This window comes from Eimeria necatrix, genomic scaffold, assembly GCF_000499385.1.
Source record: "Eimeria necatrix Houghton genomic scaffold, Enh_scaff23, whole genome shotgun sequence".
Lineage (NCBI taxonomy): Eukaryota > Apicomplexa > Conoidasida > Eucoccidiorida > Eimeriidae > Eimeria > Eimeria necatrix.
Genome location: NW_013655180.1, coordinates 111,276 through 179,917, shown reverse-complemented (window position 1 = coordinate 179,917; position 68,642 = coordinate 111,276). Strand labels below are relative to the sequence as shown.

At 48.7% G+C, this 68,642-nt stretch overlaps 12 protein-coding genes across 12 annotated transcripts; 6 read left to right on the top strand and 6 right to left on the bottom strand.

Annotated features, from left to right (window-relative positions):
* Nucleotides 1-1,477: 1,477 nt before the first annotated feature.
* On the bottom strand, nucleotides 1,478-2,362 carry ENH_00032910 (leucine rich repeat protein, putative; the record flags this gene model as incomplete). The annotated part of the gene is made up of 3 exons (XM_013584933.1): nucleotides 1,478-1,731; nucleotides 1,997-2,069; nucleotides 2,180-2,362. 3 exons carry the CDS (start codon nucleotides 2,360-2,362, stop codon nucleotides 1,478-1,480), a joined length of 510 nt encoding a protein of 169 aa, XP_013440387.1.
* Nucleotides 2,363-17,754: 15,392 nt separating this feature from the next.
* On the top strand, nucleotides 17,755-18,959 carry ENH_00032900 (hypothetical protein, conserved; the record flags this gene model as incomplete). Its single annotated transcript, XM_013584932.1, has 2 exons — nucleotides 17,755-17,869; nucleotides 18,067-18,959. 2 exons carry the CDS (start codon nucleotides 17,755-17,757, stop codon nucleotides 18,957-18,959), a joined length of 1,008 nt encoding a protein of 335 aa, XP_013440386.1.
* A 38-nt stretch (nucleotides 18,960-18,997) lies between these two features.
* Nucleotides 18,998-23,279, top strand: ENH_00032890 (hypothetical protein, conserved; the record flags this gene model as incomplete). Its single annotated transcript, XM_013584931.1, has 5 exons — nucleotides 18,998-19,476; nucleotides 19,644-21,213; nucleotides 21,354-21,507; nucleotides 21,889-22,524; nucleotides 23,017-23,279. 5 exons carry the CDS (start codon nucleotides 18,998-19,000, stop codon nucleotides 23,277-23,279), a joined length of 3,102 nt encoding a protein of 1,033 aa, XP_013440385.1.
* Nucleotides 23,280-24,551: 1,272 nt separating this feature from the next.
* Nucleotides 24,552-29,022, top strand: ENH_00032880 (hypothetical protein; the record flags this gene model as incomplete). Its single annotated transcript, XM_013584930.1, has 8 exons — nucleotides 24,552-24,812; nucleotides 25,228-25,379; nucleotides 26,408-26,495; nucleotides 26,639-26,817; nucleotides 27,409-27,827; nucleotides 27,979-28,260; nucleotides 28,365-28,479; nucleotides 28,587-29,022. 8 exons carry the CDS (start codon nucleotides 24,552-24,554, stop codon nucleotides 29,020-29,022), a joined length of 1,932 nt encoding a protein of 643 aa, XP_013440384.1.
* Nucleotides 29,023-34,332: 5,310 nt separating this feature from the next.
* ENH_00032870 (hypothetical protein, conserved) lies at nucleotides 34,333-34,569 on the bottom strand (the record flags this gene model as incomplete). Its single annotated transcript, XM_013584929.1, has 1 exon — nucleotides 34,333-34,569. The coding sequence occupies one exon, from the start codon at nucleotides 34,567-34,569 to the stop codon at nucleotides 34,333-34,335; it is 237 nt and encodes a 78-aa protein (XP_013440383.1).
* Nucleotides 34,570-34,778: 209 nt separating this feature from the next.
* ENH_00032860 (hypothetical protein, conserved) lies at nucleotides 34,779-35,063 on the bottom strand (the record flags this gene model as incomplete). Its single annotated transcript, XM_013584928.1, has 1 exon — nucleotides 34,779-35,063. The coding sequence occupies one exon, from the start codon at nucleotides 35,061-35,063 to the stop codon at nucleotides 34,779-34,781; it is 285 nt and encodes a 94-aa protein (XP_013440382.1).
* Nucleotides 35,064-35,316: 253 nt separating this feature from the next.
* ENH_00032850 (hypothetical protein) lies at nucleotides 35,317-42,074 on the top strand (the record flags this gene model as incomplete). The annotated part of the gene is made up of 11 exons (XM_013584927.1): nucleotides 35,317-35,902; nucleotides 36,492-36,802; nucleotides 37,112-37,230; nucleotides 37,329-37,893; nucleotides 38,124-38,886; nucleotides 39,299-39,662; nucleotides 39,822-40,004; nucleotides 40,372-41,041; nucleotides 41,207-41,322; nucleotides 41,426-41,576; nucleotides 41,805-42,074. The coding sequence occupies 11 exons, from the start codon at nucleotides 35,317-35,319 to the stop codon at nucleotides 42,072-42,074; spliced, it is 4,098 nt and encodes a 1,365-aa protein (XP_013440381.1).
* Nucleotides 42,075-42,128: 54 nt separating this feature from the next.
* ENH_00032840 (hypothetical protein) lies at nucleotides 42,129-44,606 on the top strand (the record flags this gene model as incomplete). The annotated part of the gene is made up of 5 exons (XM_013584926.1): nucleotides 42,129-42,625; nucleotides 42,788-42,991; nucleotides 43,154-43,403; nucleotides 43,566-44,003; nucleotides 44,265-44,606. The coding sequence occupies 5 exons, from the start codon at nucleotides 42,129-42,131 to the stop codon at nucleotides 44,604-44,606; spliced, it is 1,731 nt and encodes a 576-aa protein (XP_013440380.1).
* A 1,124-nt stretch (nucleotides 44,607-45,730) lies between these two features.
* ENH_00032830 (hypothetical protein, conserved) lies at nucleotides 45,731-48,140 on the bottom strand (the record flags this gene model as incomplete). The annotated part of the gene is made up of 2 exons (XM_013584925.1): nucleotides 45,731-47,142; nucleotides 47,306-48,140. The coding sequence occupies 2 exons, from the start codon at nucleotides 48,138-48,140 to the stop codon at nucleotides 45,731-45,733; spliced, it is 2,247 nt and encodes a 748-aa protein (XP_013440379.1).
* Nucleotides 48,141-49,658: 1,518 nt separating this feature from the next.
* On the top strand, nucleotides 49,659-50,696 carry ENH_00032820 (hypothetical protein, conserved; the record flags this gene model as incomplete). The annotated part of the gene is made up of 1 exon (XM_013584924.1): nucleotides 49,659-50,696. The coding sequence occupies one exon, from the start codon at nucleotides 49,659-49,661 to the stop codon at nucleotides 50,694-50,696; it is 1,038 nt and encodes a 345-aa protein (XP_013440378.1).
* A 4,230-nt stretch (nucleotides 50,697-54,926) lies between these two features.
* Nucleotides 54,927-55,940, bottom strand: ENH_00032810 (hypothetical protein, conserved; the record flags this gene model as incomplete). The annotated part of the gene is made up of 1 exon (XM_013584923.1): nucleotides 54,927-55,940. One exon carries the CDS (start codon nucleotides 55,938-55,940, stop codon nucleotides 54,927-54,929), a length of 1,014 nt encoding a protein of 337 aa, XP_013440377.1.
* A 1,889-nt stretch (nucleotides 55,941-57,829) lies between these two features.
* ENH_00032800 (hypothetical protein, conserved) lies at nucleotides 57,830-59,078 on the bottom strand (the record flags this gene model as incomplete). Its single annotated transcript, XM_013584922.1, has 2 exons — nucleotides 57,830-57,925; nucleotides 58,284-59,078. The coding sequence occupies 2 exons, from the start codon at nucleotides 59,076-59,078 to the stop codon at nucleotides 57,830-57,832; spliced, it is 891 nt and encodes a 296-aa protein (XP_013440376.1).
* Nucleotides 59,079-68,642: the final 9,564 nt, after the last annotated feature.

The following is a 68,642-nucleotide window of genomic DNA, read 5'->3' as shown; positions in this document are numbered from 1 at the left end:
AGTACATGCACCTGGTTGAGCGCTCTGCATGCAGGAAGCCCTGTGGTTTCTTGGTCGGAATTCAATAACTAGAATTGTAGTTATTTAGGAAACAATGCCTTTGCTTGAAGCTAGAAACCTATTGCTTTTCCTCCCGTAATCTCTGGCGCAGAGTTTTAACTCTGCATAGGGAGCATCCTAGGCTTGGTAGAAGGTCACCTCAGTCAAGCTTGATATTTCTTACCTACCAGAGTTTCTACACCATAAAAAAACGCGCATGAGCTCTCTTTTGTTTATTTGAAGACAACAAGAAAATCAATAATATCGCGGGTGAGTGAAGGATGCAACTCGCCGCGTTAGTAGTCCAGGGGTAGGATGCAACCCTCCCAAGGTTGCGACCCGGGTTCGAGTCCCGGCTGACGCACTTTTTCGGGTTTTTAACTCTTTTCAGGAGGCATTGATGTCATCGTTAGGTCCTCTGTAGGCTTTTCGAATGTAAATAGCACTCAATACCATGCCTAGCACGAGCGAAGGTCATTGTGAAGCTGGAGAAGTTGAACGGATACGCTAGGAATGGACTTTCCAACTAAGCACTTAGTGAATACTATGAAAGCTACATTGCGGGCGGCGCAATTGCCATTGGTTGATCCCTTACGCAGTTCTTTCAATTCAAGGGAAAATCGAAAGCTGAAGCGGGCGCTGTGAAAGCATTAGCAGCCTTCCTTGTTCGTAGTTTCAAGCGACTCTGATTGCTACATGGTCTGTGCGCTATGCTCCCCCTTCAACTGTGCTTCTACATTCTACCGTCAGCCACAATCACTAAAATGCCACAGGAAACTTCATTCTCACTCAAAAGTTGGATCGCTACTCGCCGTCTGCGCCTGACCTTTGCAGCTCATGGAGCCCTTGCAGCCGTTTCAGTGCAAAATAGACTCTTGCCCGTCTCATACGAATACTGAAGCAGTGAAATGCCTATCTACTTTGTGTCAAAGCTGCACAGTTCCCTTGGCTTTGTCTTGGGCAGAGAATGGTTCCGAAGAACTAGATTTGCAGCCAATTAAACACTAGGGTCTTCAAAAATACTCTGGAAGTGTCCTCACATTACAGAACTGCCAACAATAGTCATAGCTGTCACTAGACGGAATTGTTGTTGCGGAGATGTGTATTGAGTTGGCTCCAGCATTCTCATTTAGTCCTCACTAGCGCCCTCGCCAGCACCATCTGCTTCTCCTTGCGAAGAAGCTAGTGAAACTAAGATATTATCCAACTACAAGTACACTCGCATTGCACTTTGAAAAACCACTTGGATACCAGGAAGACGAATATAGTAAAGACTCTGCATTTCAGGAGGTTGCAGCAGCCAGCCACGTGCTTTTGCTGTAAGAAACGAGTTGTACGCTGCCAGTTTCAAGTTCCAGCGCAGTTGAAGCTTGTCCAGCTAGTGTGACAAGCTTCTCTCAGCCAAGGTATTCGCATGTTTCATCTGACGTCAATAGAACTAAGAAAGCTGGGGAGCGCCAGCTTTTGTAGCGGCGGGTTCTGTATTCTTCGCTCTGAAAAATGCGGCCTCAGAAGGCCCACAAGTTTCCACATGGCAGCTTGTCGCATGCGCTCTAGTCAGTGCAGCATCTGTGCTCTGCTCCTGCGTGCCACAAGCCTGCAAGCTTCCCGAGCCTGCTAGCCATGCCTTGGTAACTTTCTGACAGAGCGTCTTGGCCTCAAGTTCACGCTCACTTGAATTCTGGAAGGTGCCTGAATAAAAATACCAACATCCTTGAAAATCTTTCGTTTTGGACAGACACTAAACTTCGGTTCCTGTTTCTCTAGAGCGCCACTAATCGCTCTACTGAAGAACCAACTATGCCTCTGACTCATCAAAATGTCACCATTGTAACCACCCGCAATACGGGTCACAAGCTAAACAATTTGTATGCGGAGTCACGCATACACGTGCATAGAGGCCATGCATCGACATCGTTGCTTGTTCTGCCACACCGTAACAATCCACCGTACGGACCTTTGGCTTCCCGTTCAGCGTTCTCTCTAGCTATTCTGTCCAGAGCCAGCTTGACTTTCTGTCGGTGCTCTTCCTGTACATTTCACCAGTCAGCATCGCACGTATTTTTGTAGCTCTACCAACCGGCCTCATCAGTCTGTTCTTCATCCGATGGTCTTATCGAAGGGTTACTGGGGAACGCACCTGCAGCCGCCTCAGTGTCGAAACGTGGCCTCGTAGGATTTCTTGTTCGCGCTCGCGGTGAGCTTTGACAACCTTTTGCTCCTCTTCCCAACCACCTCTGAACCAGGCGATTGCTGCTTCGTGGTCCTGTTCTTTAACTGGGCGCTCGTCCAGGAACCGAAGCGCTTGCAGGTCTGGGAGCATCAGTTGCAAGCAGATTTCAGTACGACAGCGGAAATAGCTTTTAAATAAATTTGAGGCAGCTCATATCAGGTGCGAATAAGAGGTTGATGTGCATGAAATCCGGAAATCTTTTTGGAATATTGAGCAGCTGCCTATTAAGGGTTCTCGCGATGCTTGTGCCACTGCACCCCACTCGCAATGAGAGTCCGACGGTACTGCGTGATTTGGCTCGTCACTGGATTTCCCATTAGGTAGAGCGAAGCGAGACCAGGCAAGGCCTTGAAACACTCCACAAATTCAGCGGCTGCTTTTTCGCCAGGCGCAACACTTGGTGGCTCCACAACGGCTGTGTCAGATTCATGGTGGGGAGTGCTGAGTGTTTCTTGCTCTGTTTCCCCTTGGTCTTTCGTGGACAAAGCATCACTTAGGGGGGCTTTGTTTTGTTTATCTGATTCTTCAAAGACCCCCATTTTGTTGTCTTCTTCCTTTGGAGCTTCTGGAGGCTCAACAGTTGGCGCTGAGGTGCCGTTTCCCTTGCTGCACAGCATTCCACCGTCACTGCGGAGGCATAAATAATTGTGGGATAGATCGACGTTTGTTAGGCTCGGACACCTGGTGAGCTCCAAAATGTCCTGCAGAATTTGAGCAGCACCGGAACAGCTGCAGTTTTAAATCGCTTATCTAATATTGGAGATGAATTCATTCTTGACTCACTGTCAGTGATGTAAGTTTGTTACGGGCTATCTTGAAGCAAGAGAGCTTGCTAAGCTTTTCAAGGCCTTCGATGCGCGAAATGCTGTTCTCGGATAGCTCCAAAGTGACTAATTCGGGGCAGCATTCAAGATTTTCGATTCGCGTTAGGCCGTTTTGCTCTAAAAACCTAAATTAAAACGCATCAAATCGAGCTGTCACTCATGCTGCCAGGCTCTCAAACAGCCACCCTTAAACATCGTCACACAGTGTTCAATTGCTGTCATCCACTGTAAGCGGGGAAGGAAAATATGTAGGCAAGATTCATGCCTGGTGTCAACTGTCTCACAAGCATTTTAGCTTCGAGAGGGGGTGAAGGTTTTCTATTCTGCGGAGGCTGTTTCCACCTAGCCAAAGAGCCCGCAACTCTGTGTACTCTTCAAGATTTTCAATTTTTTTGAAACCACGGCGATGTAAAAATAGCTTTTCATTCAAGATTGGCCTGTTGTACAGTCCCGTCTCTGTTGAACAAGATAATAGGGAGCGACTGGAAATCCGACATTTGCAAAAATGTGCAGATGGTTTTGAATGTCTGTATATTCTCAGAGCCTAGAGGTTTTAAATAAAGCCGTGTATCGGTAGGTGTACCATGACAAATTTTCCGGATTATTTCCTTTGTCATCTTCGTCTCGTCCTTTTCTGGCGTTTCGCTCTTTAGGGCGTCATGAGGAACCACCTGTAGGCTCGACGTGGTCTCGCTGGTAACAGTGCTTCCATTTCTGGTTCCTTTGTGATATCTAAAAAGCGCCTCCTCTGTGCCTTCCTTTTTCTCCATTTTGTGCTTCCTGTGTTTCATGGGATGCACGGGAGCCAGTTGTCCAGGATGCTCCCCGCTATCTAAAACAGCGCTGCCATTTATTTCAAATTTTCCTTGTTTGGTAAAATAAGGGGGACAACTGGACGAATTTCAACAGGGACTCTTTGCAGTAAAGTGGACGCCAAAAGGAACCTCGAGCTGCGTGACGAAAGTGGAGCAGTATCAGAATAATGAAAACAAAGATCAAGTTCAAGCACCATAATTGCTAAAGTTATTTTAATTAGCTGAAGATCAGTAATGCTTTGCTTCGTGAGTCCAGATATTTCCGGACTCGGCGTACAAGTGGGAAGTGTGAAAGCTGGACAAAGCGTCAACTGCCTGTCTCACCGACTACAAATCCATTTAAAGATTTGCTGTTGCAAATAATCCACTATCGGAGTAAAAAGCTGGGACAAAAAGTCAATGGCTTCATGGATGGTCAAAGGCGACGCCGTGCGACCTATCATGCAATAAGCTGGCACGTTCGGTAGTTGCCAGTGGCCTTCAGACCGTTTTGTTGAATTATAAGATTCATGCAGCCCTCAACCATACAGTGACCCAGAAGTTGCTCTTTTGTTCGCCTGCTAATTCAGCTGTTGCTGAAACACCCCACTTTCACAGGCGCAGGGTCACTACTCCTCCATGTGCTGAAGATGATGAAAGTGAGACGTAATGGGTCTTTTGTCTAAAAAAAAGCCCAAGTAATCTGGAATAAAGCAATATGTTGAGGAGCACATTATATTTGCCGGTTCGAGTTGGGCAGTGGGAACTGGCGCCCACCAGGTCACCACTGCTGATGGCCTAGGTCACTTCAGGTCAACCCATGACATCGGTTCCTTCTTTGACGAAAGTGTATCCACAAAATAGAAGAATGTACCTTTAAGCTAATTTTACATTTTTTGAGCGGCTAGAAGCTGCGAACAGAACACTACCCCGAATTACCGTCGAAATATTGCGGAGTAGCTTGCACACCAGTGTGGGCACGTGGAGACAAGTGACCTACCATACCCAGTGCCGCACAGATGTTTGCCTCTTTGCTAAACGGGCAGTAGCCTACTACAGCTACAATTACAAGCAGCAGCTTTGTTGTACTTCTGCCATTCATCTTGCTGTTTGCGTTGATTTATGGCTTGGTGTGGACAGCCTTTAATCTCTGCAAGTGTTTCTCTACACTCTGCTGGAGGCCAATCAGAATATCTTGAAAGGCTTCTTGGCACTTTGCGGATTGAGCCAATGCGTGCCAATCTTCAAGAGGACTGCACGACGAGTCTCTTCGACGCACTCACGACCAGAGCCAAAGAAGAGGGATGCTGCCTTGTTGGGTATACTGCAGCCTGCTTCCCCACACGTTGCCACTGAGAAACGTTTTCTTGTTGAATAACTGCTTGGTCACTTTCCACTGTGCTCAAAACCTGCTACCTATCAACTCACCGACTGATCTGCACTTTGTGCGCCTTCATGGAAAGCAAGCTGTGTGATAGCCTGCTTCAAGCACTCTAATTTGATGCGGCTCAGTAAAAGTGCTTCGCAGCTTTGACAAAGTGAATATCCATGAACGCCATTAAGTGATGGGGGACAACGACGCAACATAACGCTCCGCATATGTTTGCTGAAGTGCAGAGCTTCACTGTGGTTGCTGCGAAGCATAATACACTCTAAAAAATGACCAATATTCTTCGTTAACAGTAAAATGGAAGACAAAACTCGCATCGAAAGTTGGCCACGATCCCACAAACCTCATTATACATTACAGTAATGCATGAAAATGCAAGATAAGCTGCATTGGAGACGATGAGTCGGAACGACGACAGCGTGGGCTCCTACCAAGGCTTTGCAAGCTGATTTGAGCCGCGTGTAAGTGTTTCCCAGTTCTACTGCCTCATCTTCTTCTTTTCAAAAGTTAAGCAGCGTAGCACTCAGAAAACCGCCTAAATTTAATTTGTAGCTAACTTTGGGGACACAGCGGCACCGCAGCCAACGTAGGACGCAACTGCCTCACTCAAGCCAATGTGCAACGCAGCACAATAATAGCAATACGAACAATTCCACACATAAATGCAAAATTTCTGATAGTGCATCGTTCGACGTGCTGCCCGGCACAGGCTCGTACATTGTAGCAAGTTGCAGCTTTAAGACAAAAGTGGCTAAGGATAATTACACGAGAGCTTGCGCAAAACGCGGAACACTTCGCCTCTTCCCCATACCCAGCCTCCATTAATTGAGCTTTTGGGAGGTACTTTCAGGTTCTCTTTTGCATTGCGTAACAATCCAGTTTGCAAGGAGGGCGTTCGGAACTGCCAGCACGGACTGCCCATCGTAAGATCTGATATCACCCGTTTCCCCACTGAAATATCCATCCCCTTCAATTACACAAACGCATCCACAATATGTCGAGATTTGATTAAAGCCACGCGACACACTCATAGCACAACTCTTACGGGAAAATTGAGGCTAGTCAAGCAGCGATTTCTCGGGAAGTAATACCGGTATCATAGGTCCCCTGCGGCAGTCGTGGCCCTCTACGTTGAACCGCTCTCTGAGGATCAAATCCGTGTTGGTATTCTTCTACAAATCTTCTGTCGTTCGGAGCGAGGTAGCTCCAGTTCTCTAGCTGGTACGCAAGCCCGTCCTTGAAGGAATAGTTACCCTTCACTGCGAGGCCTTCCTCCCATTCAGCAGTGTATCTGCCTCCGTCGGGATATATAAGAACCCCTGAAAACGATTCACATTCTTCTGAGATTAGTTTACTGATACTTGTCCTTGGAACGCAGCACGAGCAATACAGAACTGCAATGCTACTGCGAAAATCTTGGCAGACAGTGGCTGTAGCGGCGTTCACCCTGGCCCCAGGGCTTGAAGCAGCTCGCTGGCATCCCATTTGGCAGTTTATACAGCACTTTAGAGGTGCATGGTTCACTGGATTGTCCGTTTTCCAGGGGATATGCTAGCACACAGCAGGGTGGCTTTGTGTGTTAACTGCGTGTCGCCACGCTGCTCTTCCATCTCTTCCAGCAGTTCCATCGATGTAATTCTCGAGAAATCGCTCTGAAGCTTTAAGTGGACCAGGCCAACTTCGCGCCATGCCATAAACTGCATTAACTGTGTTTTGTAGGCTGATTGTTAGCCCTACTGCGGTGGGAAACTCACCCTTCCCATGAAAATTGCCTTCTTTAAACTGTCCCTCATAAATAACCCCATTTGGAAGCACGCAGCGTCCTTCTCCTTCAAGCCAGCCATTAATCTTCGTGCCCTCGAGAACCGAGCCGCTCCAGCGTGGCTCCATTACTGAGCGAGGCAGTGAAACCTTCCCTAGAATGCCCCCGCGTATGTGTTTCCCTCCTTCTACCTATAAGTATACTTCGATGCTCGACTGGTGTGTTTGGCGTTCACTGTTTGGAGTTAACGACTGATCAATCAATGCTCGTCGCTCCGGCAGGTAGAACCTGACTAGCACTTTCTGTTCTCTGGTTTAGTTGAAGAAGCAACCAAATGCGTTAAAAATGTTAAGTACTTTTAAACAAAATACTAAGAAGAGATGGGAATGTGCTCAAAGTGTTGGCAGTTCAGTGTGAGGTTTCGTTGCTAAAACTGACTTCGATACAGTGTTGAATAACCGAGGCACTACAGCATGTGCTGGACCTGCTATGCCCACCAGACCAATATTAAATAATCTCAGAATAACATTATTCTGAATATCAAAAGTGTCTATTGGCGTGTATGGCTTTAGTCGGAATATTTTCGTGCAACTTTGGGTCCCGCTCCATGGGGCTAGTCACGCGAGCGGTGACCTCGGCAGCGTCACAATCACATAGAGGTCTCTGTGCTTTGAAATATTTAAATTTAGGAAACCTTCCCTTGTCAGTGGGCAATTGAAGGTGCAGCTTTGTTGAGCCCTACAGCAGTGTAGTGCTTGAACAAAGCCAATCGATGCTCTATTGCCTGAGCAGTCCCCTAATCCAGCGTGGAAAGCTGCCTGGCATTTTTTGAATTTTTATTATATTTATCTTTGTCGTCTAACTGATACCTTTTTAAGCCTAATTAGGCCGCCGCTCTTCCGCGGCGGTGAGCCTCCATAGTTCCTAAAATTCCTCCAGTGTCTTCAGAGATGAGCACATTTAACAACATCCAGTCTAGCAGCCCCGTAGCTGGAGATACATCAAATAACCCTGATGTTAGATCTCTGCCTTTGGAACACACTTCTGTAGGCGATTCCGGGCGAACAGTAAACTTGCCGTCTTCCCCGTCACCTTTTCGCCATGCGGCTGACTCTCTCGTGCGTGGCACGCCCCGCCGCGAGCCGCCAGATACTAACCCAATTCGTGTATTGACGAGTATGGACTCTAATTCTTCTTTCTCTGAGTGCACCGACACAAGGAACCGTGCATATCTAGTGCCACTGAGGAGCCCTTTGGAGCCTTTTGCTCGCTTTTACATCTTTGACTGGGATAATACATTATGCCCAACTGATTGGCTCTGTGAGCTTTACTATAGTTGCGGCCAAAGTGTTTATACAGCAAAACGCCCCTGCCCTGCACTGTGTTCTCCTGTTATAAGAAGCCGCCTCGCTGTCCTCGAGTCAAGCGTTCGACGGCTGTTGCAGAAGTGCACAGAACGTGGGCAAGTAACCATTCTTTCAAACGCTACTTCCATCGGCCTTCTCAAGACACTCAAGCTACTTCCGCTCATTCAGAGAACTCTGACCGAACTCAGTGAGTCTTCTATGTGCGTGCCATCTCTGTGACTCGCCTGAACAGACGGACACGTTGCATCTCATGCCAGCCGCAGTTTTACGCATTCCTTACCAATGAGCATAAAAGCCTTCAGCTTGCGACTGATTTCTCACACCTGCAGAGGTTCAGATTGTTTCGGCTCGGGATATGTGTGAGCCACGGGGCCTCCCACTAGAGAAGTGGAAGGACACTGCCGTCATTCGACTGGTGACAGCGTTCATTCACAAGCGTCCCCAGCAAAAGCACTCTGTGATGACCATTGGTACGCAGTCCTTTCCTGCCAGCCCTTTCCTGTGATAAGTATCAAACTTTTCAAGACACCTCACACCGCCGCCTTTTCTTTCAAGTACCATTATAGTTAACACCTAAGAACAACAGCTCACACTGTGTTTATCTTAGCCATTGTCTACAGGCATAATTGAATGCACAATGCCAATGCGCCAGTGCAATCAAGCGCGTGTAGTGTGACTTCTTGGATTCAATGCCCTGGTGCACAAAACCTCCACGTCTGCGGACTTACGTTATTAAATGCAGGAGATCAGCAATTTGAGCACATCGCTTTGCACAACGCGGCGAACCACCTGCAACTGACGTTGGGGTGGGAATGCCACCCGAAATGCATAAAATACGTGGAGAGTCCCTCCTTAGAAGCCCTCACTCGGCAGACAATGTTCTTGACGGAGCTTCTTGATAGGTTTGCAGATGAGGAGAGTGGCACATTCTGTATGCAGCTTGAAGATGTGTATTCAGGAGGCCCTCCTCTGTCTACGCAGCTTTAAAAGCTGAGCATCTGCGTTTTCTTTTGCTTTAATCATTTCATGGGCTATTTCGTATAGTGGTCAATCAGCGACCCTCACGGACTGCACTGGTTGGTAGGTTTCATGGAGACTTGCTCATGCTGTCTCCAACAAGTAATCGCAGCACTTCTTTATCTGCCGCATTTTGTTGAAACTACTGGAACTCTATTTATCGCTTTTCCTGTTTCTTAAGAAGACTGACTTGGCTAATCATACGTTCAGTTTGGATGGTACACTTCAAAAAGCGCAGCAAGCTCTAGCGGAGATTCCAGACCAAAGCTGCAAAAATATAAATGTTACTCCGCTTCGGACACATTTTATCAGCGGTTCTTCAAGAATCACTTGTAGGGCGTCCTAGTGCTGTAACTCTTCTACTGGCTTGCGAAACCCGATAGTAGCCGGCAAGCACTGCGAGCCATTTCATTTTACTTCCCCCCTTGCTGCATCGCACTGCTAGAAAGAATGGCACAAACTGAATTACTGGAAGCATGGGGCAGAATAAAGAGTAGCACGACTCCTTGCGGCCAATGGGCCCTTCAGTTGGCTGCCAGTAGACATAATGATACGTCAAGAATTTTATCTGCATTTGTGCCTTCTTTTAACAAATCCCTGAGCGTCCTCTTTTGCACCGTCTTTTCGTTCAAGCCCTAAGTACGCAATGAGATTGCGACAGAGAGGCTCAGTGACGCGCTGAGAGTAGTGCAGCAAAAAATCACATCAACAGTGAAACGGGGCATTCGTAACGGTGCGTAAGAATAACTGTGATTTGAACGACAAGATGTTCTTGTTTGTTTCTGTGGACCATTACTCACTGCTTAATTGCTATCTTTCGCCCTGCACAAGCTACCAGCTGCCGTTGCCGTAGCAAAAACCAAGTGGCATAAAGTAGGCAAGAAATGCCCTCTAATTGAACCCAGCAACAGGGCCAATGTGAGTCAGTCACAGTGTTCCTCAGCCCTTCATGATCCTGCAAATGGTGAAACAGCAGTATTCCCTGAAACGGTGTTAGCACGACCTAAGCAATGCAAGAGCATGGCTTCTGCTGGTGAATTGTTTTTCTTCTGAGGCCTTTTGGTGCTGTGATATGCTGCTTTTTATTTTATTTAGAGCTGCTTGGACTCATTGACCCTTTGCCCTTTTTGTTCATGAGGCGGCATTAATAGCCAAGCGAACTTCTGTAAGCATTGATCTTGAGACAGAAGAGACAGCTGAGATAAGCGTTGAGAACGTGGTGAAGCGAAGGTCCACAAGACGCATATCACAAGCTTGGAGCTAATTAAAGAATAGCGGGAAGTCTTATATGTTATTTTCGCAGGCCTTAGCCTAGTAAAGCTAGAGCTCGGTCTCAATGAATGTATATGGAAAGGCAGCACAGGCTGCAGAGCGATTCTAAAATCTGGTAACATGGTAGCACTCTTTCAACCTTAGTTTTCTTTTAGACCAATAAATTATATCGCAGTATTTTTCAGGACCCGTGAACTTTTTCTATGCGCAGCATGATTTCGTCCCGCTTCTGTTTTTTAGCGTGCAGTGTACGCGAGGCAGCCGCCAATCCTCGATCGGATTCACGACTCGCTCTCTTCCTCTGAATCAGCCGTAAATTCATAAAATATAAAGTTTTTAGAGATTTAAAGCCACGTGCAGAGTTAGATAAAATCAATCTGACGCAGGCCGCGATGGCCGAGGTCACTTCCCTGGGAGGGAAGAAAACGCGGTGTTAGCCCGATCCGTTTAACTTCATATGTCGGAGATAATTTTGAGATGCTCATGGAGGCTGTTACAAAGGATGGCACCGTAGTCTGAAAGCCGCATGCTTGCCTGTGAAGCTGGGCACTGGCGTGGTTGGGCATTCTCATTACAGACACGCAGTCGCGACAATAACTCAAGCCAGCCCTCCTTCCAATTTATCAAAACCATATTCTTACAAAAACAGGGTGAATTTCAGTTTCCAGAACCTCGCTTGTAGAAGAAAGCAATCCTGTGTACGTAACTTGGGGCCTTGGGCTTTAACTGATCGCAAGCGTCTGCTGTGCTCGCTGCGAAGCTGGCTGCGCTAAACAGGCAGCACAACTCCGATTTCAGTAAAACCAGACTGAGCAATTGAATCGGGGTCTGATTAACTGTGATTCCACAGAAAGCGAATGGCCTGTACTTTCGGTGTGGCAAGAGGCACTGCCTTTTCCTGTTCCTGCGTCCCGCGGCAAAGTTTTAGAGTAACCACAGCTTTTAGAGAGAATGAGATGCCTCGGCATTGTTTTTGTTTTCACATTGCAGGGCGCCCAAAAGAATGCTCGGCCTTCCAGATTTCGAGGTGGAGAAAATTAGCTCAAGCACGTACGGATGGAAACGGATACTGGTCGCATTAAATGGTGAAGTGTCCGAGCCTATGCAACTAAAACTGCCACCCCAGGCCACATTTGCTTCGTTTCTTGAGCGCAGCTCCGCACTGCATGCGTTGAGTAGGTCCTTCAGCTATCACTCCAATTCCCACTAAGCAGCTGAACTGATAGAACTTGCTACACTGATGTTGCCATGAAGATAGATAACATTTGTACTGCATACAATGAGGGGAGTCATGCGAATACAGCGGAGCCTGCAAAAAGAGCGTTTTCCGACAATGGAGAAGAAATATTTGACATGGACCAGATACTGGATGATGATCTCGTGTATATCTCAACAGGCCCAGACTTTATCGTTGGGCATGCGGGAAGCACTGGCGGGGGTAGGTACAAAAGTGGTCGCTGTTACGCAGAGTTTATATCCTGGCCTATCAAGATGTGCGCTTAGCGCCTCAGCACGAGCTTACTCAGCTCCTACCGGAAGTGCTAGATTGCTTTTTTCGGTGTCACTAGTTCACCCCAATCTTGCCAGTTCCGTTTATTTCAGCGGTAGGCGGGTACATTCTGAAAGAAGTCATAGGCAGCGGTGGTTTTGGGAAGGTGTACAAAGGCATTCACCCAGAAACAGGTGCGTAGGTCAAGTACCTCTTAAGTAAGCCTTTGTATTGCAGAACTACAATTTCTGTTGTTGACGAGAGGCAACCCACATTACCTAAATCGCCAGTCAGTGTATGGTCCTTGAAAACAGCATAGCTACGTCCCTGAGAAAAAGGTGTCCACATCATGAACACGTTGAACCCGAAGGCGTCAGCTGAAATCCAAATTTCTTCTTCTCAGGAGAGCTTGTTGCAGTTAAATTTATTAACAAGCAATCCTTCAGGGAAATTGATGATGCTGACCGGGTCTTCGTCGAAATACAAGCAAGGCGGTTGCAGCACCACACTTTTTTCCTTTGCCTTAAAATATTAGCTGCGAGAAAGCTCATTCGTTGTATTAGAGCCCAACTGCGTTCCTCAAGATGCGACCTAATAATGAAGCAACAATACGGATTTTTCTCCCGTAAAAGTCGCTTTCCTTATTGTTAGTTTTGAAGCTGGACGTATCTCTAACAGGCGTTACGAGACCTGTCACATAAGCATATAATCAAGATGCTGGATGTTGTCACACACCCCAAATTCGTCTGCTTCGTGATGGAGTTCGCCAGCCGCGGCGACTTACGCAGCCACTTACACTCTCAGGGCCGCCTGTCCGAGGACCGTGCGAAAAACCCTGTAATTTCAACTCCTTTACAGCAATAAACTCGGGCACTAGCATAATGTTTTCCGTTCAAAGCACTAAAGACGCAGCTGCTTATGAATAAAAATATTCCCAGGGTCTTTCTCGCCGCGGGGTTTCACTGAACAATGCAGGAGCGAGGGCGTTTTTCGAACAAGTGCTCAAAGGGGTGCATTACTGCCACTCCAAGAATATCGTCCATAGGCAAGTGCATAACGGATTCATAATCACCCGAGGATGAGCGGTTGAAATGCTTCAATTGAAGAAAATCCCCATCTTAACGAGTGCCAGGCCTTTTGATGGAATTCAGTGGATGGAATTTCTCCCACATGGTTATGTCCCCGGGCTCCCATAAACTAATATTTTTGTTGCTTGGTACAGAGACTTAAAGCTCGAAAATATTTTATTGGACGATTGTTGCCGCTGCAAAATTGCTGATTTTGGGCTCTCACATTTCGTAGTTGGCATGACGGGTATGAGAACAGAAGCAGGGACTCTTGCTTACTTGGCTCCTGAAGTTTGGAGTCAAACGTCACAGTACTCAAGTCCATTCCAACTTGATGTTTGGGCTCTTGGTTAGTTCTCGCAATCACGCTAAAGCAACTAGTTGCACTGCTTCACGTAGCTTGCAATCGCGATGAGTAGAATCATCGTACAGCTTAATTCCATCCAAGGCAAGATACATCATGGTTTACGAATAGGTCGCCCCCATCCGTTAGACTCCACTGGACCATACGGGTTCGTCTTCTTTCAGGCGTTATTCTTTATGCTTTGACCCAAGGAAAGCTACCATTTGCTCAGGCTGACAAATCAGTCGTAGACCGCCTGCAAAAAGTAAATTTTTTGCAGCCAAGCCAACGGCAAGCCTATTCACTGGCAACAGAAATTCACGACCAAATTGAAACGCTCACTGAAAGGCTTTTATATGGTTTCTTCTTGAAGGGACTGCGTTGGTTCTCAGCAAATATTAGCATTTGAAGGCGACCCGTCACCGGAGTTGAAGCGGCTGGTTCTAGGCATGTTGCATCCCGACCCACGAAAAAGGCTTAATCTTAGCGACGTGATGAATGCCACTTGGATCAAAGCTGGCCGGCCCTGGCATCTAAAAGCATTGCCTCAGCAACGGCAGTCACGCCCGCAACAGGCTGTGATGCCGTCTTCCGGAAAGCACGGTGAGTCCAGTAAGTTGAAGAGGCTTACGAGCAGGCAGCAGCTGCATTCTGTAGATGCGATCTAAACTCAGTGCAAACATTGCTTTGATAATGGAGGCCTGCAGACACCCTAGTTGAATGATGTTTTTGCTTTTAACTGCTGCAAATGACCAGAGGACTATCAGTCTGCAAGTGCAGCCCCAATCCAAGATGAGGGAAGGCTTCAAACACAGAGGGCAGATGGGCTTACAGCAGTCCGTTCTCCACTTTCAGAAGCCGGTGAAGGTAGAAAAGGGGGAGAGCAGCATGCCGGTAAATCTAATGCCCTTCATAAGATACAGCAATCAAAGCCCCGCAAATAAGTCAGAGGCTGGAGCTAAATATGTAAAAGCGTCAGCACGCGACTTCAAACGCTCTGCTTGGAGGCTGTAAACCAAGGCGATGCCGGCACCTTGGCAGCACTCCTCTTAGCTCGGAATGATGCTCGTGGTCTTTTACTTCCCATGCTTTTACGAGCCACGAGCCACGCTCTAGCCCCTCCTGGTGAAGAACAGTGGCCAATCAAATCAAACTCAACTCCTATGGAAGAATTTGTTAAAGGCAGCGATAATGCGAGCGATGTGGCGAAACCAGTAATTGTTCTAGGTTTGCACAGCTTCTGGAGACTGTGTTTTATGACATTCCCTTTGGCGTGTCCGTTCACTTAGCTCCGGCAAAATTGTTCTGCTCTGATATCCTTGAAGTTCACGCTAGTGTCAGTCAAAATAACTCTCGCAGTGGAACGAGAAATAGATTGATTCGACGCTTTAGGCGACGCCAGCAGGGAGAACCGACGCAGCACAAGCGTAAGGCCACGAAACGCCTTCAAGGGGAAAAGCGGCTTCGGACTAAAATACTACAATTCAATAAGGGCCGTCACTGCGGGAAAAGCAAAATTGCTGGAAGTTCACCACTTATGATCATCCTTGCAAATTGCTTTACTTGATGTTTTTGATAAACAAATAGCAAAAGGGCCCAGGAGGATTCCCGAGCAACTCGAGCAGTGTTGCAGGCAAGCATTTTGGTACGCCTCTCTCTCAGTGGTGTTTGGCACATGCCAGGACTACTTCGGCTCGCTGCTACTGCGGCACTTGGCACAGATTCAATCACTGACATCGCATGTCTTGGACTTCTTTTGACATAGACGCAGAAATCACCACCTGAAAACCTGATGAGCTCATTCTGTAGTGTGGGGAGGTTATAAAACTATGTCTTCGGCAGACAAATTCTTAGGGTTAGATCAGGTTGAAGAGCTCCTGGCTTGCAAAGAAAATCCCACAATATGCTTCGCCGTGAGTGCAGTGCTTCGACTGGGCATGTGGGTAGTCAAGCCAAGCAGCTCTTTCCGGATTCACCACCTAATTTGGATAAAAGAAAATATAGACTATTCGGCTTGGGTTCGGACTGTTGCCGTCGCCTACCGATACGTCCCATATCAAGGGGCTCTAGATCTCCACAGGTAGCCGATGTTTCTTCTGAAGAGAGATACAGATATAGATCTAGCACTATTTGGGTCTGCTACTGGCTAAAATTGTCACGGGTACACGGCACGGTGATGTAAGGCGGCTTAGCGTGTTATGAGCACTTCATGCGTCAACAGTTACAGCAAGTGAACCACTGAGCTCGGTAAGAATCAGCTGGTCCGCGTTTCACTGCTTGGGTCATAGAAAGGGCGTCAAGCCCTTCGCTCTAGATAAGCTTAATGCTATGGGCATTTTGTAAGCGGGATTAAGTTCGGTGCCATGATCCGCAGTGATTTCTACTGTAGCGAAGAGAATAAGCGTTGCTGGGGAACGCCAGGCATGGCACAGTAGCACGACTTTGAGTGCTGGTGCCACATTCTTGCCACAGAGCGCAAAACCTAAATATCATCTAATAGGCCACAGTGGCGGTCAATGGGCCTGCTGTAAGCCTTAAAACAAGGGAAGGCCTCACTGAAAAGCGGAAATCTTAGGTCAACTCAGACAAGGCAAGAGAGATATCACCTAAAACCAGGAAGGATTGTGCATGCGCAGGAGCATGAGGTTTCTGGAAAATAAGTGGAACTTCTTGCCTTCTCTTATGTCTTAGTCTCCAAAATTAAGGTCATGTTTTGTTGGTGATGCTAGGCTACTACTTTTTGGCTTTTACTGTCTGACCATTTTTTGGATAGAATTGATCGAGGAGGTGGGGGACACTGCCGACAAAGTAGTCTTTCTATTTGGCGCTGCAGAATGTGTACTTTCTCACTTTCCGTGGCATCACCTCAACGGCGCGTTACAATGCCAGTGCTGCATGGACTACGGCAACGGGTTCATAACAGCAATTACTGCATACAACTCTCTCAAGAAATGTGTAAATACTATTCCCATATGGTTTACCTGCTCCCCCACCCCGAATAGTGCCACAATACTATGTATTTTCACCCTTTGCGTCAGCTACTTGCAGACGCGGATGTGCATAGCTTGGCTGCAAGCTTCTCGTCATGGATGTCCGAACACCGCTGTTCAAGCATGCCTAGACTCTTGCCGAGACAGTAAGAGTCTGCCCGAATAGATGAGCATGGCTGTTTTTGGGAACGAATTGCAGTAGCCAGAGGCAATGTGGGTGGATCGGGATAGCATTCGGCCAAAGCTGCACTATCGGTCTTCACCCAGCATCCTTACCTCTTTTATTAAAATGGTGAGTTTTTGCATCTACATTAGGTTGCTGAGAAGTTGAAATGAACTTGCCAGAACTCCTGGATGCTTCGCACCTCAAGGCTTGACACATATGACAGCGGCATTTGTCTGTTCTTCGCTGTTGTAGGCCACAATTCAGATTACTTCAAGTGCACAAATTAATCTTTAGAGCTGAGGAATTTAGACAGGCATGGGTTTCCTCCTGCCGTAGGGCGCCACCCCGATGGACCGCCACGGGACAAGGAGAGTGACCCTGGATAAGAAGAGGGAAAAGGCCTCTTCAACCTTTGGCCTCCAACTCCCTTGAAGTTAATTTTTTCGAGTAAGAAATTCTGACGAGTTATTTGCTTTCTAGCCGTGAGTCTTGTTTCCTGCCAGAACGAGCACTTTTGTTTCTGGGCCCGTGTCTACAACGGCTGTAGTGGATCGATGGGTGCGTACTGGTTTCCTGATCTCTCAGAACAGTTGGACCTGCTGCAAAATTTAAATGCAGACTGACGTGTATTTTTTATTTGGAGCTGTAATTGCTTCTGATATCCAGTCTGTCGTGTACTTCAGTGGTGCGTCTCCTGTTGTACGTGTTAATGTGCGACGGTGTGTAGCCAAAGCACAATTTCGTGGAGCACTGTCCCCCTTCAATTTGTTTTGATGCTTTAACTCTACTTTAAGGCAAACTGCTTGTCGAATTAGTTTTTTTCCACCATTTTTCACGCTAGGACTGGACACAACAACTCCGCAACACTGACGGACAAGGGCATTTCTTGGAACTGCAGACCTCGCGATTTTTTATCCGAAGCGAATATCAGGGTTTTTCTCATGATTCAGTGCTGTCTTTAGCTAGAGCTTCTCGTTTCTTCATGCCACGACCCTGAAGAGATGAGGGCCTTGGTCCTATTAGCACTGTCCAAGGCCGTCTTGAGCGCGCTTGCTTCTCCAGTCACACCAGATCAAGAGACGACGACGCAATCTACCTCGTCTACTGAGCTAGAGGGTAATTAATGAGATACTTGGAAATGTGCATACCGAATAACAGCAATGATATCTACTGCATAACGGCGTGAAGCGCAAGCATTTCGAGCACCAGATCGCACCATAACTTTAGCCAGCGGCCAACAGGCATCGATCAATCCCGATCAAATGGATGTTTTGTGCTTATTTGATGTTGATCTGAATGGTCTTTTGCCGCAGTGCTGACCAATTTGAGCGTCGATGTACAATGTGGAAGCTTAGTGGTGGAACCAGGCGAAATTTTTGACGTTACAGCCCGTGTCAATGGAGACCTTTCTAGAGCACCTCTGGAACGTTCCTTGTGGCTTGGGCTTCAGTTTCTACCAGTTGGCGACGCTGATGCACAAGAACAATCAGCAAGGGCCTCTGAAGTTCTGTGGGAAGAACTGGAGGGGAACACAGCCTCCTGGTCTCTGAAGCTGGATGGAAAAGGAGAATACCGGGCACTCGTGCTTGGCCAATTCTATTGCAACGTAGAGGAACAGTCATTTAAGGAGGCAGATCGCCTGCCTTGCCTCCAACCCCTGCCTTTGCGAGAGGGAACTGAACTCCGGGTCAGGGTATCCCATGTCTCTGCTCGTCTGAAGCTCTCATGGGACAAGCCACAAACCATACGCGCGCTTTCATGTTTAAAAGATGCACCCCAGGGAGAGCTTCAAGTATCAGCTATCTCTCTGGACGGTTCTGAGTTTCTGCGTGACTTTAAGGGCACCGTGTACCTTGTGGCCATTGGCACCAATGAGGAAAGCAACTTTTCGCCACAGCCAGCGCTTGGAGGTCAAACAAGTGCGCCTCTGATAAACGGAGTTGCCACTTTTTCGAACCTCCAGCTGGTCAGGGAGGGAACATTCAGGCTTGTCGCCACTGCTGATGGCGCACAAGCTGCAGAGAGCGCTACAGTGATTGTCGCCCCTGCAGTTTCGCGGGTGATAAGGCGAGCTATTCGTACACGTGCACAACACCGCATCACTATACGCGCAGTATTTTCTTTTCTACATTCATGCTCTATGCTCACCACATGCTGTTCTATCGGCAATGCTTTGCCGTCATGTAGAAATCGCGACTGCTTCTGAGTCTGCTGCGAAGTAAATACCAGCTTGCCCTTTTCCGTATGGAGGCTCTCTTTTCGCCAGCTGAGTGCGTGGGACGATGCAGGTTCTGTGAGCAGCCTCCAGCAGTCATATTTGTTCCACAAACCGCTGCGATAAGAGTTGCGGTGGAAGTTCTACTTGCCAGTGGCGGGAGAGACACCAGCTTCGTAGGACTGATGCAGCTGCAGCTCCATGCAACCAATGGCGACGAAACGCTGCCACAAGATTTTTATGAAACGCAGTGTGACCGTGGTCTTTGCCTTTGGAGTGATTTGGTCCTTAGAAGCCCTCCAGGAAAGTACCACATAAAAGCTGCAGTGGCAGGGCAGGTTGCCCTTGGAGTACCAAGCACAAATGCAGAATACAGCAACGCCACTGTTCGCCCTGCAGTATCCGCCCCAATTGTCTTCAAAAAAAAAGTCAGATTTCCACAGATGAAGGGCACAAATGCAAATGAGGCCCTCGGTCAAGCTGAGTCGGAATCCGCTTCCTTGCTTTGGTAAAACTCATATTACATCAACTACAGTTTGACTACCACCCTCTGCATGACTAGTGATATGTGTTGACGTGAACTTAGCAAGAGTACGTAAACGACTTTTACCAAGCATTACTTCGCATCGGACAATGCTTTCTGTCTGTGGTAAAATTTGTGCGTAATCCCGTTAGGTTCGTTCAAACTGTTCCTCGGGCAGTCCGAGTAGGGCAGCCGTGGGATCTGGAGGTCGCTGTAGACCTCAAATCCTTGAACCTCACACAGAGCGTGCTTCACAAAGAACGCTTGAGACGGGAACGAGAAACACTAGGAAGGCGATCTGCGCTTGCCGGATGGAGCAGTTGGACAGAAGGTAGCAACTCATCCCGTTCACTCCGGAGCTGGCGAGACCGACACCGCTTCATCCCTCAGCACCGGAAAACTGAACCCCGCAACCCTAATGGTTTGCAGCACAAACTTCAAGTTTTCATAGCAGAATCGTGGCCCGAGGGCACGATCGTCCTCAGTGGAAAGGCAGAAGGAGTAACGAATGGGCAAGGACTGGCGACCATCAGTGGCCTAGCTTTGTGGCTGCAGGACCAAAGATCCACAAGTTTTCGCAAGCCCTCGTGGGTGAAGCTTCGTGTTGTTTGCACGAGCTGCAGCAGGGCCAACAAGGAATTTCGTACACAACTGGAAACGCCGAAGATATACCTTGACACAACTTCCGCCGTAGGCGTCTACAGTGACGCCGGAAAGGCCGCTTCAGCCCTCTTGAGGTGGCAGTCAGCAAAACTTCTTCATGGACCACTTACAAAAAGTGCTGCCCTCATACTTCCAGGTCATCCTGCACAACTATGCGTACAGCTGCTAGATAGGCCCTTTGCTGACGTGCTCATAAAAGCTGAGCATGAGCCAGGGCTTGTCCTCTTGGGTGAGAGCAGCATACGCGTTTCTCCGTATGCATGGCCTGTGTCTGCTTGCTGGAAATTTAAAGCTATGTCTTTCGAAGACCAAAGCGAAGTACATGAGAATGGTCACAAAGTCTACTTTCAGCTCATTAGCACCGATGTCTCCTACAGCAATTCTGCTCGGGTGCGCTGGAAGGGAATGGCTGCTTCTGACGGCTCTGTGAAGGTCATCGTCTTGCCGTCTCGCCCAACTCTCGGGCCAGTTGCTTTTCGCGATCTACTACGAAACCCAGATGTGAGTCGCGTTGCAATGCTGGATACCCAGCAAAGTGGAAGCCCAAAATGGATAGAACTACGTTCAGGCTTACTTCAGGAGCGAGTCCGACTCCCTATGGTTACGAAAGTAGCTAGATCTAGCAGGAAGACGCAGGCGCATACTGTTGCCGAGCAGTGGGCCGAAAACAAAGAACGCTTATTTCTACGGTGGCAATCTTCCGCTGTCGTGGTTGAACTTCTGCCGCCACAAACAAAAGTCGTACTAGAACTAAGACCATCTGCTCCACTTCGCTCTATGTTACAAATCACAGGCCAGTGTGTGGATACAGATGCTGGGAACATTCTTGTGGCCACGCTTAGCAGAACGATAGGCGCAGAAATATCTGGAGGGCAGTCTGCAAGTAAGAACCAAAACAGCTATGGAGAGCAGAAATCGCAGGAACTGAAGTTGCTGCTCGACTGGAGTCAGCTGAATCCATCAAGTGCTGGGCTGCTACGTCATCGCGTAGTTTGCGACTTCCGTGTGGCAAGCCATACGGAGCAGCAAGTGCAATTTCTCCCCAGGCCATCTGTGGACGTAATTATTAGTAAGTGCGGGCCGAGCTATTTGTGAACTTTTCCGCGTCGCAACAATTACTTTTGGGCTGCTCTTCCCTACTTAATTTTTGGTCGCTTCGTTTCCCAGCATGCATGCATAAATTCTGGTGTCTTCTGCAGTTCGGCAACAATGTGAGGAGGGCGAAGTCTTTACTTTCCAGCGTGGCTGCGAACCCTGTCCAGAAGGGTTCGAGTGCTCTCTCGGCACTGCAAAGCAGTGTAGGCCTGGCGAATTTAGTCCAAGAGGAAGCCTCACGTGCCAGGCCTTCATCCCGTAGGTTTTCGTTGGGTCATGTAGCTTCTGCAAACAAAGCTGTCCCTTCCCACGCTATCGGCCTACCGAACAACTCCGCAATCACAGAGTAGCCATGCCACGCATGCTGTGGATGCCGCTGTGGATGCCTCATTCTTTTCATGTATTCGGGCCACTAAATCGTTTTGGTGCTAGCGAACTGCTGCTCATTTTCGTACATTTTTTGGCTTTGTTTACTCTACGACAGTCACAGGGAAACGTCTCCAGTCGACAGATCAGAGCATGATCCCACGGAATGCCCAACAGGCATGTATCTCTTATTTGAGGACGGTTCTCCACAGTACCACGTTTGCCCTGCTGGTTTCTTTTGCCAAGGCGGCAAAAAAGAACCTTGTAGCTCAGGAACATACGCACCAGTCGGCAGTGGGCTTTGCTATTCCTGCCCCGAGGACGCAGTCTGCACTGACCCTGCAAAAAGGCCAGAACAGTGCCCACTTGGATGGCAGCGAAAAGGAGAAGAGCAAGTATGCACTCCATGCCCGCCAGGCAAAATGTGCAACGGCTGGAGCGGTATTGCTGCTAGGGAGTTCACGGACGTGCGTTGTCCTTTGGGCACTTACACGAAGGCGGAATACCCAGGTGTTTGTATTCCTTGCCCGCCTGGATTCCAGTGTCCGGACCCCATAGAAGCCCCGCAGCCGTGCCCTTCTGGAACAAGCTCCCTTGGGGGCAGTCGCACGTGTTCTGCAGCGCCTGCTGGACTTATAGTGGAGCTTGGCAAGGAGCACCTGCCCCCCCGGCCCTGTGATGACGGACTTATGCCCATTGAAGTAGACGGAAAGTGGTGGTGTGGCGTGGGATACGATGACACGAGCTTCGATTTTGAACAAAATAGCTCACCAATGCGCTCTTCTCCCGTTGCCAGCACTGACGTCACAAGGGCTCAATCCTTCCCGAACCTGTGTACAGCAAATCTAATGGATCATAAATCGTGCTTTTCTTCATACCTGCCGCCCAGTACGTGGTGCCCAGCCTATGGTTCAACTACTAAAAGCTGGCCTTCGGAATTGGCAAATGGGCCTTTCTATGGAAAAAGTGGAGGATTCTCGCAGTTCTTCGCATCGTGCGGGTACACACAAACAATCGACGACTCAACAACCCGAGTGAGAAACTGTGGCTTACGTCTTTAGTCCAGCTCAGTGTATGGGTACTCAAAGCCTTGCAAATCTTTGACGGGCGCTGTGCAAATCGCTATTTTAACACTTTCTACCTAACATTTGTGGCCCACTTTTAAACAGATTAAATGTCGCACGAAGGTGCTTAACCACCCGGCTTTGGGGACGCGGCTATCAAGTGAATTGATCTGCCAGATTGGCTAGTAAGCCGCTGCACATCGCACGACTGCTGACAGATCAAAAGGCGCCTTCGTGCAGGGCACCTTATGAGCTGCTAACGAATACTCCTCCACACGAATGACGCATATTTTCTAGCGGCATGAAGCACCTTTTGGGACTGGCATGTGCTATGCAGCCTCTGCGGCCCCCAAGAATGGCGCCCTATTAGACGTGGTTACTTTCAGCTTTCCTGGCAAGGAGGTGTCACAGGATGGACTGCGCAATATGACACTCCAAAGGAATATCCATGTTGGGAGGGCCACAAGTGCGAAGGGAAACACCACTGGCCTCGGCACTGCCTGCCAGGAACGTATTCAAATGCGGATGGGACAGACTGTATCAAGTGTCCAGCAGGATGGCCATGCCCCAATTCTCGCACAAACAGCGAACAACTGGTGATTCCATGCTGGCCTGGTCATTACTGCCCTGAAGGCTCTGCCAGCCCAACTGCAAAGCCTTGCCCAGCCGGGACGATAAATCATGAAAGTGGCTCGAAAGACATTTCAGCCTGCAAACCCTGCCCTGCTGGATGGCTCTGTGCGGAGAGGTCCTTCCATGCTGTAGGACGCCAGCCGTGCCCACCAGGACATTACTGTCCGGAAGGATCTAAGGAGGGCATTCCGTGTCCAGCTGGGACTTATTCGCCGTACCCAGGAGCCTCTGATAGAATGAAGGCCGACAGTGACTGCGTAGCATGCCTGGCGGGTTATTACTGCAAAGAAGGCAGTAGCTTCTTCGATATGCTCTCTCAGCCGTGTCCCAAAGGTACGTGTAAAAGTAACCAACCTTCGCGGGTGCAAGCAGTTGTCCGGCCTCATTAAGCTCGAAGAAACTTCCTTCTAAACCAATGTCTCCTGCTCTTCTATTATTCCATCTATATGTGAATGAGCAGCTGAGCATATGCGACATTTGTACTGCTGCTGCAGGCCGCGTATGCCCTGCGGGTACTGACTCGGAAAAAGGACCAAAATGCCCTCCTGGCTTCTACAGCTCTGTTGGAGCCCTTACAGATTCTTCGGAGTGCACTCCTTGTACGACGGCACAACTCCAGTCAGCAGATAAATTCTAAAATATACACAGGGTGCTTTTATTTCATCCCAGGTTGGGAATACCATGGAATATTCTTATGTTAGAGAAGGAAGCATTATTCTTTGCTGACCTGTTTTTTGATGGGTGTAAATTACCGTAGGCCCAGCTGGATATTACTGCGATTATGGGGATGAAAATAGCGCTCCTGAAGGAATCACTGGTCAATGCCCTTCTGGAACTATGTCTTTGAACACTGGGCTATATGGCGAGGCGCACGCAATACGCCCTATTCCAGCGGAAGCAGGTAGGGACTGGACAATGTATCGGCAAGTTTCAGCACTAAAGTCAGCCACATTTTTAGACTTAGCCTTTAAGGCTAGCAATACAGCAGCTTTTTCCTCCAGCAGTACGCATGGCAACGCCGTGAGCCATTCTGCTTAGCGTTTTAAAGGTTTACAAAGAAGCAAATCCATCGCCTCGCCATATCGCGCAGTGTTCAAAAACTTTGTTCCAGGAAGGCAGTGGCCAGTGGTTCCTTGAGTTTCAGGAGCAACGTGGGTTGTTTATGCATGCTGCAACGCAATAAAACGAAAATTCAGAAGGTTTAGATGAAGTTGCATCCGGTATTGCTGTGAGTCAGGTATGGATGCACAATGTGTTGCATGTGATCCCGGATATGAGTGCGCCGACGGTGTACGAGTCGCTTGCAAAAGAGGATTTTATTCTGATGGAAGCGCATCATGCCTGCCGTGCAAAGCTGGTCACTACTGCTCTGAGGAGGGAACCACTGAAGAACAAATGAACCAGCAGAAATGCCCAGCTGGCGTCTATTGCGATGCGGGAGTCGATTCTATCCCAACGTTGGCGAGCCATCCCTGTGCAGCGGGGAGTTACTGTCCTGAGGTATGCAATAAATCCACAATATTTCGCATTGGTCTTGAAGTAGCAGCATTCGGGGCCTTTGCTACCTCCCACTCGGCGGGTTTCCACTGACTACTCTTTTCGTAGTTTAACAGAAATTTGGGTAGTGGGGTCGCTTAGCGTGCTTGGAGTTCAAAAATTTCATACGCCACGGTACTTTCTAACGGCCGAAATGTTGCTAGACTTTTTCGTGCGCTTTCAGGGAGTATCAAGTCCAATAAAATGTGAAAAAGGAACCGTGAATCCGAAAACTGGCCAGGTCACATATATTCCAAAGGCACCCACATCTCAGATGCAGCTGGCAGAAAGGAATTCTAGAAGCTTCCTTAGGCTTGCCAAAATTTTCCTTGGCTCGATGTTCATACCGCTGCATATCTGCGTGCGCTGACTACATCAGGCAGACAAAACAGCTTGCGTGCCTGTCGCTGCCGGCCAGTATGCATCAATAGAAGGGCTGACGGAAGCTGAGGGATCCTGCTCAGTTGGATATTATTGTCCGGAGGGATCGACATCGGCAACAATGCATCACTGCCCGGCTGGAACGTACTCGTGAGTTATTTGCTAGCAGTCTGCCGTAAGTTCTGTAGCCTGCGAATCCCCCTTGTCTAGTTTGTTCTTTTTTTGCGAGTACAAGGGCACGTCAGCGCCACCTGCGAAGCATACTAAAGGTAAAGTAGCCGGTCAATACTCAATGCTCGGCACGTGCACTGTTGTAAAAAAACCGAACAATTTTTATGCTTACATGTGTTGTAGAGCTCAACCGGGGGCGGCGAGTGAAGAAGAATGTGACAAATGCCCACAGGGTGCGTAACTTTTCATGCATATGCATATAGTAGTGTACCTTGTTTCGGTGCATAGCATAGTCCTTAGCTCTCTGTTCATCAGATCGAAACCTTGTTATGGTGGCCACTTCAGGCTCCTACTGCCCAGAAAGTGGCAGTCCTCAAGAATGCCCAGAAGGCCAATACTGTGAACTAGGCTCCATTGCACCGAAGCCTTGTCCATCTGGAACCTTTAGCTCTGCAACGGGGAACTCAGCGCTCTATGATTGCACGGCTTGCCTGCCCGGATATTACTGCGAAGATGAAGGTGCACTGGCTCCCTCCTCTAGTGTAACACACTGCATTTGAAAAACCACTGTTGTTGTGTATAAAACACACTGTTGCAAACACACACAGGCAGCGAGAAATTATGCTGAATTTTTCTGCCACATTAAACGTAGGGAACCCGCACCCACTCCGCTCACAAAAGCACCCAGCTGCGGATGCTACTGTACAGGCCTCTCTTCACCAACCGGTCCTTGCGACGCGGGGTAAGCTCACGCTTTTTCGCTGCACATCCAACGCAGAGCCCATGAGCTGATATTTCCGATTCAATACATAAGGTGTACGCTTGCAAGTCGGCTCCTAAGCAGAAGGTGACTTAGTCCATATCTATCGACGCGCCTCCATTTTGGGAATTCACCACAGCCTTTTTCTCTGGCAAGGCCTTCTATCTGTATCTAGCATTAAATCTTCCCAGGTTGCTTGACTTTTATCCACCTTCAGAATCTAGTGGCCTGCGCTTGAGGAATTCAGGTATCTGTGCTATGAGGGGGCATCATCTCCACGCCCAACTGATGGAAAGACTGGGGAGCCGTGCACGGCCGGGGGCTACTGCGAAGAGGTCAGTTTCATGCTTGCTGTCCTCCGTGATTTCCTTCTATTTTCTTCGGTGCTTCTACTCTCACGTCCAGCGTGCCATTTTATGCGAATTGTGCTCTCATGTAGTGCCCTATCTTGTTTTGCACTTGCCGTTTACGAATTTAGGGGGCAACAACAAAGTCATACTGCCCTCCAGGGAAATACAATCCTTCTCCGGGAGCTTCATCGAAAGATGATTGTATAGATTGTCCTGCTGGACAGTATTGCACCGGAAGCCATTCTCCAGAGCCTGATGGACCGTGCGCACCGGGGGCATATTGTACAGGAGGCTCCGATACCTCCAGGTGAGTAAACTAGCCTCACTCTCTGTCACGTGTCAGTGGGAAATATCGCACTTATATGCTCGCCTTCTAGTTACAGTCTACATCTGCCTAGGGCTTGAAAGCCAAAGTGCAAAGCTCTCCGTTCTCTTCCCCGCAAGCAGTGTCAAAAAAGTGTGAGCGAAAAAGTTATATAGATCTCTGTGGTGAACCACAAGGTTTTGTGGTTCTGCCGGAGAAAAACATTGCGTTGTTCTAAGTCTCTCTGCAAAACTCCCCCTTTATTCTTTGCTATGACGAATTTCCGCAGACAAAATGTGGCGCGAAAGGGGTACTACGCCGCTGAAGGATCTTCTGAGGAGCTTCCATGCCCACCTGGAAGTTTTTCCCCACACGAGGGACTGGCTGAATGCTATCTTTGTGCTCCTGGGTGTGTTTTGTGCCATCTTCAAAACTTCAGTTCGAAGTGCTAGCTCACCACGGAGGTGTTACGGAAGGTAGTTTGATAAGAGCGACGAAAGATTAGAGCCCCTGCAGTTCCTCAAGGCCCCTACAGCTTGGCCAGAGGTGAAGCATCAGCGCCTCAGCAATACATCCGTCCGTTTGCTTTTGCAGATGGGTCACAAAAACCGAAGGCAGCACAGAATGTGATCCTTGCCCCACTGGGCACTACTGTCCAACAGAAGGAACATCTACTGAAGTGCCGTGTCCTCTAGGAACATCAAGGGAAACTGGATTTGGCTCGTCGATCAACAGTTGCTACCTGTGCCCCCCTTACAAGGCATGCACTTCTACAGGAAACACAGAGCTGATCCAAAACCTGCCCTATTGCGAAGCTGGATATTACTGCATCTACGGGTCTCCAGCTACACAGCCGTCAAAAGATGACGAAACTTACGACCCTAACAAGGCTGGTCCCTGCCCAGCAGGCTTTTACTGCGAAAGCCAACAGATCCTTACACCGTGCCCTAGAGGCAGCCTTGGTACTAATGAAATGCAGCAAAGTGCAACAGACTGCACCAAATGCCCCGCAGGTAGGCATCGAACTTGCTCACTGCATCTTGCAGTATTCAACAAAAGCATTTTCAACGGGTTTGTTGCCTCTTGAAGTTTTTCTTGCCGAATATGTTTTCCTATCTCTAACACAAATAGAGATCATGTGACTGGTTTGTGCCCGGTGTGCAGGCAAGGTGTGCCAAGACTTAGCAGGGTTAACGGCCACAGAATGTCCTGAAGGTTTCATTTGCCCAGAAGGAACAGCGACAGCTGAGCGCGTGGCAAATTTGTGTCCAGTTGGGAAATTCTGTCCTGCTGGCAGCACCGACGGGACGAACTGTGCCAAAGGCTCATTTGCGCCCACGAAAGGCATGTTAGAGTGTGTAAAATGCCCGGCAGGCTACCTGTGTGAGGATCCAAGTCTCGACCTCTCTCAGCAAGCCTGTCCAGAAGGATACTTCTGCCCCGCAGGTGGGCATTCGCCAGCAACTACAACTTGCGGTGCCAGCAAAATGTGCTGTAGGGCATTTCATTTTTTGGCGCTCACGCGTTGTGTTGTATTGGCCTGATTACAGCTTCAAGTGACAAACAGGCCTGCCCGGCTGGAACTGTAGGTTTTACGAACAACCTTTCTAATGAGTCCCTTTGCCTTCGTTGCCCACCCGGACACTACTGCCCAAATGAGGCTACGTAAGTCACATCCCCGCCACTATCAATTCGTAAGTAGTTTTCTAGAGAGGCCGGATGCGCTTCAGCGGACTTTTTTCTCTGTGCGTGCGTTACGGCTGCATGCTCAGGGCCAGCCCAGACAATATGGAACAGTGCCCTCCAGGGAAATATTCCAGCCGCGGGTCAAAAGACCAAAGCGAATGCAAAGAATGTCCAGTTGGGTATTACTGTCCGGAAGCATCAAGCACTCCAATCCCTTGCCCAGGAGGAAAGTTGTGCACGGCAGCCGGCCAGGAACAACCCAATGAGGACTGTCCAGAGGGGTTCTACTGCGAAGCAGGAACCTTGCAGCATAGTTACTCGGTTGCACAGGTCTGCCCAGCAGGTGCTTACTGTCCCACCAATTCGTCGTCCCCAACATTGTGTCCCATGGGCACGACCTCACGGAATCAAGGGGCCACTTCGGAGACAGCCTGTACGCCGTGCCCAGCAGGAAGGTACGTGCCGCTGCTTTCAGCCTATGGCACCCTTTCGTACAGCTTCACTATGTCCGTAAAAAGTTGACGAAACTAAATACAGTGCCCTTCTAAATCTTTGTTCTTGCAAGAAGCACAATGCTGACCGTTTTGGTGATGCAGATGAGCAAACAAATTTCATTAAGTAGATAGGTTTGTCTGCCTTCGTGTGCAATCAGCTATTGTGGATCTCCCGGTCTGACATTTCAACAAGGACCATGCGCTGCGGGATATTTCTGCCCAGAGGGTAGCTTTGTCTCCCAGCCAACTAAGAGCAGGTGCCCAGCAGGGCATCAGTGCCCCGCAGGGTCATCAGAAGCAACTCCTTGCGATACTGATATGAATCAATATCAGCCAAAAGCGGGGCAGGCTTCGTGTGAAAGCTGTCCATCTGGGTTCGCCTGCACATCCACAGATGCAGAGCTTTGTCCAACTGTACGTAAGTTAATTTGCAGGAGAACTGGAAGAAGCCTGGAAGCATGAATGGCTTACAGTAGCGTAGCAGCGGTACCTCATTTATCCTACTTAGTTGCATTGAACATTCTATCTTCAGGCGTAGTGCGATTTTGAGTGGCGCAGGGTAAATACTGCGCTCCTGGAATGAAAGCACAAGCTTGCAGGGCTGGAACATTCAATCCAATTGCAGGGTCGCAGAGCGAGGCATCATGTCTTCCCTGTCTCCCTGGATGGGCTTGTTCCGTAGAGGGCCTAGAGGAACCGGATACAAAATGCGCAGCAGGCCACTTCTGTGTTTCTGGGGCGTCTACTGCGACGCCAGAAGATGAATGGACGGAGGGTGGCGGTCCATGCTCACCAGGTTCCTTTTGTCCAGAGGGATCTTTTTCTCCTACACCTTGCCCAGGCGGCAAATACTGTTCCGATGAGAAGGCAAATGCTCCTAAGGGCGACTGCGTTGCGGGACACTTTTGTGCTCATGGGGCAACAGACGGGCAGTCCAGTTCAGTGTTTAACCCTCTTGAGTGTCCCTCGAACGTCAAGCAAGGGATCTGCCCGCCTGGCTCGGTATGCCCTCAAGGATCAGCGTTCCCGTATAAGTGCCCAGCGGGTGAGCTCCGTCACACGGCTTCATTTTGGACAGAGGCTTCATAGCCATGAATTTTTCGCATATCGGGTTTAGTAGTCAGCGTGAGCATCCGACGAATTCTCAATATCTATACAGGCTTTGAAGCTAATGTAATGCGGCCTGTTCAACTGTCTGCTTGTATCCAGGAACTGTGCGAAAAAGCTCCGGAGGAACTTCCTTCGAAGATTGCGAGCCATGCCCGGAGGGAGCTGTTTGTTCACTTCTTGGAGCAACGGAGGTGACGGACGAAAAGTGTCTCGACGGCCGCTACTGCAAGAAAGGGTCGCGAGTACGTAGCTCAGCTAAAACAATCACTTTGCAAGAGGCCATTTTCTTCGCACTTATGTGGACTTCGGAAAAGGGAAATCCGTCAGTGTTGCCTAAGTATCTGGTTTGCTTGTCCCATGTGAAAGACAAAGTTTGGCATTCCCTGCCCGGTCGGCCACAAGTGCACAAGCAACGACGCAGCCCCTGTAAAGTGCCCGATAGGGTAAGCCCGAATTGTTAATGATTAGTAGATTTTCACGGTACATATGGAGCACTTCAGAAGACAACTTTAAAGGCTCCTATGCAATGATATCATTGGTCTTCACTGGTGGCCAACAACCTTCTGGGTAGTACTGTGTGAGAAGCTAGAGTGGGCCGGGCCATTTCACGATTCGCTGGACTTCAAGCCTCTTGAAGGTCTAAACGCTTGTTTTGGTTCATCTGCAGGACTTATCAGCCTGCGGTAGGAGCGGTAACTTGCGAGCCTTGTCCACCAGGTAACAAAAGGAGATGTAGGGAGCACAGAGAGTCTTTACTGCCTTGGCAAATCCGTGCAAACGCGCTGCTCTGTCACTATTTCTCTTACATGGTGATCAGGATTTGTCTGCGATCAAGAGGGCACTTCAGAACTTGAGGAGTGCCCGGCAGGATACTTTTGTGCTGACGGCATAAAGACGGCCTGCCCTGCTGGAACATATCTTGAAAACAAAGGCGCTTCAGCATCCACTGCATGCAAGCCATGGTAATGCAGAGTGAAGCCTCATAAAGGCGTCGCGTACTCAAAAAATACTTACCGTCAAGATAGTAGGTTTTAACGGGAAGCATTTACTCAAATAGTCGGTTGCCCGGATCCAAACTGCTCTGCGGCTGTGGGGTGCATGCACAGTCCTCCAGGGAAAGCATGCCCAACCGAGGCTTCTACGTCGGCTACCTCAATGCAAGATTGTCAAGAGGGCTACTACTGCAGACTAGGGGCACCATCAGTTACTCCCACAGAGGTATCATGCTCAGGGGATGACATGACAGCCTGCCTTCCAGGATCAAAGTGTCCAATAGGGTACTATTGTCCTTCGGGGTCTAGCACGCCTTTAGGGTGCCCCTTAGGCACAACAGGGAGCAAGGAGGGAGCAACGTCGGATAACGATTGCTCGCCGTGCCCTGCTGGCTCTTTCTGTCCTCCTGGTGGAGGGCAGTTTCCTTGTGACGCCGGTTTTTATTGCACTGGAGGGGCATCTGTTCCCAGACCCATAGACAATAAGACTGGTGGCATGTGCCCACTTGGCCACTACTGCGACGGCGGCGCAAAGGCGATTCCTTGTGAGCCAGGGACCTATGCGGATTCTCAGGTAGGACTAGTTTCCTTAACATTAGCGTATTTTTCAATCGCGACACTTCGCACCAGGCCAGCACGCCATATCATCTCATCGTCGGCCTATAATTAAAGCAAGAGATTAGCAGCAGCAAAGCAGGGATATTATTTTGCTCATTTTGGGTCTCAGGGGCTTGCAGAATGCAAAAAATGCCCTGCAGGGTTCGTCTGTAGCAATCCAGGCAAGCTGTTTCCGTGATGAAGCCTTGCAAATCACAGTAGTGCATCGGCTGACGCATGTTTTGCTTTCCCGCTACTTTGTGCACTTTAAACCACATCGCAGACCTGTATATTTCCATATAATATCAACAATTCAATATTTGGCTTTGCTAGGTCTTCCCGGACAAGCTCTGCTTTCAGGATGAGGCATGCCTGAGGCGTCTTTTTCGCTTCCGGGATCAATGTTGCTTTTTGCAGGAGATGAAACTGGAATAAGCACGCCGTGCCCTGAAGGCAAGGTTTGTCCTGAAGGGTCCATCGATGCTACTAACTGTCCTGTCGGCACTCTCGGCATAGCCGAAGGTCTGCAAGATATATCAGAGTGCTCCTTATGTCCTCCAGGCGAGTCCATCTGTGTCCTAGTGCGGACACATGAATTCACGAAGCAACACAAGTGGTGCTGCAGTAGCGCAAGGGACTGTAACATTGAGTAACAACGTCCAACATACAGAATGCTTCTGGTGCTGAAGACGTTTATCCGCTAGAGCAAACAAACTGCGTGAGACATCTTTTAGGCAAATACTGTGACCAAGAGGGCTCGAAAGAACCTTCAGGGGATTGCGCAGCTGGGTACTACTGCCAGGCAGGCTCAACAGAGCAAGCACCAGATGTAGAGGACTGGCCCAATGCCAGCGGCAAGTGCCCTCCAGGACACTACTGTCCTCAAGGAAGCGTGAGCAGCGAGCTTTGTGCAGAAGCTATACTGCTTTGCAGATGACAGTAAGGAGTGGGAGGCTGCACTTCGCGTTATTTGAGCCCGTTTCGTTATTTGTACTGCCTACATTTGACGTTGCTGCAGGGAGCTCCTCAAAGCTGTCCTCCAGGAACATTTTACTCAAGCTGGGGGGCTCAAGATATCGATGAATGTCAGCCTTGCACAGCGGGAATGTTTTGCGGCAGCTGGGGTCTGAGCGAGCCAGAAGGTTATTGCAGTCCAGGCAAGTTCAACAGAGCTCTGATACAAGGCGGCTTATCAGAAAAAGTTCCGGTGTTAGATAGAGGTCAGCATAATGCCAGATGCAGCCCTAACCTTTGTTTCACGTATTGCCCATTATGGCATCAAAGCAACCCCGCCGGGCGCTATGTTTCTGACTTTGCGTACTAAAACTTGGGAATTGAAACAAACATTCTGATGCCCAACTACAGGATTTTATTGTAAGGAAGGGTCTTCGTCGCCATCTCCCATTCAGGAAGCAGCTGGCGACCTCTGCCCTGTAGGCAACTACTGTCCAGAAGGTATGCAGAGCTACAAAGTCTATAACAAAATGTCATACACGGCAATTCAAGCTGTAGAAAAGCCATAGTTTCCTAATGCTGAGGCAATGCTTCTCGCCTGCGTCTATTTTTTTCCACTGCTTGGAAAACGCGCGATAAGTAGCCGGATGGTATCGAAGCATTTCGACGCTGTAGCAAGATCCAAACTGCGGTTTCCATACATCAGGCTCTGAACAACCAAAGCCTTGCCCCGCCAACACATTTATCGCTCACCAAGGTGCGAAAAGGCCTTCCTCACAATTCGTCGACACGCCTAGCGAACGTAGCTCCACTTTATTGACAACAGACTTCACAACACCTACATGATTGTAGGGCGTCTGGCTGTTTTCAGGTTCAAGTGAATGTTTACAATGTCCAGCGGGATTTACGTGCAGCGAAGGAGCGGTGGAACCAGAAATCTGTCCAGCAGGCTACTACTGCGAGCTCGGGAAGGAGCCCACACTATGTCCAGGTGGAACGAAGTCGACGATTACCGGCCTTTCAGAAGCAGGACAGGCACGCAAGCACTATCTGCCGAGGCTTATGTGTTCTTATGGCCCAAAATAGACACTGTTAAAGCAAGCAAAAGGTTTTGAGATTTCTATATGTTTATTGTCTAACATTGGAGGTGTCAAACTGGAATATGTGCAAAGGGACTGCTTCTGAACAGTGTGGATCATCTCAGCGTGTGTGTGCTATTTCAGTGCATTGAGTGTGGCTCTGGGCAAGCATGCGACGGATTGCGTGCGGTCAGTACTTGCAAAGAGGGATTCCTCTGCCTGGCTGGCGTGGGGCCGTCAACATCACCTGCACTATGGCAGAATCTGTACGCGCCAGCAGCTGTGCAAATTGGTGGGCCTTGTCCCCTAGGGCACTTCTGTCATGAGGGTGCGACAACTCCCACAGCTTGCCAACGAGGCACCTCAACTGTACAGGAAGGCGGAAAGACAGCACTGGACTGCTTGCCTTGCAGTGCAGGATGGTACTGCAGCTTGAATTCGTCTGTAGGCCCTCAAGCACAAGAGAAAGACAACGCACTTCTTTGCATCTATTTCCATTGTTGCTAATATCTGCACGTCTTTTTCTGGAACGTGTGCATGATCCTTAACAAAAATGTGAGAGACAGCTAGCTAGCTACTGCTTAGGCGGTTTCATGTGTTATCTCTTCATGCATCTTCAGGAAGTGCTTGAGTGTCCAGCTGGGAAATACTGCCCCGCTGGGAGCGTAAGTCCAGTATCATGCCCTGCAGGTACTTATAACCTGCTTCCACAAGCCGAATCTGCAGAGAGGTGCGAGACGTGCCCTGCTGGGTACGTCTGTACCGCAGGAACAGCAGACTATTCTCAGTGGCCTTGCCCCATTGGGTACTTCTGCCCCGAGGGATCTGCCATTGCATCGCCATGTGCACCTGGCACATATGGCGTCACAAGCAAAGCTACACTGGCTGAAGAATGCCAGGAATGCCCATCAGGCACGTCTTGTTCTCGACTATGCCACTTGTTTCATTTGTTAGCGCAATGTTGCTTCTTTCATCTCTCCGTGTCTGAACTGAAGCTGATCTCTGCTTTTTTGGGTAGTGAAGTACTATATTCAATGGATGTTCGTCAAGTTTTAGCGCTGCCTTGTTTGTTTTACCCGCCGAACGTTCAGGGTACTTCTGCGAAGGTGCAGACGCTCCGCCATCACCATGCCCGGCGGGGCAGCTTTGTGAGCAAGGTTCCTCACAGCAGCTCCCTTGTCCTTCTGGCAGCTACTGCCCTGCAGCTGTAGAGTCTCCTCTGTCATGCCCCAGCGGCTATTACTGTCCGGAAGCATCTCCGCATCCCGAGCTCTGCGCGGAAGAGGCAATTTGTCCGGAAGGAGCAAAAGAGCCGTTGTTATGTCCGGCAGGCACATACCGAGCTAGCTCTGATGAATGCACCCAAACACAGTCCATCGAAGCATGCTGTGAGGAATGTCCAGCTGTGAGTCATTAAGAGCCGCCAGTGACTTGCTAATGGTGCAAATATATTTAAAAATCCAAAGAAACCGTGGCCTACTGCCTTCACGTCGAACGTTTTGTGCTTCACTCGCGCCGGAAATAATTTCTGCGAGCTTAAAATCAATTTAGCTAAAGTTAAGCCAGGAAATACATATCTGTTGCTGCTCGATGCAGGGGACCCATGCTCCTTCTTCTGGTGCGTCAGTGTGTGATCCGTGCCCTGCTGGATATCTCTGCTACGGAGGGACTGCCACAAGCACCCCACAGCTTCCAGATGTTGATCATGGCGAACCTTGCCCGCCTGGATACTACTGTCCGGCTGGGAGCTCTGCTCCAAAGCCTTGCCCTGCTGGGACGTACAATGACCAAAAGGCGGGTGCCAATTTACTGGAAGCCTGCAAGCCATGTGACCCTGACACATACTCAGATAGCCCTGGACAAACAGGGTGTTTCGCCTGTGGTTCAACATCGACAGCTAGTGCAGGACAAACCACTTGCACTTGTTTGGGGGAGCACCGATGGTTCCAACCCAGCCAAGGTTCTTGCATTTGCGAAGGCGGATACGAAAGCTACGACGTCGCAGGAACTTCCTTCTCTAATCTTGACTCTTCTCTAGACTGTCAGCCGATAGTGAGACAAAACTGCGCGGGGTCTCAAATTGCGCAGCTCGCTACTTCACAAACTGAACTACGTGACAAAGACGGGCTTTGCGTGGACCCACTGGACTGCGAATCAGTCTGCCCAGACGGCAAAGGTCGCTTCCTGCACCTTTCAGGGCAATGTATTTGTCTACCCGCAGTAGAAACTAATGCGCTTTGTGACGAAGAATGCAGGTAGGGCTTGAAACGTGCGGTCATGCGATTTTCGCGGTCTCAACGAATTACCGCACCCATCAACACATTTTTCAGGTCAGGCCTTTTAATGCCTAGTTCGCAGTCCTTCTCTTTTACGTTTAGGCGAGAAGCACTCCGTGCACATTATGAAGATGGAGATTTAGTCTTTAGTAGTGAGGCTAACGGCCTCGTTACACGGCTTTCGTTTGCTGACTTTTCGGCCAATGGGAGGGTACTCGGGAAAATAGGATGTCGCAAGGACATTAACACTGACTGTGCCATCCACTTCTATGATGCCACAAGCGAAGGAATTTTGGGACGTTTAAGTGTTCCTCAAAGTATGACTACAGGCCTTAATCGAGTACTGAACAGGTCCCTTATATTGTGTTTCGATAGAGTGTGGCACCATTTGTCACTCCATTACAGATGCTCAACCGTGCCGAGCCCGTCACCTTGCCCATAGTATTCGCAAGAGCTCTGCTTTGGATGCATGTTCCTGCTGCACTATAGGCTTGAAAGACGAACTGAATCTATCACATCGGTATTTGGCGACCCGCACTACTACCGAAGGCGCACTTCGACACCTTTCCGCGGAAGCTACTTCTTTAACAGTCAAGGCCCCTGTTCAATGCTTACAGCTCTATGACAGTGTTGCCTGGTGGGTGGGTGAAGGTGTCTACCCAATTTTTCTGAAGGATTCCCTGCTAAACACTAATACGGAGATTGACATTTCGGCATTTCTTCAGTTAGCTTCTGCTATGGGGTCTCGCGATATGTCCCGGAGCTTAAGAAACACGAGAAGCACGTCGTCCAGCTTGGAAGTAAGCACAGTTTTTGCCGGGGAAATTCTCTCACATCGCCATCTTCTGCACGTTAAGATGATGGGCCTTGAATGTGATGCTCGAAATTCACGTTTTCATAACATCATCACTGGACTTTGTCTGTCAGCTACAAGCAAGGGCAAACAATACATTAGTGAACTCATCGCTGCATTAGCATGCTACAGCCGCCGAATATTTTTCGTAGAAAAAGAAGTGTTTTGGAGCTGTCAAAACCCATTCATCTCTCTCTTATGTGTGCACTTATCAAGCGTGTGAATTGCAATTTGTTTGCGTAATTTGCTGTCACAGTACTTCGTATACACCTTCACTGTTGAAGGAGTCTTCGCTTTTGGGACCAGCGAAGACAGCAGCCCTCAAGCAATTTTCTCCGTCGTTGGAGAGGGAATTCAGTGCGCTACTGGAACAAGGTTAGTGCGAACATATGCATGGGCACAGATTCACGCTTGCACATCAGCCGATTTGTCTCTGCCGCAACCCGTTCCTCAAACGCTGCTGCACTCTTCAGGTTTCCTGAAACAGCAACTCATTCGTCTCTCGCGCGTATTGGAGTGCAACTTCAGCAAGTACTTAATGTGGAGCCTGACCTCACAATATCGCTGTTGACATTTGCCTGTCTATTAGTTGTGCTGGTCCTGCTGCTCGTGAGTATTTCCGCCGCACGTCGAAGCCAGTACAAGAAGCGGCAAGCGCTAGATCGGAAAGATATAAGCGAACGTAAAGACCTTGTCCTCGGCAACAGAAGCGCAGCTCTAACAATGCGGAGGCGTCTAGAGTCGTTGCTAGCAGACCTGATCGAGCAGAGGCTGTGCAAGCAAGAAAACAACAAAGTGCTTGCTTTGCAGCCTGAACAGCTAGAAAGTATGCTTGCCGAGATACCTCGAGGAACACTTCAGCCACAAGCCTTTGAAAATGCTTTCGGCGTGCTCCACGAACTCTCACTGCAGCTGAATTCGTTTTCTTCCATGGCTAGCCACGAATACCATGAAACAACAAAAGATCTAGCAGTTGAAATCAGCCGGCTTCAAAAAGAAATTTTAACAACTCTGGCACCTGTGAAACAGAGGCTACAGGTATGCAAAAATCGATATTTTACTACTTTAATGCGCGCAGCCACCACAATGAAGCTCTTGCAGCTTATACCTTTTGCGCAGGTATCAAGTTCGGCGCCTGGCTTTTGTGCATGGCTGTTCCTGCTCTTAGCTTTCCTTTTGGCTACCAGTATAAATGGCTCATGTGACAGCACCAAAAACGACTATTTTATGAGTATGGCTGCAGCTGGGGGTATCTGTTATGCGTACAGCATCGTGATCGATTGAGGGGGTTGATGGCTCCCATGATGGAAAATATCAATCGCTTGCTAGGAGAATTAAGGTCCACCGATCTTTTTATAAGTGCCGCCGCCTCTGGGAACGATTTCGAGGATTCTGAAGAAGGGGAGCATGGCATAATCACTAGAAAACTATTGATTCCTGCAAACATCGGAGAGTCTACCATGTTGCATCTTCGACTGCTACACGCAACAGTCTATGCTGAACGCTTCATCACCCAGGCTTCTGATCGATTTCAAGTATTCTCTGCCTCTGAGCGAATGTTCAAAGCATCTATTCCAACTCTAAAGGCTCAAAAAACGCAAACTGACGGCGCTGCTGACGCTCTTGCACAAGAAAAATTGCAATTGCTACAGGAGGCTCACAACTTGCTTGCCGAAGGCTGCAAGCTACTCGCTTCCGGTAGAGACGCCAAAGAAAGCATGAAGGAGCGGTTTGCAGAGTACAGGAAGAGAGAAGAAGATATTCTGAATTCATGTCGTAAACAATATTCTGCAGCAGTTGATGCCGAAGTGGCAATAGCACTCCAAAGCCTCATTGACAGAGAAGACGTGCTTCTACAAGGTCACTTGAGCCGGCTAACTAGTTTAGCTGCCGCAGCTCAATTGCCTTCAGCAGAAAGTCGGAGTAACAAGCAAAAAGCGGTTAGAGCGCTGCATTCATACAGTAATGAATGCAGAGCGCACTTCAAACAGGCTCTGAAAATAACAACAGAAGCTCTGCACAAGCAATTGAGTAAGCTCATCAAGCCATACATACGAGAAGTGGCACAGAATTTTTTACGCTTCTATGTCTGTGTGTGCACACATAGACACAAACAGAGCACACACACACATACACGCACACAAGCACACGCACACACAGAAACGCAGTGGAGCCCGCCGATGTGCACAGGTGAGGTCGCTTGTCGTGAACAAGCTGCTGCTGATGGCCAAGAGCAGCAACGCGAAGCCTTAGTTGCAGTGCTTCTTGACCAGAAATCGCGTGGAGAGGCAGAGTACATGACAAGTGTCCACAGTCTAGAACGACAGCTGCTGCTTCTTTGCACACAACTCGCAATACAGAATAAAAAGGCTGCCGAAGAGGAATTCTTCCAGGTACTAGAGACACGTTCCTTATTTTTGTTAGCTTTACACTGTTACTTTAGTCACGAATTTGACTAACTTCTTGATTCCGCTTCTCCGTCCCTTCACTGTCAGCAATCTTTTAAAAGTTTATTCGTTTTTGATGCAGCCAAAATCTCCAGAGATGCGCTATGCCCATTCCGTTACGCAGGCTGCTGTGAACGGCTGGACTGAGGCGCTTCAGTCCGAGATCCGAACGCAGGCTCAAACACTCCGCCGTCAGGCAAAGGCGGGGGAACTGGAAGAGTCCGAGTATAGGCAGCAAAAGGCATCGCTTGCTTCTTCACTTGACCTTAACATTCAGCGAATTACCAGGGAACAGTTCACCAGCAAGGCTGAGCGCATCGACCAATTTGAGCGGGAAGCAACGAGTGCCTATGAAAGCTTGTAGGACGTTTTAAGAAGATTTAAGCTGTTTTGTGCAGCAGTGGAGCGTAGTGTGGAGGGGTTGTTAATGCGGCAATAAGCTGCATTTGGAATTTTTTAATGTCAGCTTGTCCTCCACTCTTACCTGAGACACGCTTACTTATTCCCCTTCTTTTGCAGAATGGAAGCAACTCATAAGCGTCAAAAACTCGAAGATGACTTGCGAAAGGCACAAGCAGATGTATTTGGAAGTTTGGTGCTCCGGAGAATTAAACAATTCTGGAGAAGCGCGGAGGAGGAGAGGAAACTGCTGCTAAATACTATTATAGCATCTTGGTCACGTGCAGCTGCGAACCAGGAAAGGTTTGTTTTTGCCCTCTACTGTAAATAGACTTTCATTCGTAGAGAAAGCTGTAACCTGATTTACAACGGTCACGCATTTGAGATCGCGCATTCGTCTTTTTTACAAGCCCATTTGTAGATGTAACCTGACTTACAACGGTAACGCATTTGAGGTCGCGCATTCGTCTTCTTAACAAGCCCATTCGTATAACAAAGAGCGGCTGAAAAGAATTAAAGGGCCCTTGGGTTGTTCTCGCTTGAATAAAGCTTAGATCCCTTAAGAGCCGTCAAGAGTTTCTTCGGTCATAAAGCCTCCAGTTTCTTTACTGGTGCGGTATTTGACCCGATGCGGATTTGAAGTGGCCATGTGCTTGCTTCATTCCAACAGGCTTTTTGATGTTGAGCTCAAGATCCAAGAGGAACTTGCCTCTGCAAAGTTGGAGGAAGGCGAAGCAGGCAGTGGCTCCGCGCAGCTTCAACGTGGTTTAAAGGAAAGAAAACAGGAAATGGAAGCTGCAGTTGAGGCGATGATGGACAAGTCTCGTGAGTTTCAGGGGCAGAGTCTCAAAGAAAACTTGGCACGAATGGATGAGCTAAGGCGCGAACAAGAGGCGACAATGAAAGAAGCAACAAACGAAGCCAAGTGTGCACTGTCGGAGCAACGCGAACTATGGCTCCGCGCCTTGAAAGGCGAAGCCGACATAGATGCCAGCACGCAAGGCACGCTGCAAGCCATTGGAGAGCAACACGCTGTACGTGTGGCTGTGAGCTGCTTAGAGGCAGCAGCCCAGCAATACTTCCATGATGCTGCTGCAGAAGAAAAGGAAAGCGCGGAAGTGGAATCACTTGCGGTAGTTGATGAAAATGAAAAAATGAAGCAGTTCAAGGAAAGACTGATGGAGAGGACTGCCATACTGAAGTCCTCTTGCGATGAGGAATTTCATCGTAGCTCAGATGCCTTGTGGGCAGCGTTCCAGCAACATCAAGAAGCTTGCAAACGGGCTCGAGAGAATATATTAGACGCTCAAGGCCAGTTCCAAGAGAATCGTATAGCAGTCGTAAGTCGTTACATTGAAACATGGCTTAAGTCGCTCCAAGATGTAATATTGGAGTGCGACGCTGCATTTCTTCTGACTGCTCTAGCGTAGAACTGTGCAGGTGGGCGTCCCTGGTAGGAGATATACCTGCAACTATGTTTGAAGGGTGCTGCCACTGCGTTGTAGGACACATGGGCTCGTGAAACGGAAGAGATGTTGTGGCATGATGCAACAGCACCCCACGTAGATGAAGGAACCCAAGAGAGAATGCGTTTTGCCTTCTCCCGCTTCCGCAGTGACTGGTACGTTACGTGCACATTTCGGGGCCTGCCGCATGCCCTTGACGTTTATTCCATGCTTCACAAATTCTGACTATCAAGTAGATTTTTGTCTTTCTGCGCACAGGGAAGAGGACCTTCTAACGTGGCAATCTGGTCAGATAAATGAGAGATTTGAAGCCTCTACAATAGACGATAACCGACTCAAACAACAAAGGGGCCCAGATTGGGCAGCTTCATGTGCTTCGTCTGGCTCGAAAGCACTAGACAGCCTTCAGGTAAGTTTTTAGTTTACATCCAGGCTATGCATTGCTCCCTTTTTATTGAAGGCGTCTGCAGGAACCCTTAAAGGCGTTGCAGAGCAGGCACTCACCAGAGGCGACACGTCCGTTTGCAGGAGCTAAAGCACGCTTGATCTCAGTGAAATTGGGTGCAGAAAGGGCTTGTTATACCGCTGAAGGTCTACGTTGCGTAATGCTTTTCTGCGATGTCTACTGGGATTGCAGGACATCGATGCTGGCCATAATTCAGCAGGTGCGCAGATAGCTTTGGAGACCCCAAGAGTAAAGTTAAATGACGATTTCTGGGCGAGAAGCAAGAGTCTATTGGACAGTATAGCAAAGTCGCAGAGAGAGATTAGTTTGGCTGAATCTGAATGGCTGGGAAGGTGCCGAGCCATTCAAGGCGGGCGTACGGCATTGAATGCAAATGAAGCTAAAATCAAGAGAGCCCAAACTACTCGTCTGGAGCACATGAAGGAAGGATTTCGAAGGTGAGGCTCCATCACATTCAAAGGTATCTTCCAGCAATTTGGCTTTCACAATTTGCTAATGGAAAGCAATCCTCTCCGCATGCGGAAAATTGTGCATTTCAGCAAAGCGGAAGAGCTTCGTAAAGAGTATGCGGAAGAAGTAAAAGCCTTACTGGAAGAAGATAGAGAGGCAGAGGCACAAATGAATCGTTCAATGCAAGCAGAAGCAGCTAATCTTGAAATGTCCTTCAGAGTTAAGGAGGCCAGCCAAGATAGTCCTGAAGCGCTTGAAGAGCTGAAACGCCAGCGGGAGGAAGCCCTTTCAGACATGCTTAAAGATCTGCAGTCCCAGAGAGACATGCAAAAGGCAGCAATCCAAGGGCGGCTTGAAAAGGCGAAGGCTGCGCTGCAGGAGCAACAAAGGCAACTTCGTCAGCAATTCGAAGCGTGCAAGGAGGAAGCGCGAAAAGAATTTTTGGACCTGAGCAGCAGCCTTACAGAAAAAGCTCGACATGACAAAAGGGCACAGCTACTCGCTGCAGCTCGAATGAATCCCACACCAGAAAACGTATATGCGTAAGGCGTCCAACCATGTGTATAATTCTTGCCCTGACTGCTTCTTTTTGTATTGCATGATTGTGCCAACAATCTGAAAACAGTTTGCTGCTGCATTTTGCTTGTGACTGTGCTTATAATAAGCTTGTCAAATATTTACGGCGAAACTATGGATGTCTTCAGGTTGCACAACCAGTTGAAGGAAGAATATCGAGACGATCTAAAGGCTCTTGTAGTCAGGCAGATGCAAGAGAAGGCGAAATACAGGCACAACGCTGCGATGCAGCAAAAAGCTGAGTCACAAGAGGCACAAGCCAGTGCTGAAAAGTATGAAGGAAATTATCTAATGAATCACTGCGGACGAATCACCTGCCCCCTATGTCACCCGTGCTTCTCGTATTAATACAGTGAAGTCACAGTGTAAAGAAACGAATAGCCGCATTGTTCTTCTTGGACTGGACTCTTCATATTGTGGAAGTTCCTCGTGCCATTGATGTTTTGAAAGATGCAGTCTCTTCGTAATAGGCACGTGCTGAATCTGCGCTGCAGCAACAACACAGGTTCTGCGACAGAAAATGAAGCCGTGAAGACGGAACTGAAAACGTATACCAGTCGGAAAACATCAGAGCTGCATCAAGCTAGGGTCAGGGAGATCCAGGAGGCAGCGCAAGACGCTGCGCTGCAAGACGAAGCCCTTAGACTTCAAGAGGAGCATCTTCAAACAGTGATTGACACACTGAGGGAGTTCACCAGCGTCAATGATTCGCCTGCAAGTACTCTTCTGGAGCACGCGAAGCAGGTGCAGCACTTTGCTTAGGAGTCTGTAACCCCTTGATTCCACATAATTTTTTGCCTCTCATCTTCACGGCGTGCGCAAACTCCATAAATGCTTTTAAGTCTTCTTAACCATCAAATCGTGTGAGCCATAAGGCCCATCTTTACCTTTCGCCCATTTTCTCAGGAAAAATTGCGGCTAGCGCAGGAGCGTGACGATCTCCGCAGATTTGTGTCTGCACGTCTTCAAGAAGTGGAGAAATTGGTTCGAGAGAGAAAGCAACAGGAAGAAAAAAGAAGGCTGCAAGAGTCGCATGCTGCAGCTCAAAAGCGCAAGATGTCCGCAAAGGCTCAGGAAACTGCAGCCCGAAAACAGGGTCAAGAAAAAGATCTCCAGAGACAGCAGAGGAGGCAAGCAGAGGAGGCTCGCAAGCTGCGGCAGTTCATTGAAGCAATGGGCTCTGAAGGCAAGACTTTGGATGACCTTAGGCAGGCTTCAGAGCGTCGTTTAGAGAAACTCCGACGTGCGACAGAACGGGAGCGCCAAAGGCAGAAGGAAGTGCTGGCATCGAAGCGCAATTCTAGGGCTGCAAGACAGGCTAAGCTATCTCGAGAGAAGCAAGCGGTACGAAAGAAATACCGTCATGCTGTTTGGCACAGCATGCAAGCAACTAGAGGCTCTAACGGCGTTAGCTCACATTTACAGGCGTGTGCAGTCAACTTTTCCGATCGCAAGCAAGTTGTGCTTAGCATATGTTTCCTCACACGTTGAAACGCAAAATTTTCTCTCCGGAGAGCATCTTAGACATGATGCAGCCGTATTAGTTAGCAGTATTTCCACTTCATGTATTTATGTGTGGCCTCAACTTTACTACGCTTTTCGCAGGCCCTAGCACAAGCAGAACAGAATGATATGCAAAGTGCCCAAGGATTGCTGCAGAGCATTGCGACAAAGTGCACAGCCACGACTGGCGAATCCGCAGAGCAAGATTCTGGCGAGAATGACTTCAGAAAACTTGTGTGGGAGATGGAGGTCAAGGCATATGCAGAAGAAAAGCTGCAGCGGCTTAGTGAAAACCTTGTAGAATTCTTGCAGGCAGCTGAGTCCGCAACCAACTCTGGTGGACCAGAGGACACTTCGATCGTGGCAGGATCTGCAGAGCTAAGAGAGACTGTGTTACAGGTGCGTTTTTGGCCCCAAAGCCTGAGTCGGTTTCTTCTAGACTAAGCAGCGTCTCAAGGTGCGGGAAGCAGCATAGTCAGTCCGAGTAGTGCACAGCACAAAAATCAGGATCTAAAATTACTAACTCTGCATTGGAAGGCTCTAACGTTTTTTGTGATGTTCCCTCTGCCTGAATAGGTAACAAAGCTTCTCCAGGCCATCAATGTGGCTCACGTGGCATCGCGAGGATAGTTTTCCAGTTTACCGAAGGACCCATGTATTGTTATTGCTTCGCACAACAAGTGCGAACTACTGTCCAGGTAGAAGCAAGTAGGTGGCGTTCATTTTTAGTAGCTGCTGGCGCCACAGCAAGAACTTCTTCAAGCTTGCTGCGGCGATGCAGTTGTCCTGAGTGCAACAGCACGTGTAAGCAGTTTACTTCCAGCATGCTCTCCAAGAGGATGTTGAAATCAAACAGCATGCTCTTTACCAACTGGCTCTCTGGGCCTTTAGCAGGCCTCCCACAGTACGTATCGTCCGTTCGGCTGCAGCCCTTCCCGATGCCGACAAAGCCTATGCAGTGTCGACTCCTGAAGTTATACGTTACGAACTTTTTCTACGGACCCAGACACAGTCAGCCCAGCAGGGAATGTATTCGGGCTTTTCGCAACAGATTTGAAAGGCGCTTTAAAGTGAAATGAATCGTTTGCAGCTCCGCGGGCTTGCTTCTGACCGTCTTTAGGCTGATTTCTTCCACGTAGTCACATTGGCAAAGCAGCTTTAGACAACGTCGTAAGCAAAGAATGAAAATTCACAGCTTTGGCAACCACGAAAATCCACAGTTATTTTACATTGGTCATCACAGGCCTGAAAGTAGCTTGGCAATCTCCTTGGCAGTTGCGAAGGCACCAAGGTCTGTAGGGTGTACTTTTTGGCTGAAATGTCCTGTCATCGCTTTTCCTGCTTAATATCTTTTTCTGAGCATTACTGTCAGCGTCTAGCTGATGCGCTGGTCCGGCTCTCTCCTCGAAATTGTCGTGCCTCCTTAGAAATTCCTCCTTTCAATTTAAATGGTGCGTTAGACTTCCTGAGACACCGGGAGAATTCGAAAGCAAGCGGGTCCTTCACGTTGCCCGTTACGATCACAGCTTGCTAGTAGCTGGCCTTGAGACGTGAGTGATCACAGCTTGCTAGTAGGTAGTCTTGAGAGCGGAAGTCCCAAAGAAGTCCCCAGAGGCGTTACTTTTGCCATTGGTGGTGGATGCTGTTTGTTCTGCATTCCTAAAGAGCTGTGCCACAGTTGATGTTTGTGCAGCCCTGGTAACCATGCGGTCTTGTCGGAGTGGCGGGTTGACGGATGCCACGGGTGTCCCCGCCCTGCTGCGCACTTGGTGCACAGCGTCTGAACCCCGGCAACTACTTTTGCTGCCATTGTTGCACACGCTGCCGAGAGCATTTGCAGTGCTTGACAAATCATGAGACCGCAAATTGGAAAATGACTGCAGAGTGCTGCTTTCCAGAACCTCGTGGCAAAACTCATTGTTGGCAGCACTCGGCTTTGAATTCTCCCGCTCGCACTGCTCTTTTTGCATCTTCTGCTTATTTAGCTGCTGCCGCTGCTTATCAAGCGTGCATTCAACGCCAGAACGTAGTTTTGTAGTCGCCGCAGCCTGTGCATCTGGCTCCATATCTATATCCACGTTTTTCATGTTCGGTTCCATTGAAACTGCATTATTTGCTGCGCTTGTTGGCGGGGAGTTTGTTTCCATTTGTGCCGCTTCAGGATGAACTCTACGGCAGCTACCAACTGCATCTGTCGCTGTAAGGCAAGCCTTTGGAGATGCTTTTGTGCAAATATGCCGCCGGCAACTATGCTTTTTGCGCGATATCTGTCTTCCATGTGAATCCCTCTGCAAGAGCATTTGTTGCAGCAGAAACACCTGGCGAGCAAGATTATGCCACTGCTGTTCTCCAAAGGTTGTCTGTGGTTCGTTGCTTACAAGATCCTTGGAAGTTGCTGCAGCTTCGGTTCCCTTTGACTGGCCTTCTTTGTGTGTTATTAAGCTGCTGCTACAGCATAATTGCGAATGAGCAATCAGGCGCTGCGGTGGGGACTGAGGAAGCGTCCACTTTCTGTGGACCTCTGACGTCTCCTCTGGTATGGGTGTGTGTGCACTGCGTTGTTCCTTGTGCTCTGTACGTTCTCCACAGATATCTCCTGTTCCAATTGGTACGCAGCATCCTTCTTCGCCCAGCGTCGCCATGCGTCCGCGTACTTCTCCTTCAAGGGAAAGTAGCTGCTGCAAGGAGTTACTGTCGCCCTGCTCCTGTTGAAGCAGGAGTGTTGCTCGTGTCTGTACAAGTTCGCGCCCAGCAGAAGCATCTTCTGGCCCTTTGTACAACACAGCAGCAAGACAGTTGGACCCCTTGCTCTTCGCCTCAGGTTGCTTTCTCTTGAGCTTCTCTTCCCTAGCGTATAACCCTGCCGGATTAGTGGTGGTACTTCGCAAATTGCAGCCATGTTCCTCAGCATGCTGTTCCTCATATTTCTTCTGCGAAGACAGTACGCAGGGCAAAGGCCACGTCCCACCTAGTCCTGGAGCTGCATAACACGGAACACAGCTTAATTGGGAAAAACCCCATCAGGCTAGCTGCACAGCACAACAGCATGCTTGCAGCGTGCTACTGTCGGTACGGAATTGGCTTTCACGCAACAGCCTTATGATCATAAGAGTTCAGCGAAACGTTTTTTCTTGTCAGCTTACTTGTAGAGACGGTGGCGAAAGTTGAAGGAGACAGCGACCTCTGCATGTGCTTGCGTAAAGCAGTCAGACAGACAGTGAGACGCTCAGCTGCAGGACGGTGTGGATCGACTGTTTTTTCGAGAGAAAACCCTACAGCTTCATTGATTAAATCGTTGTTTCTTTGTTGCCTCTGTTTCTGCATGTGCATTTGTTGCTCCAATCTTTCATGTAGTAACCGAGCGCGAACGGCGGCCTCACGAGACCGGAGGGTGCGTCCCATGCTGCTTCTTTCTTCACAGTAGTTTATGGCTTGTTGCAAACACTCTAGCCGTTGTTGCTGTTCTTCAATGACTCCCCAGGAGGATCCTTTTTCGCTGTGCACCTCTACGCTACAAAAATTAGAACAAGCAGCCCCGCAGTTGTTGCCGGTGCACGTAACGGGGATAAAGTGTTGCGCTTCCAAGGTATTCTTGCAAAGCTCTGCTTGATGTCCCAGGCTGGGAGAGATAGGTCTGTTTGGGGAATTGCCCGCTCCAGCTGCAGATAGCGCACAGTCTAAGTTCGTCTGTGCAGGCGAAGCAGATGACCCCAGAAGTTTGCTGCCAGAAAACCCCAGCGGAGACACCAAGGGTTGTCTAGTGGAACAGCCCAGGTGGAAATTTGGAGCATTTGTATTTCGGTATTTATCGCATTCATCTACTTTTGAGCTCACTTCTCCAGGAGTTCCTTGTGGCCGATTTTCTGAGGTTGAGACGAATGGAGCATCCGCCCCAAGAAGAGCAATGGAAGCTAGTGAATTCAGATCAGCCGCATCCCCTATGCCATCTAATGAAATGAAGGCAGAAGTGTCCTGCATTGTGCCACTTGCAATGTTGATTCCTTGCTCTAGCTAACACTCGTAATAACTAAAGAAAAGATAGAATTTCCGGGCATTCGCTCAGCTTCCGAGCACGCCCATTAAACCAGGCAGCCTTTTAGGACGTTTGCGTGAGCGGGTACGCCAAACGGCTCCACCTCGTGGGTAGCCTAGCAGCAGTAGCACCTTGGTCTTGCGGCAAAGCTGCAGTTTCCCTTGGCTTGTCCAATGAGGCAAAATCGAAACCAGTCCAGCATCTTGATTTCGATGTCGAATTCAATGCCTCGTTTAGGATGGTTTTGGTCTTTCCCTGGTCTGACGACTCATGCGGGAGCATATTCAAGAGGAATACCCGTCTGTAGGCAGCATTGGATTATCTTCTACTGCCTTGCTGAAAAAGCATGTGAGTAACAGCATTGCAGAGCCAAAAAATGCAGAAATTTTCCAATAACTACACAACAATCCGAGATTTCGCATTTTAGGAGTTACATTCGATTGCAGCTGCGTAGGGGGACAAGTAGATGTTTCCTGCGAGCGTGGGTCAGAAGTCCCAGGGTCCAGCAAGGTCACTGCACTGGTGCAGGATCTGCCCAAAATATAACATCACAGCTAAATTGGTCGCCTCCCCCTGTCTAAGTAAGCATATGTTGCATTATACAGGATGAAAGTAAAGAAATGTCCAGGATATTTCCCTGAATTTTCTTGATGCAAGCTGTCTCGTAGAGGGGACCAGAGGACCTTACGCGAAGCCGGCAGATCTCCAATGAAACACCTGTCACCAGCCCACCACTAGCTCTGTAAAGCATACCACTCTATATTATATATTCTTATGCTTCGTTCGCTTCTAAAAAACAGTTGTAAACCTCAGTGGCTACATAACAGCACTGGACTGGGCACAGACTCGGGCAACCGCGCACCTAATGAAGTCGTTGATTTCAGAAGGAACTTATCTCCTGCTTCTTGTCTTTCTCCCTTGTTATCTCGCATTTGACCTCAGTGAAAAGGTCGAGTCGCTTGTTTTTCCTACTTTCTTGCCTCTGCTTCAGGCCTGAGGTTGCCCAGTGGCCTTACCCCTCCCTCCCCTCCTTTCCCGGCGATCGCCAACTGTTCCGCGAGTCCCTAAGAAGCCCTGAATTTTCCTCTCTCCCTTCAAACCCCATAAATTGAGTGTGGGGCTTTATAAGGGGCCTTCTTCTGGGAGATCGACTAGTCACTGCACTAGTGGCGCGAGTGGCAACTGGTGAAGACTGATGTCCTCCCGGACATGACTAATAGTGCCATTCCCAGCACACAGCCTCCTCGTATGCGTCAAGGATGTGGGGTTCTGGCAGCCGGAACTTCCGTGCTACTACATCTGCGAAGAGCTCCCCAGTTGGAGAGGTCTGCCACGGATCCAGATCAATATCCTCACTCGGGGTAGCCACGGTGGCGCATAATGCAGACTGGGGGCAAACAAAACCCTGGAAAGCACCTTCACACTGTACTGGTCGAAATACGAGGGCCGTTTGTAGCAGAGACATGAGTCCAATATGCAGCGATGCAAGTGACACGGAGCATCTGGACCGCAGCTCATGGGCATATCAGCGTGGTGCTCTGATAGTCCCACCCCCACCACCACCACCTCCTCCTGACGACCAATCGCACAACTTGTCCAGCCGAAATTTCATTCCTTCTACTGGACCCGCAGTGCAAATGTGCTGCGTCCAAAACACCCCCCAAGTGGCTATCCCGCTTCCTCCTGCCGACCCTCCCAATAGTTTGGAAGGGCCCAAAGCAGCAGAGGAGAGCAAAAGACCACCTACACCCCCATGGAGGAAAAACAAAATATTCTCGAGCCACACAGCCGGGAAATGGCAGAATCTGTTCACCTCGACGCAAGTGTCCGGCGGCCAGACGCAAGAACGAAACAGCAGCCCCGATAGCGACATTACATTGAGCCTCCGCCTACCCCTAGAAGATCCGTACGCTTTTTCAAGCATTCCTGATCCTTATGCGACCACCAGTTGCTACAGTGACAACAGCAATAGCTCATCTGCAGCACTAACTGGGACATCGTTCGTACAGCCACCTGAGCCAGTGTCCGGGATCACTGCGAATGCGCCCCTCTCACCTCCATCTGAAACCTATTTAGGGGCATCCAGTAATGTGCCATTTCTTTTGCCCCCTTCCATGTCACACAAAGGGCTGAATCATGCAAATGGGCAATCAGGGAGGCCCAGCTCGTCGTCTTACGTCTACCCTCCACTGCCAGCGGCACCGCCACCTAGGGAACGGGATCACTGGTTACCACCCGAAGCTCATCAAATACGCCAGAGGCTCCGGGGAAGGCCTCGATCTGAAGGCATGGCATCTCAGGGAGCCTTGGGGGGTCCGCCACCTTTTCCCTTTGCCACGCACTACTACTACCCACCTCAGCAGCATCAGCAACAGCACCCGCACCATGATCGGGCATTATTAGCCCTCAGACGTACTTGTTATCGATGCCGGAAGAGAGGTCATGAAGCTAGCGAGTGCCCTTCAGGGCAGGGGCTTCGCCAGACACGCTCCAAATCTTGATGCACCAGGGCTGCAAAGCCCAGTAGTACCCCTACGGAGAACAGGACTGCAGCATCTGTACAGCCAGCATCCGTATTGTCCTTTGCTTCATGTCCCTATGCTTCAGTTCAAAAGGCGGAACTCAATTAATATTTATTAGCCTCCCTTTTTGACTCACTAGCTGCGCGAGCTTCTACTGAAGGTGTTGCGCACGCTGAGCACTCGCAAGAGAGTGTTTCTCAGCATTCTGGATATCCCGAAAAATCGGTTTCCCTTCACTTACGTTTTTTACTATAGGCATTGAAAGAAGTAAAGGGCAGCTTACAGGAAGAAGTTCTTTGGCATCATCGCCGTGTTTCGTAGCTCCTCATCAATTTGTTATCGCTCCCCTTCAAGCTATACTCCAAGCTGTAAAAGAGTCTCTCTGCGTTTACGCCTCTCGCTAGCCAGTTCCTTCATGTTGCATTTTGACGCTTCTTAAAACCATGCAAAATCTCAGGCAGAAATTCAGTGTCTCTCAACCCTTTGGGGACATTATTTTTCGGCTTTGCCGGAACTTGATGCTTCTGCCTTCGCCATCCTACATAGCTATCCAGGACAATCTCTGGTGTCTCCCACAATGGGGACAAAGCTCTTGCCATGTATCGTTCAAAATTTTGTTGAGCACTGCTTGTTGAGCCCGCAGCTAGTGCTTCCAGTAAAGTTGCGACAACAAGACGTGCTAAGCGCAGCTTCACCATCTACAGTGTTTCCAACTACACTGTTACACTCACTGCCCCATCAGGACTTGTGGGCATGCTGATTATGCAGCACCGCAGCACGAGTAGCCCCACAGAAAAGCCTTTTAAGGCTGTTAGCAGCATGGCAGGACTGCCTGGGTTGATTTGGTATCAACGGAGCTTTCCGCTTATTCAAGGAGAAACTTTGTACCTTTGCCCTCTTGGGCGGTATTGAGCTATGCAGGAGCAGGAATATTTTTTTCCCTCCTTTGCTGGCAACGCAACGGCGGCTAATGCTTGTTGTGAATAAGTCAAATTAATTTTATAACATTTCTAGTCCTTTACTGCACTTTCCTCTATTGTGTAGATTTTGCGCAGTCTGTATCTATAGTCTGAGCTCTGCGTACTTATTTATGCTAAGTAGCACCTCCTGCTCTCTGTCCGCATCACTAATGCCTGGTACAATGACCTTCAGAAACTACAATGCTGCTAGCTTATCCACGCCTGCCGCCGGTTAGCTGCATCCTCGTTGTCTCGCAGCTGCCTTCCTCCATTTAACATGTCTTCAAATGATGAAGTGCAGGCAGCAGGCAGCAATGCTCTGTTTAATGCTCAGTTTCAGCCTTAGTCTTAGATTCGAGTAAGAAAATATAGTTTTAAATGTAGTCAGTCATAGACGCTCGGTAAAGTCGTTGGCGCGAGTGTCGGTGTTCCATGCTGGAGGCACTACCTCGACTCTGCGCTTGCTAGTTGCGCTTATATAGCACCCGTGGTATTCAAAGCCCGGCGTTTGAGTAATCGCATGAGGCGATGAAGAAGTTTTGCGATGAGTAGCCTACTCTCGTGTACTAACACTGCATATGCATCGCATGCTCATGCGTTCTATTTCGTATTTTGGGTTATCTTCTTCTTCTTCTGTTGCATTTTCTTCAATTGTCCCTTGGTTGGATATCTCTCTTCTCTGCATAGGGAGCCGCAAGTAGTTTCAAGAGTCTATAAGAATACGAAAGACTGACAAGGCTTATTAATTACTGGTTACGTGTACAGTCCAAAGTCTCGGGCACACAAAAGGGCGCAGGCTGCAGTGGCTTTATCTGGAGAGTCATTCGACGGAAGCTTCTTCACCCACATGTTGGATATACTCCACAAGCACCTGACTGCCATTAGGTAGTATCCAGGAGCCCTGCCCATTAGGCTTATTCAGCTCAAACTCTCCTACGTAAACTGCACCGGTGGGGAGGATCCAACGTCCTCTCTTTAAGAATCCCGCAACCCACAGGCCAGAAAGTATGGATCCGTCAGACCGAAAGTGATAAGACCCCTCGCCGTGCTTTTGACCACCGAGCCACTCACCTGTTTGTACAGTTGGCAAAGCATCCAGCGCAGCAAATTCACCAGAAGAATCAACCAGACAGACAACGTTTGTCTTCGTTCACTCCTAAAATTTGCTGGACAGAGCCTGCTTATTTTTCTTCGCTTCCAGACGCTCAGCCAACTGCCTTTCACAGTAGGCATCGTTTTCTGGAAAAAGCTTTTACAGGCAAAGCTATCATGGGGGCAAATCATGAGGCAGCAGGCAGACTACACTAGTACCTTTGTACACATCACCGTTTGGATATGTCATGCAGCCATAGGATTGCCGTTGTCCGCCTACAAAGTGCCCCAAGTATCTCAATTCACCAATTATGTGGGCCTCTCCTGTAAAAGTAAAATTTTCGTTAGTTGAGATACTCCCAGGCGTGTCAATTTCGCGAAATTTCTTCATTTTAGAGCTATTCTGACGAATATGCTAGCCTCAGGTGCGAGCAGCTGTGCGAAAGATCAGTGGCTAGGCCCAAACGGGGATCCATGCATCGTCAAATGGCTCGTGAAGTTGTTAGATTGTCAACTGCCTGCTGAGACCGGAATTACCTCCTTCCTCAGTAAGTTCTCTCTTAACATATGTTGCGTTGCCCAGCCCATTCTTTTTGTTGTTTTCGTAGGTACCCCTGAATTGTGAGCCATCTGCAAACTGATACTCGCCTAAAGCACATAATAAGAGCATATATGTAAACGCACATAAGACACGCATATATGAGGCACTCACTTGTGCAATGCTTATTCATTGGACCTAAGAAACGGTTGCCCCCTCATATTTGTACTGCTTTAGCTTATTTTTGCGCAGTAGGTCTTGCCTTCCCCATGCCTGATGCCGCCGACATATTCGCCTGCAAAAGTTTCAGTAGTTCCCTCCTCATCGACAAGGTAGGTCGCAATTCCGGGGCCTGTATAGCCCCTGCTACTGTGTTGCCTTCCTTCTGGTGTAATGAACTCAAATTTTGGAGTCCCAAGCTCATCACTCTCTCCGTCCATTTTGATCAATAATGCGGTTCAACACGAAAACGGAAAACTTGGTGCCTTGGACTTACGGTGCCAAATGCACTAAACAGCAGAGGCTAAAAGGCAAGCGAGAATGCATCACAAAGAAAAATGCAGTGATCAGCGCTGAAGAGGGACCAAAAGACATGAACTAAGGGCAGCAGGAGATACTACGACAGGGCTGACCACCGCGCTAAAAAGCAGCGCCGTACTGCTCATCTTTAGAAAAATTGAGTTCAGATCGAACCAGTATTTTATGTCCTTATCCCGAATTATTTAAAAGAAGACACTGAAAGGCCTTTGTGCTGTTCCGTAACAGGTCAGTACTGCGTGCTTGATCTGGCCCCACGAGGTCACTTACCCGAAAGGTCTCAAAATCTGAAGCAAACGGCGAAACCATTCACTTGCATAATGCTGCAGGATGCTTTAAAGAATTCTTTTCGGTAGAATCTTTATTTCGGTGGATGATTACTCTCCTCGGAGTAGAGTGCACAGATAGTTCGTAGTATATCAAACATGGGCGCAACACACGCGATGTCATAATGAAGCTTCTCGATTTTCGGACGACAACCCGTCCCCTCCATCTTATATTTTTGGAAGATTTCGACTCTACATCTCTTTTTGGTATTTTGCCCTAATTAATAAGTACATTTTTCCGCTGTCAGCCCCCTTCTGTTCTTTTTCGCTAACTGCTGTGCTCACGCTGATTCTTCAGACAGGGTGCTGCAGTAATGAATACATATTCACCAACCAATATTGTACTGTTATGATTTTTATTACTTTGGTGTCTTTTCTAGCTGTACCATTTTTTTCTAGTGCTCCTGCAGCGCGGAGAATGGAGAGACCGCTGGCGCTTAAATGAGATAGCCCATCAATGCGTTTCCTACTTCAAGTAGCCATGGAGGCTCCAAAACTAATTCTTGTTATGGAACGAAGAGGGGAAAATACTTCAGAACCCCCGAACCGTTCTGGGGTTGATTAGGAGCAGTTGATTTTGGCCTCGCCATTGAACCATCCGGTAAGCATGTTAGCCTCTGCCTACCAGTGTGACTGGATGCAAATATCGGGCGAGCCATTAAAGAACTGTTACACTCATACTAAACGAGGCTAGCATGGTTGGCTCGTGTGTTTCGGGTCCACGCACAGCAGCGCCCAAACGTTTCATATCCCAGTTTTACATCAGCCCTGCAAACTGCCAAGGACCGAGATCATTTTCTGTTTGGTAGGGCGCCTCTGTCCAGCCCGCATCTTCAGGAAGAGTTCTGCTGCCCCTTGCTGACGGGAGATATTCCGCGTTGCCGGGCCTGCCACCTTGACCCTGATTTGGAGCCGAAGCTGTTGATCCTCCAAAGATCCCGAAGGCATTTTCAGGTGCCCTGAGCAGTATTGCACTGGGTTCTTCACTCTGAGGTGCAGTTTGCCTGCGATTATCTCCAGCATTGCCTCCAAAGGGGTGCGGCCCTGTGTACTGACCGAGCAACTGCTGTTGCTGTTGTTGCTGTTGCTGCTTCACAGGGAGGCTGCGGTTGCTTGATTGCTGCAGTGGAGCTTGCAAAGATACTTGCCGGTCTCCAATACTGCCCGTTTGAGGCGGGTGAGCAGCTCCGCTTGCCGCCAGTGCAGCATGGAAGACTGAAAGTGGAACAGACGTCGCTGCCTGTGGTGGCTCAATGGGAGTCCAGCTGCTGCATGGCGGGAAGGCTGGGCCTAACTTACTCCCACCTTCAGTGCCTCTGGGTGGATAAAACGGGGATTTGGGCTCAGGAAGCGCGAGGTCCTCTTCTGAGGGAATCGCTTCCTCGCCACCCCACGCAAGGGCAGGCAGAACTGTTCCTACTTCCCTCTCTGTGATAGACTTTGACTTCTCCCTTCCTCCAGAATTCGATTCAAACTGTGTAGGCGGCGGAGGCTGGCGTTGCGCAGCGCCCGTAGAACTTTCAGGGAACTGGTTACGAATAGGTACTGGTCCCAGAGGCCCTCGACGAGCTGTGCTGCTTCCTGACGTATTGGTTACTATGGGAAGGGATCTAGCGGGAGTCTGAACAGCTCCGCCGTCGATAGTATAAGGCAGTATCTGCTGTGGGTGCTTCTGTACCCCTGTTGGGGGCAACGCCACGCTACCGGACTGCCCTGCATGCTGCATCAATAGTTGGGCACCGTTGAGACGCACCAAGGGGTTGTTGCCCATATTACGCACAGGCAACTGTGCAGGCGGCACAGCAGTTGGGGGAAGCCACCTCTGGCGTGGGCTTTGAAGAGGACCATTTGCAGCAGAGGCTTGCTGCTGAGCTGCAGGGCAGGTAATAGGACCGTTCGCAGGTTTGGTCGAGAAGCGCTGCAAGAATTGCTGGAATTTAGCCCTTACGGAGAATGCTCTTGGAGGAGGTGGGGGCTTATGTAGATGATAACAACAACCGCCTGTTCCGTGTGGTGTTGGCCATGTCAAGTTTAAACTATCAGAGTTTTGCGGAGCGTTGGACGTGGTGACACCCGATCGCTGCCCCGCCACAGCCGGATGAAGCAAGTAGTTGGCCAACTGACAAGACAGCGTACCTGGGGGCAATTCAAGCTGTTTTTCTACCTCATCCGGAGGGGGCTTGTTGTTATGTCTAAGTACGTCGGGCAGTTGGCTTCTAGCCATAAATTCCCTGCACAATTCGGCATGTAGAGACTGGGAAACATCTTTCGGAAGACTACAAAGTGCTGGTTTTGTTTGTGTCGAACTGCGCTGCGAGGGAAACTGATTTGCAGCTCCTAGTAGTACACGCCTCAGGGCTTACACAGTTACACAGTAAGCTCTAAGGATGCCTAACCTTGCAAGTCTTTAATTAATGCTTTCGACTTATACGTTTGTGCTTGCCTGTGTGAGTACATCAAGAGGCAAAGGATGGCACGTCGCATCTCTTTAGCAGCTTCTGGACCTGTGGCAGCAGTGGTCTGCGGCATGTCCACTGAGCGGATTTCAGCGTTATTTTGATGACCTCGAAGCTCGTTTGTGACGGCACCATCCTCATTAGCCACACCCTCCAGGCGTGTACTGTTGCATATCTGGTCTAGCTCGTTAAAAGGTTTTGTTGAACTGCGCCGATTTGTCCGTGGACCTTGCTTCGCTACACTTCGACCAGCGTAAAACTCCTCCTTTGAAGAACCATTATGACGCCCTCTCTTGTTGCCTTGTACACGCTCATTGTCTCTTCCTATGCTGCAATTAGGTTGTGTTCTGTGGGGCTTCCCACTTCGTGCACAGTCATTTCCTGTAAAACTGTAGGAGCGACTGCTGCTTGTCCCACTGCTTTCGCCGCTTTCTGCATCATAAGCAAGCGAATCAAAAGACGGAGTTCCTTCAACACGTGTGCATGTACGAGGATAGTACTTCGTACTTGCAAAGCAGATTTGCTGTGCCCTTCATATAATGCCGTGTCACTCGCAGAAGGACACTGAATATTGTGCGACATAAGCCATCGAAAAGGAGAGATTCGGTAGGTACACCAAAATTGGAGCACATAGGAAAATCAATCCTGCAAACCGGCACTGGATTATACGAAGGTAGCAGTATCTAAGGCCCGTAAGCAAATCCATAGAACTGCAGTTCCAGCCTGAAGGATTTGCTAGGCAAATCTGTTTGGACAGATGAATTCGAGACAGCGAAAAGCCGGTGAAGACTGGCCAGAGTGACTTGAAGACATGGGAGACGGGGTATGGCATTGCCGCGTGGGTTTTGAATGCTGCATGAGCAAACAACACAGATTGACCGAGCTGCTTCACTCGCAAACTTGGCACTGACGCAAGTTTCCTGGTTCCTCTGGCTCCGAAACTGTTTCATGCTGCTGTTTTCGCATTGTGTTATCTCACCTTCTGTCCTGTTGTATGAGAGAAAGCTGCATCTTCGGCTTTTCTAGTCCGATTTTTCTGCGAGCGAAGTGGCGAAAGAGGGTAATGTGGATCAGTGTGTACGGAAGTCATAATTATGCTGGTAGTTGTGCAGTGAACCATATCGCCGAGCCTGATAAAGCTGAAGCTAGCTACAATTTCGAGTGCAACTGCATCTATGTATTTTGTTGTGTGTGTCGGAGCTGTTTATTCGTCTTCCACAACAGTCACCTTTGTGTTTCTTAAAGTCGGGCTCCTTATTTCATTTAGAAGCATCAAAGCGGTGTCACGATGTTGTGGAGCCTGAGCGCACGCATTCAAGCATAGCCTTGACTCGGAATTTCCGCATCGATGCAACGGAATCCTCGACTGAAGTGCCAATAATGCTCTCCTGTGGTGTGATGCTTTGCCATTTAAGTATTTAGCACAAATGCGCTGTTCTTGCCTCAATGCTGTTGAGTTGTTGCTGCAGCTCGGAGAGCTCGTCTTTGAAGGTGTCTCTTAGTGTCTGTAAAAAAAACAGTATCTGGCTATCCGACGAAGTGAATTCAGCACGGCACAAATTTGCCAGTTTGGTGCTTCATTTGTCAGCAAAAATACGAGTCAAGTAGCTTAAGGCTCATCAAACGCTGGAACTGAATACTTTTGCCGGTTGACAAACCTTGACTGCTTTCTGAATCTCCTTCTGAACGTCTTGTTTCACTTCAGCCACTGTCTGCTGCTTATCGTCTGCCGTTGGTATAGCAGAATTCTTGGTTCCTGCCGCTGCAGCAAGAGTGTTTCCCACCTCCCCGAATGGCACAGCTCCTGTGGCGGATACTACTGGAGCAGGATGAGAAATTGCAGTGACCGGCTGTGGCACTTCGTTAGCTCTCAAGGCAGCAGCGCTTAGCATGCTTAACTGCTGCTGTAAAAGGTGCTGCTGTTGCTGAAGGCTTTGCTGCTGCTGCAAAAGCTGCTGTTGTTGCTTAAGCTGCTGTTGCTGCTGCTGCTCAAATATTGATAGAGGTGCTGATACGATCGCTCTGACGGTCTCAAAAGGCTGCTGAAACCCAGTCTGGCCAAGTGTTGAGAAGTGTGATGTATCAAATCGGGCAATGCCGGACTGCCGGACATCTCCCCGATGCCTTTTATTAATATGTTTATCCAAATAGTGGGAATTAATAAATTTCTTGCCGCATTCCCCACATTGCACCAGCATTCCCACGACAATTGTTGGATTTTCAGTACCGGAGTTACGAGCAGTCGCATCCATTCCGCCGTCAGTTGCTGCCTTCACGGGCAATTGTACAGACGGCTGCCTTTGCTGCTCCTCTTGGAATTGTTGACTTGCATGGGACTGCTTTTGCTGCTGTACTTGATGATGAGAAGGCGGCATAATAAGCGTATTACTCGCCGACTGCAAGGCTTCAAAAATGGGTATCTCTTCCCTGCCCGCCGTTAGCATTGCAGCCATTTTGTCTTCAGGTATCGCGAGGTATAGATTTCTTTCTAGACTAATGGCTCCGATTCAGTTGTGCTGATAAAAGCAGGCTACAAGTCAAAAAGGATTTCGATTCTGTCGACCCGGAGAGGCTCTTGAAGTTTGTAGACCTGTGGCGCTGTATAGCAATGAAGACGGACGTATTCCAAAAAGAGTTGTTTGGCGTTTGACCATTTGCTCTAAGAATGCAAACTATGTTCAGCAACGCTAGAGGAAGTCTCTGCGTTGTGGGTAGAGCCCAAGGTCACTCGCCCGAACCGGACGGCTTCGCGTCAACGAAAGATCAGGCTCCCTTAAGAGCTCGTACCGTAGTGAAATATTCTCCCATCTCAGGAATATTGCTCAAAGAAACAGCAATGCTTGGAAGGACGAGAATTTTCATCTTAACCCATTGCTGGTTGAGGGGCCGAGGAGTGGATCATAAGTGTTTCCGAATGCGCACAGCTGCTGATCAGCATACCCCCTCCGCCGGATGGCACCGGAAATCACCATTCATCTAACCAAACCAAAAATTTCAAAATAACAAAGACGAGTAAGAAGCCGCGAAGACATGCCGCATTCTACAGCATGGAAGCCGCCGTGCGCCCGCATCTACACAGATTCACAGCGCAGCAATCGAATAACAGCGCGGCCTTCCCTTAAATCGAGCAAGAAACATTGCTCCACAGTTAGTGAAACACAAATGAGGGTACACTGGATGAATTTTTTCAATCGGCGGCATCTCCGAGTTCGTTGCCAAATATGTCAGAATACTTCTTGCGGGGAGCGCCAAGATTTAGCACACGCTCTTATCACTTTCCGTCCTCCATTTTGCATCCACTGGGCAACTCTTATTGAAAGAAGTCCAAAAGGAGTCCTCATCAATACCCAAGATTTCTCGTCAGCTGCAACGAAATCTTTGCCGGGTCGCCTATTGCCCCTGCTCCTCGTCTTCTCGGAAGTTGTGTGTAATAGTTCTGTGTGTGAGTTGCACATTGCTGGATGGCCCACAATTTAGTGAAGAAACACTGTCTTTGAAGAATTTTCCCAACATTCCTTGGCATACTTCATGCCATGTCTGGTGGGTCTGAGTGAACTGCTCGTAAGCTTTCATCATAATGTCCTGCCATTTGATTGTCTCAATGGAGCCATTATAGCTGCTTTCGCGTGTGTGAAACTGCAAGAAACCACGCATGCCACAATTTGCCTTTGCTCAAAAGTTTAGAGGTTCTCGGAGAGTATAATTCGCTAGGCAACTGGCGTGAATATCTCGCCATTGGCTGGAGAGACTGTACTCTCTGGAATTCATTCAGATCTGGCTACGCCTGCCAAGAAATTCCACGGATGCCTACACTCCCAACAACTAGCTGCTAGTCAATGCAGTATTTAAATATTAATTGTCATGATAGGGAGATTCCGCGTCTTCTAGCCCCAGGCGAGCGAACCGCTGTACAATGTATGCATCTGCACTGACCCCGTAGTAAGGCCAGAAGTATCAGCATGGGGAGCGCCGTATGTCGCTCAGCAGCACATTCTTACAATATGCGGAAACTGTAAAACGTTTTACGCCGTGAAATACAGGAGACTTGCTTATACGGCATCCCACGCCTTTTATTACAGTGTCTTGCGGAGGCCTAATCGCACGCATATTACTTTGCAGCAGCCTTCCAGTGAGGGAACTCTCTGGAGCCATTCCAAACACGAAACTTCTGCAATGCATACCTTTAAATGGTCAGAAATACTTGGGCTGCTGTGAGATAAAAGCTTGCAAGTCTTTGCCCTTTTTGCGTCAAAGAGGCCATATATATGTATCACCGCTATAAGCCCCTCTACAGTGTGCCAGCTGTGTGCGTCACCTTATAAATACGCCTGAAATGTTTTGATTCCGCACAGTATGTTTCGAGCCTCCATGGATTCTCCCGTAGTCACTACGCTACAACCTCACGTACATGCAGACCAGTAGCATGCAGCCTGCATATGGGGTTGACGTAGACACAGCGGAAAGGAGAATTTAACAGGCCGAAGAAAAGCAAAGCTACATGCCTAGCGAGCTGTTAAGGCATTAATGCAGACGTGCCCGGGTTTGGCACGTGGCTGCCTTAGGAGCTGCTGCAGCTTTTGCCGTCATTAAGCGCGATACCCGATTCCCTGAGTACATACTACAAGAATGACCCAATTTTAAAAAGCATCCTCCTACAAGCGTATTTGGTACTTTCCGCGCCTGCAGTTCACAAGTAGGCTCCGCCCTTGGGAAAGCATCGCAGCGCGATAATTCGCGACGCTGATATCCTCTGCAGCGCAGCTCAGGATTCTAAAATCTTTGCACATTCCTGAGAACAATCTATATGTAGCCCTTATAAATTTGTATAACACTTCAGCATACGCATCTTAAGAGGAAACTTCCTGAACTGTGGGGCGCAGCAAGTCCTAGGCCAGCAACGCCGCCCCCATGGGATTCGGAGCATGGCACGTGGCGCATTATATTCGCCCTCCTCGAAAGCTGTGATACTGGTTGTTTCAGATTCTCTTAACGTCCAATTATTTCCTCGTAAAAAGCCATTCAGTTCACAAATGGCCGCCACCTGGGTTGATGGCGACTCAGCGCGCCCAATAAGCACGTTAATTGCAATACTTCAGTGATAGTTAACCCAACCAACCAACTTTTGTGTACACTGTTGGCATGAACACACACCAGCCTAACTTCGCACTACTACTGTTACGGCCGCATGAACATGAAGCCTGGCGGACAATGGGGACGCCCTTCAAGAGTTTCAAAGCCGGCGACGAAGCCGCAGAGCACTGCAAAAAGACGAGTGTAACACTAAAACAACCGCAGAACTCCCTCTTCTGCATCTCAAAGATTTCAGAAACCACTTTGGTCCCACAGATATGTAGCAAGAAACAGCGGGGTGATAGATAGGCGACGGTAGGTGTGCCGATGCTGTCCTGAGGCGTACTGCGCATTGCGTCGCTGCACACTGGTTACTTACGCAAGAGGCCAGGGCAACTAAAGCTCCTGCTAAGAACAGAGTTGCGTGGATGACATTTCTACAGATGTCTTTCAAAATTTAAGCCACAACTGAGAAAGGAGCAGCACAATATTGTCTGGTGGCTGCGCTTTCCAACAGCAAAGTGATATTCTTTCTCATTAGCCCCTTCACAGCATTCAAGCTGTGAGTGGCTCTTCATCAAAATCTTCGCATTTTCTCGGTTTTGTTCACGAATACTCTCCCAGTACCAACAATATTACTCGTTTGCAGGCATCAAAGCTTCCTAATAGGCACGAAGCTATTTCGGTTGTTTAAAGGCGATCTGTAGTACTAGTATTAAGCCCAACGTCGTTTGGTGTCAGGCAATACGAGGACTGCAAAGCAGTGCTGTTCCAAGCCTGCACGGAGCAAGACACGTTCATAGCATTATCAGTAGGCAGCTCTTCACGAAGCACTTCAGGAAATGGCCCAAGAGGGCACGCTAAAGAAAAGTGTTGAATACAAACGTGCAGACTGAGTCAGTAGCCCTGTTGTTCCAAAACCATTGCACTCCCCTTGTCGGCAAGAAAGGGAATAATCAATGTGTTGCAGCTTGTACACCCAGAGGCAAGAGCTATATTGACATGTGCTCTCAAAGAACAAAACTCAAGAGACACAGACCAACCATGGACCGCCAAATATCGCCGCTTGAGCACATGAGCGCCAGGTAGTATCTCTTCCCTGTATTTTCCGCAATTGGGCGCAGATATTTTCTTCAATTAAAACTCTACCAAGGCTCTCAACGTCGAAAGCGCAACGGGAGCGAAAAAGAGCACCTTATGCGGAGGTGCCTGACACTTCTGTAAGTACCGCAACACAGAGGAGGAAAATGTGCTCGACGCACATGCAGAACAGTGCGATCAGAATAGTTCTGGTAGTTCATGAAACTGCAGCGATTGAATCTTGGTTCTATTATTGTTTGACATTTGAGGCACGTTGACATTTTGCTAGTATTTTGGAACGGTTGGTGATAGGACATTTGAAATTCGAGATTTTTCCGAGGAAACATATAGGTACTTGCACGTTCCGCATCCTTTATACTTCATTGTCCCTGAACTCGCTAAGTTTGCCCTTTGCATCTATTGCCGCACTGAACGTGAATGTTACTGCAGCAGTTCGAACCGGTGCACGTAATTGGGGCAGCCAGCCTTTCCTTCTCCAAGATGGAAATGGAGTGCCCTCAAAGATATGCGTGGTCCCACAGGAACACGGATACCTTTCGGCCCATTCTGGAATAGCTCTTCTCATCACGTTGTCCTACTTTTGCTGTTCTGGCCCGTGTCACCACGTAGCTGCGCTCTGTCGTTACATTTTAAGTCTTCATCTCGATTTCCAAAGCATCCGTAGTGAAGAGTCATCCGACGCACGGCATTTGAGGTTCCGATGCCGCCAAACGCACAACTGAATGCCTACATTCCATACTGGAACTACAAGTAACACTGGAGAGAGGCTTTTCAATGACCTAAATTCTTTCGAAACATGCATGAACCTAAAGCAACTAGCCAGCTTCTGAAATATAGTATTCAGTTAGTACTGTCTTTGACAACACAGTGGCTACGTGGTGCCTGTGCAGAAACTACATTGTCATTCAAGCTCAACCACATCTACAAAGACCGAACAATATTTCGATTCTTGACGCAAATTGTATTTTGAAACTTCGTCTCCTAGGCATATGGGAAACTGTTTAAAAGGGTGCAAACTTCCATCCCGGAGATCTGGCGCTTACCCGAGTCATCGCGCTATGTAACTAATCCCCTTCAAGTTTTACACGTATCCCGGGCTATGCTGTGAGTTGCTCTCTGCCAACTGCTTTCGTCCCCAGGAAGGATCACACACGAATCGCCGCCTTTTCCAAAGCACGGATAGCTATGTAGGCAGGAGGTGCAGCTTCACTGGTTTGCAGCATGACCGTATCGGAACTGTGCAGTGCTGCCTGCGGCAAGCCAGTTCCATCATCAGTACGGCGTTCGTAGCTTTTGTTTATTTTCGCTCGTATTGTAACTCGCCGCCTGAAAATAATGCTAAAATAATGCTCTCTACCGAGCATGTTGGATGTACTTACTGCTGTAAAATTGTACATTTAATTCATTTCTGTCGGGTCAGCTCTTCCTCGTTGGAGGTACTCTTGTCTTCGAAGCCTCTGCAACGGTTAGCCTTCTCCAGAGTGAAAGTGCCGCGTGGCTGTCGTATCCCTTTTGCTCCTTCTGCTGGAACTCCATAAGATTGCCATACAGAATAAGAGATGACTGAGGGAATAAAGCTTACACTTTTCATATGAATACATTAAACAGAACCATTTTTCCTCCGGTTGCCTGTCTGTCAAGGTCGAGTGCCAGAAATCACAGCAGAAGAAGAATGGAGGGTTTACTACTGATCTGCCATGTCCGCTGGTTTGCGAATGACCCTTTAACGGCTTTTGAGAACCTTTAACATGCGTGTATGCATTCATGTTAAAGATTCTCAAAAGCCGTTAAGAGGTCATTCGCAAGCCAATATAGACGCTTCCTGTGAGTACGTTTGGCTCTCCGCGCGAGCGCAGCTTACCAAGAAGGTCCTAGAACGGTAAATCTTTGAATGCTGCTCTTTTGTGATGCCAATCTAATGTCAGCTTCTGAGTCGCCTTTTGCGTGCTCAGAGTCCCACCTGAATCTTGTGGACGCTCCAGCACGTAATGCGCTGCAGTTGATAACGCTATGAAAAAATATTATTCTTATCTGCGAATGGTGTGTTTCATGCCGTCGTTAGTCCATTCATCCACCGACAAGTGCCAAAAGCCTCAATATCACCTTTGCTCCGTGAGAGCAGGCTAAAATTATAGTGCGCCATTACCTTTAAATACTAAACCAATGTCACACAAGCTATAGAGCCCTACTCTGTGATTCCAGGTTCGGTGCCTCTTTCAACGGTCAGGTTCTATATGAATGGATTATTATGGTTAGCAAAGAAAGAGGCACTATCTGCAGTTGAAGCTGATGGAGGCGCAAGTAAGTAAATTGGGAATGCCCCAGACTCTTCAGTGAGTCTTACTGAAGAGAATACACCAGAGGATAGTTTTGTCCATGGAGGGCGGCTACGATCTGTGGGAGTATGGCCTTTTTATTAACGCCGCTGCGACTATATATGCTTTGTCACGAGCATGGCCACCCCCACTGTACTTGGCAAGTGTGCCATCATATAACCTGATACAATGCAGCAGGGTATCGAAAAAGTACAGTGACTCTATAATTTAACCGGTAGCCTCTTCAGATAATAATCAGCAAAGAAATGTGGGTGCCCAGTAGTGGGCTGTAAACCAGGTCTCCCGTAGCCCATCGAAAGGCCGTAGACTCACTGAGAGGGTTAGGCAAGACCGTTACGCGGCAAAGCTGATACAGCACTTGGCTTTATGCCACAGGGACTAATTGTCCTACCGTGCGAAGGGGCATCTTGGCACGGTATTGCATATGCATAAGTGTGTGGCAAGGTACTAAAGAGAATATAAGCTTTATACCTGGTAGTTTTGGGCCTGCAGTAGCTCTGATGGCTTCTACAGGACAGAGCCTATGCATGCAGTAGACAGAATGCCACACTGCATCGCCACATTTCTGGAAACAGACACTAGAGGATGTTATTCGAAAAGATAATATGGAAAGCGCTGGGACACGATAGTTTGGCCCGACATCGGTCACAGAAGTCCTGAAGAACAAAAGCTTCAGCTTCCGAAAATCCAAGATTCTCCGGTGTAGAGAGTTCATTGCATAGTGTGCGCTGTTATTTTTGCGCTTAATGAGCCTCTAGTCGAGGCAGCGCCGGACAACAAGACTAGAACTCATAGGCGCGTCCCGATGGTAGGCGTAAATTTTACGGCAAGCAAATAACAGAATTGTCTCTCCTATCTTCTTGTCGACTTTCTCCGATGTAAGCCTATTTTAATGAAGAAGTGAGCTCGGATTTTTGTCTTCTTATTTGTGCGAGAGTTGCGTTCAAATACTAGTCCGTCAGGACCCAAAACTGGCGCAGTGAACATAATTTCACTCTATTCAGTAATACGCAAACTTACAATGTCTTAAGGTGCTGTTTCGTGTGCCAAATCGCTGTGCAGCCAACATTTCACTGTCGAAGCATTCCGCCAGCTCTCGCTTCTCTCGTTGCCCGCCTTGCGAAAACATTGCCAGGAGCGAATTGTGTGAGAAGCAACTTTTTAAATATTTTCACGACATCGTAGACGTACGTGGGCTGCAAGCAAAAAGCCCGTAAGAAAAATGACATAGAATAGCAACTGAAACGAAAATATGTCTCTTTGAAGAATGTGCTATACAGAGAAGCAGTGCTTACAGCAAAATTCCGTCACTAGTAGTGTATTGGAAGCTTTTGCTAATTCAGCCAGCGCGAACCATTTATGGTATCGGCATCGTATACTTGTTTCTTCCGACAAAAGGGAAGCTCTGGCAGTCAGAAAAGGAAACTGCTGGCAGCCACATTGCTTAACAACAGGCTGCTCCCGTCAGGCTCCACATCCTGCCTGCATCAATCTCCGTAATTGACTTGCGGACATGACGCATGTAGCCGTATGTATTTGGTAGCCCATGCGCCTACAACAAACGGAAGGCGTGCGCAGTGAATGATAAAAGTGAAGCAGACTGCTGATGTGTAGTTACCGTATACACTAATAAGAAATGTAGAGACAGTGTCAAGACGGGACTATGTTCCTCCTAGGTCTGAGTGCTTTTAAGTACCAGGGATATGATTTTTGAGCAGCGTTATTGTTCTCAGTCAAGCTGGTGAACTGCGAAAGATGCGCAGCGGTCGATTCAAGCAACATTATCGCATTAGAAGCCTTTCATGCATGTTCCCAAGTAAGCATGAGTGCGACTAAAGTGCCCGAGTTCCATCGTGTTATATTGCTAATGGTACATTTTCATCTCACGGGAGTTCAGGAGTCTCGCTGTACCTCTCGCTTGTTTCACCTAGAGGAGCGTGCTCCTTCATTGAACAAAGGCAACGGCTCATGCCATATAAAACGTTTTGAGATACATAGTCGGGCTTCACAACTCTACATGTTCTGTTAAGATGGGAGCCCTTGTGCCTAGAGGCCAACTGATTTCCGCCACGAGCGCTTGAGCCTCACTATATGCAGAAGCACTTAGCAAAGAGTCAGGAAAGCTTAATCATACTCAGAGTTCAAGGCATGCGCAGTTACGTATTGTCCAGTTGAAGGTTGCGAGCTCATACAGGCCACCAATTGTGCACTTGAAAGTTGCGTTCTCGTACAAGCCACCACTATTCTACCCGGTGGCAGTGGCTGTAGGTTTCCACGAGCAGCATTGATTTAATTTCCAGTTGCTACACCATGCCTTCTGGTTGCGGTAATTTACTAATAGTCATTATATCCGTGGGACTCTGCACATCAAGCGCTCAGAAAAGACGATAATACTGGCAGATGACTTGCATGCCTTTTGCTAGCCGCCTGACGTATGGGAGTCCCTACAAGGTTGTCAACTCCGCCACTGACAATTGCATTCAGTCGGGCATGCGGTAACCTCCGTCTTCACGCTTCGATCTCAGTCAATGTTTGCGTCATTGTATACCCATGAGAGGGCAGACCTAGGCGGTTTATCGCGCTGGGTAGTAGACACCTGGCGGTTATTTGCTGTCGGGAGGGCGCCAGTTGGAGCGCTTACTTCACGCTCTTAAATTTGCCTACAGCGCAACCGGCCGCTCTCTCAGTTAGTTTAACACCCCCGGAGCAACATTCTCCAGAGGTGTTAGGGTAACTGAGGGAACTGCATGGAACTGACGTCGTTTATAGCTGCAGGCATAAACATAGCTGGTTTTATTACCGCTTCTCTCGCGCATTTCGCGACTCAAATCTTCAGCCAGCTTCGCAGTGCAGTCGCAGAGCAAGCGATAAGTTGCCGCACAAAGTCATTAGAACAGTCAGCGTGCGAGCAGAATGCGCAAACAGTCACGTGGTATAAACAAGGAATATTGGGGAAATGCAGCAGTAAAAATGATAGTACCAAACTGAGGGTATGATCACCGCTCTAGCCTATTTCAGTGTCTTCAATCTGGGAAGAAGACGGGCGGGATAAAGGCCTATGCGAGAGGAAAGTATGAAAAAGGCATCACATGTGCAACAGGATTATTGGGCTTTCTGCTTAGTAAGAGAGCTCTAAATCCATTCGTAGAGAGAGGTTAAGGAAAGAAACAAGAAGAATGCAGTGTCCAATGGATTTGCAATATAGGTTGAGGCCACAGGCTGTTGCCCTCAGCAGTATTGCAAGAAGGCACCGCAGTTGATCTGCCAACAAAGTAACATTTAACTCCAAATGTCGGAGCTGTACATACGCATAGATCGAAACGAGGTGACGGTTCCTATCTCCACGTTTTATACAAGATCCTCTGCGTGGGCCGGGCAGTGACCTTTTCACACACAAACTGCTCTAACGTTGTGGAGGGGCGTAATCGGCGCAAACGGACCATTCATTTTCAAGAGCTTTCGAGCTTCCATAACTTTTGTGGGCTTCCAGTAATGCAGATGAGTTAGCGC